The sequence below is a fragment of the Amblyomma maculatum genome, chromosome 5 (genome assembly GCF_055883805.1).
Source record: "Amblyomma maculatum isolate TAMU_Amacu chromosome 5, ASM5588380v1, whole genome shotgun sequence".
Taxonomy (NCBI): Eukaryota; Metazoa; Arthropoda; class Arachnida; order Ixodida; family Ixodidae; genus Amblyomma; species Amblyomma maculatum.
This window is the reverse complement of record NC_139348.1, coordinates 1,938,207-1,999,154: the sequence shown is the minus strand read 5'-3', so window position 1 is coordinate 1,999,154 and position 60,948 is coordinate 1,938,207. Positions and strand designations below refer to the sequence as shown.

The following is a 60,948-nucleotide window of genomic DNA, read 5'->3' as shown; positions in this document are numbered from 1 at the left end:
CCATCCAACAAACCACTTCTTTACCGCCACCCGCAACCTGCCCCGGTGCACTTCGTCAACGGGATCCTGCCCTTTTCATTGGCACAGACGACCACGATGCGGAGGATGGCTCCTGGAACTATGCAGTCGTACCCTTAGTACCATGATGCCATCTGACGCCACCCAACAAAACATTTCTTTACCACCACCCGCCCCGGTGCACTTCGTCAATGGGATCCTGCCCTTTTCAGTGACACAGACGACCACGATGTGGAGGATGGCTCCTGGAACTATGCAGACGTACCCTTAGTACTACAATGCCATCTGACGCCATCCAACAAAACATTTCTTTACCGCAACCCGCAACCTGCCCTGGTGCGCTTCGTCAACGGGATCCTGCCCTTTTCAGTGACGCAAACGACCGCAATGTGGAGGATGGCTCCTGGAGCTATGCAGTCGTACCCTTAGTACCACGATGCCATCTAACGCCATCCAACAAAACATTTCTTAACTGCCACCCGCAACCTGCCCCGGTGCGCTTCGTCAACAGGATCCTGCCCTTTTTAGTGACATAGACGACCACGATGTGGAGGATGGTTGTCCTCCTACAACCGAGTGGGCGCTCCCAATCGGTGGGGCGACAGCATGAAGCTGACAAATGTCGTTTTCTACTTGATGGATGTTGCGAACATTGGTTCCAAGACCACGAATCGCCATCCGGTCTGCTTTCAAGACCGCCTTTATTGACATCTTCAACTGTCCGGCCATGCGCAAACTTCGAGCTGAGCAGCATTTTCGCTCTCGTTCCCAGCAGGCTGGTGAAAGCTTCACCAGCTACAACGAAGACATCCTCGATCGATGCAAGTGCATCAATGACAGAGACTAAGCGCATCAAGCATCTGCTTAAGGGCATTGAGGAAAATGCCTTTCACATGCTTACAGCCAAAAGCCCCACCGCTGTCAGCGAGATCATCAACCTGTGCCTGAGTTATGACGAACTGCGCCAAGGGCGTCTTCTCTCGGTTGTCCTCAACACAGGCCGTGACTCTTAACATCAACGTGACGAGAGAAGTCAACAATTCTCCCATACTTCAGACTCAGCAGTTTGTCCGTGAGGAGGTCGCTCGGCAGCTGTCGCTGCTTCCCTCTGTTCCAACCCCCCCATCAAATTTGGCATCGACACTTCAGCACATGATTCGGGAACAAGTGTCCGAGGTCATGCCGCCAGTTTTTCATCCGCCTCCCATTGCGGTGCCTCCTGTTGCAGCGCATTTTACTGGAGGGTGTGAGAGGATGGTGGCAAAACGTCTCTCAAGTCCTATGTGCGGCAAGGATGAAAGGAGGCGATTGGGCGTCGGAGCGCGGCTTTGAACTGATTGAAGGAGGGCGTCTAGCCATCGTGCGAGCAAACCACACAACAGCATGCGCGCTTTTTTTTTAAATTTTTTTTTTGTTCGTAGAAGTGCGGAAAGGATGAAAGGAGAGAGGCGGGCAGGCTAGCCAACGTAGACAGTGCGGTTTTAAACCAGTGACGGCTTGGAGCTGCCCTCGGCAAAGCACAGGCACAGTGCGCGGAACAGCATGCACGCTTGCTGGTTATCTTTTTTTTTTTTTCCTAGCAGTGATATATGGGCTGCTTTGGCCTGAGCGACAGCGGATGTAGCGTTAAAGGTCCGACTTCTGTGCTCGCGTACTTAGCTCAATCGGTCTATAGTGACGAAAAATTGACTGTCCATAAGATAAGAACATTTTGTATAATTTCACAGCTTAATTCCAAACGTCAACGTTTACGCGCCATTAGATATGCTCTCAGCCTTATTTTTTTTCAACCACTACACAACTGCATATGTGTGGGCTAGCGTGTGTGCAAATAACTCATGCGCAGGTATACGTACTCAATATATTTGCAGCCCCGCACACGGTCAGTATTCTTGCACGTTTTCATCACAATGAGGAAAGCAAACACACGTATCAAGAGATTTTAAACACACGATCCCAACAGCGCACTGCGAAGACTCACGACTCCCGAGTCCCTGCGTCGCTTCGAATACCAGCCACTCCACCAAAACACCAAAAGAAAAAGCACGAAAGCGAAGATTACGAATGCACAGAATCAAGGCTCACTCTACATTCCTCCGGGGCCCGCGTCGTGACTTTTGAGTAAAAAACGCGCCTATATTTAAAAAAAAAAAAAATACAAGATATGTTACGTGAAAATAAAAAGCGATGACGATGACGATGAAGCCGTATTAGGCCGTGTCCAGCTTTTCAATAGCGATTAATCATTGAGAGTCTGACGTAATAAAAAAAAAACCTTCAAATTAAAAAAATGAGTTTTTGAAGAAGGCGTTGTTTTCTGGTGCAGCCTTTGAGTTGTTAAACATGAAATCAATGTTGCCAAATGTTGGTGCGGCCATGCCTTGGCCGTGTCTAGTAGTATAGTGCCTAGAATATATTCTAGGCACTACACTAGTAGTTCACTATAACTAGTAGTTCATTATAGCCGTGTCGGCGAGCAAAACTCTGAGCAAAACTATCTGGGTGCTAAATGTTGCTAATTTTTTTTTCAAGCACTTTTTAATATATTTTGAGCGCAGTTATTGGCAGTTGCGTAATCTAAAAAAAAAAATTAAACGCAGCTTTCAAATTATGATTATTTGCAGGCAATTACGCAGAATCTACATGCATAGACCTTGTAGCAGCAGCAAAACCAGTTTTTTTCTGTACTGTTCCTGCTGTTCCCTCAATTCGAAACTACGGCTGAGAATAAAAGACTCTATTGTCTTTATCCGTCATTTCGACGCGATGCTTTTCGTGGTAGTTTGCCAAGGAAACCAAAACTGTTACTTAAACAAACCGTATTCGCGCGGAACACTCCCGAGCTAGCAATGATCGGACGGATATGTCAATGGAAAGTCATACTTTGTTTTTGCATCATTGTGTGCTTCGCGTCTGTTTTCCTTCGGTTTGAAAACAAGCTCGCTCTGCTCGAGTCATCCCGCTTGAAACTGAGTGAGTTTTGTACCTACCTGTTTTCTGGTTTCTTTGATCATGTCTAAAAAAGAAAAAAAGAAGAATAAGGGCGGGAAGTGTCCTGACTATCGATTGCTAGCGATTAACTGTTTCAAGGCACAGTGTTTTCGTTATTGGTGATGATGTTGTTTAATCACTGCGGTCAAGGGATCGGCATCATCCACATGCATGAGGAATGTCGTAGTAAATATAAGGTTGTTCAATAAAAATTGGTTGTGTTCTGGCGGTGCTTGGAAGTACTATGAAGTACGCGCGGAGGATGTCGGCTTGCGTTTCAGTGCGTGGGCAAACCATCGTCCCAGCGTAGCGCACGGACGATGGTTTGCCCACGTTCAATCGGGTGGTCCTGTAATTAGTGCGCTAATTGTGACATTGCGCTTAACTGCTTCGTCCGCCGTTGACCACAAAGCTTATACAAAAAGGAAAAAAAAAGTTCGAAGAAAACTTGTGGGAAATCTACGAACGTTTCACACTACAAGTGGTCACACAATCTGTGTACGTAGTGCATCTCTTGCTTTGTGGGCTAGTCCTTTTCTTTTTGCTTCTTACGAATCAAACAGAAAATTGTTATTTTCTGTTTGATGCGTAAGAAGCACTTTTCTTCCGTGAAAGTTGCAGGGACACTTTCAATTTTTTGGACACTGGACCTGTCGCTCCAGTTGCGAGTTGTACCAGTTATATTGGTCGTGGCTATCAGTAATAATTTGATTAATGGGCCTTAATTCACAGTCAAATTAGTAGCAGCAGAAAGTAATGTAAAATAGAACTTGAATGACATCCAGAGAGCGTCAAGCAGGTAGGTAGGCGCACACCTGCTGGCGGGTGTTCCGCTTAACTTAAATCGACCCCAGATAGTCGAAATTAATCCGGAGTCTCCCACTAAGCGCAGAGCGCAGCTTTGACGTGTTCAAATACAATTGATCACCCATCCTATACCAAGCCTTTTAAGGGACAGGCTTCCATGTACTACTTGGGGCATGTTTTCGACTTTTCTCTCGTTAGCTTTTTCGATTTTTGCTTATTGAGCTGCACAAATTTTATTTCACATACTACAAGAATATCTTTGTTTTTGTTCCTTGAATACTGCAGTCTAAAATCGTTTTTTTTTTCTTTTATTTCATATGAACTACATTCATTCTCTGCACATGCCTGTTCCTGGACCAATGTATTCATACATGGTCATATTAACACACATAAAATACTGGCTGTCTCTCTCATATTATTTGGAAAGTAATAGTGCCGCTTTAGTAACAAAACTCTTATTTCAAGGTAACTGAAGTTGAAATAAAAAGCAAGTGTGTTGCGAAACTAGTGCCACCAAGTCAGGGGCAACTGAGCCCAATCAGGACCATGCACACTATAATAGGTAATTATGCTCTAACTGTCAGCCCTGCCAATTCAGGGGGCAAGAGGTGCACAGGAGCACAATTACCTTTTATAGTGCGCATGATCCTTATTGGGCCAGGTTGCCCCCTACCCTTCACAGTGCTGCAAACAGCTTCTGAGATGAAGTGTACGTATCCATCATCGGACTTGGCATTGTAGTTCTCTGCTTGCTGTCTAGCTTTAACTGTGATCTTGTTGTTTCAATGTTTTCCTCTTCTTGTTCGCATTGTATATTGAGTTTGCTCCCCCCTTATGTAATGCCCTCGGGTCTTTAAGGAAAAAAATAAATGAAATGAAAAAAAAAAAAAAAAATTAAATCTGTGCTGTATGGACAGGTAAGAAAATTCAATACTGTTTGACTTCTACCATCTATGTTTCTGTCCTTTTTAAGAAATTATCTGCTGCAGCATTTGAGATATTTTGGATGTGCAATTTTTGGTATAATTTCAGCCTAGGCAACCTAGGCTCATATCCTTGTAGTTGCTGATTATTATCCAATGGAGGATAAATTTTGAGATTCTTGTAAGATGTGTGCCAAGAATCCATGGAAAAAAAATCACACCTTCTAAGATGATTAATTAGGAAATTTTCAGCTGGGCCCTCTTATATCCACATTGTGACTCATGACTGTTATCAAGGTCTCAGTTATGTTCATTTTTACTGATTTCTATTTTATGAAATCATAATTTAAACAAATCTCTAAATATTAGGCTCATTGAAGCATAAGAAAAATAAAACCGCAGCAGACACAGGACGGAGGCTGGAGACAACACAGGACTAAGTCATTGAAGCACTTGTGCTAGCAAGTCCAAAGCACACATGCTGGAGCCATTCGTATAAGAGTGTAAGAAATTATGGTGTTCATTTTGAAAAAGATTTTCTATGCTTATTTCACATGCCTGGCTTGACCTGTCTTTTCGAATCATTTTTTTTCAAGTTCCAGCTCATTATTTTGCAAACAGTTGAGGACATTGTACCTTTTATATAAGGAATACAAATGTCAATTAAGCACCTGAATGGGTATTGGTGTTCAACCTGACAGAATCTTCATAATAACTACTTGTCGGGAAGGAATGCTGCAGAGCAAATGCCAAGCATGTAGAAGCAACATCTCCTGCTTACTTTAGCTAAAAGAAGAATCTGAGATTGTTGCTAGTCCAGTTATTAAATTCATTTGGAGTTGAAGAACTTGCAACTGTGTTATGGTTACGAAATTGCACAGCAATAGGCAGTGAAGACGGCGTGTCCAAGAAGACAAAAAGGGGGCATGCTTGCTTGCTGACTTCTTTTGAAAAACATTCTTGAAGGGGTAGGAGTGGAAAATTTTTTCAGGTGTTATTTTACTTTGGAACTGTGCACTTGACATTAAACATGGATCATCACATGGAATTCTCCAGCACTCAATGAATAATTCGTTATCGAAAACTTTTTTATTATATACTTTCAGTTCCAGGTCGCCGAACAAAGGTTCTGACGTTTGAGTATGAGATCACATGATGCATGCAAAAGCTGCAATATACTTTCTACTTTCTAATTTTATTTACCAAACTGTTACGCTAAGCTGCTTCAGAAGCTGGAATGATTAAAACTGTACAAAGATTACTGTATTACGGGGTTTGTGAGCCTTGCTTGATGCTATATACTCACTTGTGATGTCTTAAACTAAGTTTGGTAACCTGAAACTGAAATCAAAACTGTGTGGCAAAAGAAATTTAGTTATAAATTATTTACTGAGTAAAAATGAATTATTTTTTTACGAATGTCCTAAGCATGATTCCAAAGTAGAAATACATAAATAAATTTCATGTCTTTACCCATTTAAGATGAATTTTATTACACAAAAGGAGGTGTGATATACTTGGATAGACTTCCAGAGCTGTAATAAGGCAGTAAATTAATTTTTTAGTTTTTCACTTACCACTGTGATGTGCTTTTTACTGCAAATTACTCTGGCTAAAAAGATTCCTCATGATCTCCAGACACCAGTGCAAAGAAAAGTATTGAAACTGAGCATGTTGACCACAATTATTACACTCCAAAAAATCAAAATAAAAAGACCAGGCAAAAAGTTTTCCACTTGTCAGTTCACACACCCAGTGTCGAGATTAGGTGCTAGCAATCAGAACCTGACTTGCACACACACACATCAAAGGCTTCCATGACAGCTGGGTTCGTATTTCAAGTTTGCGTCACTATCGAAAGTGTCGCTATCTCTCCGACTTCAAATCATATGATTGGTGGAAATGCCAGGACTAGAAGTGGCTACCACTTATCGTTCCGGTGTTTTTGCTTGTCAGTTGACTAGAGGCTAGGGATAAGGACGCAGACTCGGAATACGAACCCTGTTGCTTTGCTGGTACACCATAGCTCCACATTTTGATGCCATCGTCATTCCACATACTCCCTGCAGAGAGAACAGGGGTGAGAAACACAGCAAAAGGCACTTGCTGATGTTTCTTTGAAATCCAAGTGGCTTCGGCAGGATTGTAAAGATACCAGTAGTTCCCACCACCGCGTCAGCTTTTCTGCTTATTTCTTCGCATTTCAGGCCAGATTGTGTCTGCTGGCCTTTTTTTTCTTTTTCTCTTCCTTCTGAGTACTGGCAGTGTGAACCGCGTTGGTATCAACAGCAATGCTTGCATCTGTGGTAGCTCAGAGCAGGAGCGAATGTTTGAAATGAAGGTGTTGCCCCTAGCATTATTCTTATTAGTGTCCGTTCACCTTTATGGCTTCTGTTCAGTTTTTCCTTTTGTCGTGCGAAAAGCTCACCGGCACTCGGAGACACGTCTTCTATCTATTTTCCGGGCTAAAGGAATTCGGTTCAAACTGGGCACTGAACTGGCTGTCACCTCTACATGAAAGCTGCCACTATGTTTTGGTACCATTGGGCTGAAAGAAGACTTTTTTGGGCAGATTAAATTAATAAATATATTGATTTCGGGGATATTCGTGGACATTCAGGCATCTCAGTGTCCCCCACTATGCATATGAAGAATAGAAACCACATGGTTGATTTGCGTCACATGAGCCTCTTTAAGGGGGTATGGTAGCGTGACTGGGTCATCTCATTTTCAACTTTATACCTCCTCAACTACTGCATATTTCAGTGATCATTTTTGTTTGTTGATTATTAAAGTATGTGGCAATAATGTCAGCTATATTTTTTAGTGCAGCCTTCTTTAATGTTTCTGTAATTGAGTGTCAGTCTAGGCTGGGCTGTAAAATGAAATGTGCCTTTCATGCATACCAGTTCTACATAATAGCAGTGTGTAGCTGCACCTTCAAAAGTAGATTCCTACTTGCTTCGTGCAGAAAAAAATTATACAATTGTCATCAACCTTAGCAAAGAACTGATTAGTTTTTGTTTTGCTAATTAACGCAGTAATAGCATTAAGAATACTTAGCTGGTTGAGATTATTGCTAACACATTTAAATATAGTCTAAAAGAGAGAGAGAAATAACATTTATTTCTACCTGTCAAAAGGTTGGCGAGGATCCGAGGTGCAGCTCGGTCCCACCCGTGTCCTCCTCAGCCGTCAACCAGGATCTCCTAGATCTCAGCAGCTGCCAGGACAAGATTGATGGCTTCACATTGTCCTTTTTCATCCTGTTTGAGAAATAGTGCATCCCAAGGCTCATATGTTCTCTCAGATTCTCCAAATCTAGGACACTTCCATATCATGTGGATCATGTCCGCTATGTCCTCGCAACATTTGCACTAAGGCTGAAAATTTCCGGGTGCCACTTGCTGTAAAGCTGGGTGTTTGGGAATACTCCGGTTTGTAGTCTACGCCACATAACCTCTTCGCTTTTGGCGAATTGCCCACACTCTTTTGTAAGTACTGCTCTGCCTAATTTGTAATGATTTAGGATACCTTGGTACTTATTAAGATCATCATCAAACTGTAGGGGCTCCTCATCGTTCAGGGTGGATAGGGTTGCATATGAGAGGTCACGGAGATCCCGGAAGGTAGTTTATTCTCGGGCCAGTATGTACGTTTTCTTGTTCCCTCTCAACCCCTGGGGCACTGGTGTCTAAATGAGCGCAACCTGCTCTGCCGGCGGTAGGCTGCTAGCCAGAACTCGTTGGCTGCAACTGAAATGCAGCGCACATCAAAGTTTCTAATCACTGACTCTGACTCACTCACAATAATTTTGACCTGTTGTTGAGTTAAAGCTAAGTGCAATGGCCACCTCTGTTGTGGTCGAGTGTTGGGTGCTGCAGCATACTACCAAGTCCTCGTTTCCGTTCGTTATCACCGAAACGTGCGCCTTACCATCCGCGCATTGTACAGCATCTGTATAGACCATTTTCACGGCGAGGAGCAAAATAGCCTGGAACTCTGAGCGCGCAGTGCCACTCTTCCTCTCTGGTATGTGGGGACGCAGTGGTAGCGAGATTGTCAGGGCATACTACGCAGAAAGTGCATGCACTATGCAGTCTTTTGCACACAAAGTGTCTCGAATAGCCAGAAAGTGTCTGAGATTCTCAGCTGATAAGACATTGCAGGCGGTGGTGCGCTATCTTAATAGTTTTGTGTATTTTTGTGCAGATTTTTACATACCTACCCCCTGTCCTTTCTTCCTTTTGCCCTCTTCTTTCCTTCCGCTTTCTATCTACTCCTTGTTTGTTCCATTTCTGCCAGTTGCAGCAGATGCTAACAAGTGCTGCTTTTTTTTTACTTTATCGTTTGAATTAACAAGAGAATAACAAACGAAGGCAGATGATTAACAGAAGATAAAAAGATTAACAGCGGTGGTATGCATGTGGCTGTAAGCTGTTCCCTCTGCAACTCTTGGACGAAGACGAGTGACCTTCGAATTTCAAGCATCAATTGAAAGTGTTTTGGCTAGCGGCCTTTCCCGTGCGTTTCGAGCGCATTGTTGGTAGAAAAGGTACAGGAAATACTAAATATTCATGCATCTAGCAGCCGTTAAGCAACAAGCCACATGATTTTATATATATATATATATATATATATATATATATTTATTTATTTTCTGTGGCGTTTCTCATAGTCTGAGTCGCTTTGGGACGTTAAACCCCACAAAAAAACTATATTATTTTCGGCAAAAATTTGTGAGATGCTGTCTGGCATAGAAGAAACTATTTCGGCGCATTCATTGAAATTTATGAAGGTATGAATGAACATGCATGTCTCACTTGAAGATAGCGATGCATAATAAATTGGTTTTCAACTTATTATTTAGTGAAACAGTGCTACAATATTACTATTTTTTTTTCCCGAAACACGCGTCCTGTTAGCTTTTGTTGCCAATAGCAATGTGAATGTGGTCATGGGAACAGCAGCCAATCTTTAAAATAAGCAAGTTTTATGATAAAAAGTTGGCTATAACATAAAAGCAGCTTCGTTAAGGTCATTATGGGACATTGTTCCATAAGGTCACTAATGGATCTGAAATGGATAATGGATCCTTATTGAAGTGAACTCCACACAGTAGCCGCTGAAGCACTAAACAGAGTATATGAATGATCGGTGGACCCAACAAATCCAGTGCAATTAGCATTGCTTCTAAAATGTCATGAAATGGCTACATTTGCTTGCTTTCACTGCTTAAACTCTTACGGTAGCCCGTTTCTACAAATCATTTAAGGATAAAAAGTAGATTGAAAGCTGCCTTGCTTGCTTTACCGCCTTCGCTGTCACAGATACGCCGCCACCTTTCTGTACCACATCAGTTGTACACAAAATGTAATCAGTTTTGTAGTCCTTTGCCACCCCAATCAGGCACATAATTTCTGGTCATTTCTAACAGAATGCCTTAAAAAGCTTTTTCCTTTCAGTCAGGTACTTTCAGAAAGCAAAAATTTGAATGCAAAAGCTCTGATATTCCGATGTGTGCTACTTGTCTTTTGTTCCGCAGATGTGACCGCACATACCAGCATGGCATTGTTCTCAGCTTAGCCGCTAAATGGCGCGACTAGCATGAAATGGAAGCGCTCATGATAAAATGGTCTATATATTATGCGCGGCCTGTGGAGTTGAAATAGTGTCCACAGAACATTAGTGCTGACATGTTGGAAACTCCAGCTGGCCATTCCAGATGGAAAAGCGACAGATCAGCAGAGGGCGCTGGGATTTGCCGGGGAAGATGAACAAATAGACGAGAAACAAGTGAGTGTAACAAAGGGGCAGCTGGGAGATTGATGGAGTGGGGCAAGGGATAGGTGAAATTGCAAAATGACCGGCTAATTATCAAGAAAAGGGGAAAAGCGCCACCCGATACAAGAAGTAAGGCCAGCAGAATCCATCCATCTGTCGCCAGTTTGGTTTGGTCGAGCCATGGAGGAAGAAAAAATTAGCTTCCCTTCCTCCATGGGTTGAATGGACGCGTTGTCGGCATGGTGTCAGCTGTGCGCGCTTCCTTGATACCGGGGAAACTTCGTGAATATCTCAGTTAGAGCTACATTTCAGCCGCAGTGTTGTTTGTACGGCTCATCTTTCGCCGTGTGTAGGTCCTTTCTCCTCTTTTAATGAGCGACGGTATGCTTCCTACCACATCTTTTGCTCGCTTGAAGTTTTGTGTCAATGATGGCAGGAATCTACACAGTGTGTGGTGCGTAAAAAATGTTGAATCCAGTCTCGTTGTCATTTTAATGCACACATTTAGACACTGGTTCAGTCTTTGCACATTATCATCACTTTTTATTCTCAAGTGCACCATTAACATCCTGTAAGGTAGTGAACAGTTATTGTACGCTGCATGCACAAATGCGATGGCCGGAGCAACGTTTGTGGCCCTATATATACTTTCATATGCGGTAGCCACATGCACAGCAGTACGATGGTTCGTAAGCCCCGGGTCAGCTGCAATGCACATTGGCTTATAAGCATTACCGGCGGCGAGCTTGTTGTGTTCGTTTGCGCTGCTTAGCTTATTACTAGGGCAAGGTGGATATTATTCACAATATTATAAGCAACGTCGCAGTTTCTTTTATTCATAGTTGTGATATTGTTGCGACGCTTGCTACTACCATGAAAATCACGCTTGCAAATTAGGGTACGGCCGTCTGGGGTAAACCACGTGTGTGCAGGTGTGAAGTCCACATGGTTTGGTGGCTTCCTGCATTTAATTTGTTTGCTATTACAGTTGTATGGCCTTGTTGCATAGCAAGCCATCGCCGCATGCAGCAACTATAGTAAAATCAGGTGGCTTGAAGCATTTTCATCATGCTTTCATATTTTGAAATGCATTTCTCAAGTCTGGCACGATAAAATAACTATTTTTTGAACAAGCTTAAATTGAGTGAATAGCGATTGCAGAAACCCAGAAAAAAAAAATGAAATGCCGCACATCAGTTTCTTTGCACTGCACGCATAGCGAACTAAGCATGAATCGGAGCATGGTTAGGAATGCATCGAATAGCTCGAGACGTGACCAGTCGAGGTTTGTGGCTGGAGCTCATTGAGAGTGTGTGGGCCCGATTTGCCAGCAAATTAAGGAAAACTTATCTTTTCAGCCGGACTACAAGCTCAAGCAGCACCGGCATATGCCGGCTGAGAAAAAAAAAAAAAAAAAAAAAGAAAAAAAAAAAAAGTTTCATTGTGTCGACATCTGATCGGGCAAATATGCTCTGCCGGAGAGTTAATAAACATGCAAGTTGGCTCCTCTTTGTTTACAGGTAACCAACATAGTCAGTTTGTATTGTATTTTTAACGCGAACGGCCTGCAAAGGCTTGTGAAAAATCAGTGCAGGAAGTAAATGCATGTTTACATGTGGTAGCTTGTAGTGCATTTGGTGAACATTCGCGCTCACTGAATTAAAAAAAAAAAAAAGCAAGCAAAGTTGATATGTTTCCAGTTCCCGTATGCATAGTAACATTCTCACAGAGTGCATAGGGCAGTGCAACATTGCATCCGGACTTCATTTTTCACACGAAGTGTAGATGGACTTACCCAGCGCAGAGCAGCGATGTCATTTTGTTGACCGAGCTAACATGGCGGGTGTAGTTCTCGGAGCGCTAAAAGACGGCACTTCTCATTTCATATATCATCTTTCATAACCCCTGCAATCTAATGCTTGCCACCATTGGTATAACGCAATCCCTTCGCAGTCACACGCGCGTTTGCGAAGAGCTCATCGAAGCTGCATTGATGTTTTTGGCGAGGCGGGCTATATACATTGAGAATGAGTGGACATTTGAATTTTCTTTTTTGCAGGATTATCTCGATCAATATATGGTCTAGATTTGTTGTCCTGGTATCGTGCTGCAACACCGTTATATTCCTTTTGACAAGGGTGGCCACTGGCGGGTTGTCACCTTGTCCCATGTACAACTTGTAACTCACTAGCATGGCATGCTTATCGCACTCCTGTAATGCAATTATTTTGCGTTTGTCACTGTTCATCAGAAAAGTTTGGAGTACCGCTCGTTTGCGACCGAAGCCCCTACAGTTCCACTGCCAGATGGTATTTGTATTGCGATGCAGAGCCATTTTTAAGGTTATGAATTTCCTGATAAACCAACTGAACTCTATTGTCTCTTCTTGCCATTTTGGCATGCATTTCTGCCATAGTAGTGTTCAGGTGTTCCAAAGCGGTCGTACTTTGTTGGCAAATTTTGTCGTCCTCTTCCTTCGTAGCAAATTGCCTTTCCAATCCTTGCATGTGGTTTCTAGATCCTGCTCGGGACCTCTCTTCTTTTTTGGTGCAGGAGGATTGCCTTGCTTATCGCCCTAATCTATTCCTGCAGTGCCTTAACTTGTGCTTGTAACAATTGGTTCTGTTCTTTGAGAGCCTGAATTTCATCTGAGCCATACTCAGAAAATTTGAGCTTAATTGGATGAGTAGGTTCTAAGAAAAGGTGCATCAAAGGCTTTCATTTCAGATATGTTATTCTGAGAAAAACGCAGTTTTATTTTACCACACTTAATACTAAAATGGTTCAAAGGCACTAGAAAGATAAACACACTTTATTGCTTTCTTGGCATCCTCCCCAAAGCCTCTGCTAAGGTTTCTCTTCTTTCTGCATCATTCCTTACTTTCTGAGGAACTGCAGAACTCTGCCTGTCAGCATGTTTCATATCAAGCTGGTTGGTAGTGATTTTACTGGTTACACCTGGTGTGAGGCTGAGTATTAAAAAAAATTAAAAAAAATTCTTTGTCCTTTTTTATATTTGTGGCAAGGAACAGTGTCACAAAATGGCAGCCCAGCTATTGTTTTGGGCAGCACCACCAGACAGGGCTCGTTGGTCTCCTGCATCCTAATCATGAAGGCTGAGAAAGCTTGGAAGCAATGAAGCTTTACACACTGGCTTGAATACTTCTGTAAAAGCAGTTGGGAGGCTGTTTTTGTAAGAGTGTGACTTGTACTGAGGCTATGCCTATGCATATACTATGATGATGGTCCCATAGGACACACTACATGATTTGCTCCTCGCTCGTATTTTTTATTACGAATTGGTTAATATGAAACTCTCTCTTCTTCATCCGTTTCATGGCTGTCGTTGCCAAGATGAAGCATAGTAACATGGAGGAATCCCATTCAGAAGTGACTACATAACCGCAAAACAATCTGGAACAGAAAGCAACAACACTAGGCTTTAGTGTGCTACAAAAGCACCTCTACTAAGGAAAATTTCCATTGACTATTGGTTTGAGGCCAAAGGTCAAGACCATTGCAGCAAACCAAGGTGAAACACGATACTGTACCTACACTAGTAGAGCTTATGGTCTAAAACATGTACGCACACACACACACACACACACACACACACACACACACAAAAAAAAAAAAAAACACATGTAAACAAATGCTCATGTCTGTCGTTCTTAAGTGCCAGGAGACTCAGCTTTTGGTGCTGTGCTTAAATGGCTTGAAGCACCCCTCTGAGCTTGCCACTGCATGGTTGTAATCCTCACACTGTGTATTGCATTTTGGTAGTAAAATCAGAAAGTTAGATTATGGGTTGGTTTGCCTTACCACTTTAAAAAAAGAAGAAAAAAAAAAAAGAAAACTGGACATCAGTTTTTAGGCATCCATCTATTTTGTGGTCTAGTTTGTTTATTAATTTGAAAGCATTACTAGCCTCATTAGACGAAATTTCATTGGCGACCGTTGTAGTGATGCTGACATGGTTCCTAAAAGACCACGCATCATGCCAAGGTGCTCATGTTGCGTCAAGGCCAAGTGCGCTACAGGAGGATCAGATGGCATCGTGTCCGGTGAAAATGGCCTTTCAAGGACAAACACAGTGTGTTACGGTGATTGGGCGCCAATGACATAAGGCAGTGAGGACGTGGCTAAAGTAGGTATAGTCGTGTGTCTTTTGCCTAGATGGAAGGCAAGGTGTGCACGTCTACTTCTGCTGTATGCGGGAGTCCTCCAAGCACACAGACATACACGAAAAGTACACGTTGGGAGCCACGCAAATGAAAGAATGAAGCTCATCAAGCAAAGGGAGCTGCACTTGCAAAAAGTAATGCCTTCGCATTCCCACACGTGAACAGTCTTAAGTATGTCTCCCAACTAGCTTTTTTTGTTTTTCATGTTCGGGAGGTAAAAAAATTGGCATAGACACTTACGATTGCATATGTGTGTGAATGCAAAGGTGTTTTAGCTCTGCAGATGAAATGTTTTCCAGTGAGGTCTTCAATATGTCTTCAAATTCTTTCTGCTGGTATTGTGTTTGGTGCTTGTATTTGTGCATTCCATGGAGATTGCTATGCTTCATGTGATGCCTGGCAGCCATATTCGCAGAAACCTCGATTTGAAAGCATGCAGTTGGAGGTGTGCATATGTCATCGATTCAAATTCCTTTTGGGAGATAGTTTCCAACTTGACTAGCACATGTATACTATATACGAGAAACCTTATTTCACCACCTGGGATGCTGTGCAACAAAGGCTACTTCACAATTTCGATGCAAAAGTTGGGAAGAGTGGTACCACATGGAGGTTGGCCAGTGGCCAGTATATATATATATATATATATATATATATATATATATATATATATATATATATATATATATATATAATGTACTAACAACTTCTATAGGAATGCTTGAAGTGGTGGCCCCATGAGTTTGGATGTATCGAAGTGATGCAGCGTGGATGCTCGTGCGTCATACGGTCTCTTAATGATGTCATCCATTTTTCTTGCTTGCGCACGGACTGATGACATTTTTCTAGCCATGTTGTATGCACAATTCTGCTGGCTTTTCACGTAATGGGAGAACTAAGGCTTTTGTATTGAAAATATCTATAGTAGAAATGGAGCAAGAATTGAGGTGTACTAAGATCTTCCAATATTCACCCTTTTAACCATGGATATATACTTTGCATAATTTGCAACTTTTTTTTACGTATGTTTTGTTAGGAATCCACTCCCTCTTGAGTATTTTGGTAATTGACAGTATACATGCCAGGTGTTTCAGAGAACTCTGTTACTAAAATTTAGAATAGGCTTTTGAGATGACAGCTGCTTTCGTGGCACAATCGTACCACTGTGGGTGGACATCAGAAAGCAGTTGAATAATGCTAACTACTGAGCTAGTTAACTAATTTCTTAGGTTTAACTTTTTGACTGGTTACAGTTGGAGATTTGTAGCTGGCCATTAGTAATGATCATACCAGTTCTAGACTTTAAAAAAATATTGATTACTCTCAGCACTGCGGCTCAACAAATTTGGTCTATCTGGCATCAAATAATGCGTGCTTTTGATAGACCTGCGCTCTAAACAGTGCGCTGCTGTGCCACCACTCCTAGGCTAAGGGCCGTACCAAGTGCCATGCAAAGGCAGAACAGAGAGTTTAGTTTAGAGTGGGAAGAGTTGCTTAGAGTATTTGGTTTGGTTTGTGGGGTTTAACGTCCCAAAGTGACTCAGGCTATGAGAGACGCCGTAGTGGAGGACTCCGGAAATTTCGACCACCTGGGGTTCTTTAACGTGCACTGACATTGCACAGCACACGAACGCCACTCCGTTTCGCCTCCATCGAAACGCAGCCGCTGAGGCCGGGATTTGATCCCGCTTCCTTGGGCACAGTAGTCGAGCGCCGTAACCACTGCGCCACCCCGGCAGGATGAATTTCTCGAAAGGTTGCTTATTAATTATTGAGATGGCCAAAATTTGTTGAGCCACGGCACAGAGAGTAATCACGTTTTCAAAATTCTAGAAAACTATTGTGACCATTACTGATGTTAAAATTTTTAATGCCAACCAGACACCCAACTGTACAGTTAAAAAGTTAAATAGGAAAAATTAGTTAACCAGGTTACCATTTTACATTGTTCACTGTTTTTCCGGTGTTAGCTAACACTGGTAATATTGTGCCCCTGAAGCCGTTTTCATACCTAGAAAAGCCTACTTTAAAAAAAATTAGTGGCAGGCTTCTCTGAAACACCTGGTATAAAATAAGCGAGTGAATTAGCTTTCGGGACGGAGAGGTGTTGATAGGGAAAATAAAGATGTAACTTTCGCATTCACGGTAGACTACTGAACCACATTTGAAGGGAAGGGTTGAGAAGGTGGCATTAGCATCTGCAATAAACTCTGGGTATCTAAGCATCCCTTTATCAATGCTTCCAAGTAAAACATGCAGCAGACCAACATTGACGAGCATGTGGTAGTGTTTTGCACAATAATATCAATCAGGGATCGGTTATTTGCTGTCTGTTATGGTGGCTCTATGGTTATTGTGCTCAACTGCTGATCCTTAGGACGTTTGTCCGATCTCAGCTGTGGCAGCTGTGGTTAGATGGAGGCAAAATACAAAGCATCCATTTTACTGTGTAATATTGGTGCACATTAAAGGTGGTTGAAATTTCTGGAGCCCTCCACTATGGCATACTTTTTAGCTGATTCTTACTTTAGGCACAAACAAACATTTATCAGGCATTTACATTGTTCCAGCTCCCTCATTGCAGTTACTGTTCAAATTTGACAAGAAGCTGATTATAGCAACGAGGTCAAGGAGGCTAAAATGATTAGTTAGGAAACATTTCTAAAGTTTGTTAAGGATAGCCGGGAGTTTCAAAGGAGTGTCTATAGCATTTCATCCTGACAAACTAGGCTTGACTAAGGTGGCTTTCTGAGGAGAGATTGCTTCAGGCTCATTTGTGTGAAACTTGCTCAGGGAACAACAGTTGGGACATTTAGAAAAAAGGCTCATAGCTACACATTGTTGGTAGAAGTCTGACTATATGTATATTGCTAATAAGGGATTAATTACTCAGTAACATCCACCCAAGCGCAGCCATACGGCTACAAAGGAAAGCTGTATAGCTTTTCTTTGTAGCCGTATGGCTGCGCTTGGGTGGATGCGCTTGGGTACTGAGTAATTACTCCCTTATTAGAAATTTACTGCACCTTGGGGGATTCCCCTAAATATTTGACCAATATCTGTATTGCATTCCATTGCCAGGTTAAGTAGCTTAAATTGGGCTATATTTTAGCTGTGCATTTCAGTGTTTTATAATTTGAAAAGCTGCAAGGTGTGTGACATGCACGCATGGCAGCTGCCCACATTGTACACCCCCCCCCCCCCCCCCTCTCCTTTTGGGGTGGTAGCCCTCTCCTGTCAACACTGAGAACTTGACAAGTCCATCACAACCCAGCAGCCTATGTCATGATTTTGGGATGCACCATGAAGGGTCAGCAAATGAAGGTGAGATTGCGGATAGCCCATTGCTACTTTACTCATACTCATGCACACAGTTTTATTTGCTGACCCTTCATTGTCCATTCAATAGTTGTGATGTTCGCTGCTGAAAAAGAGGCTTGTACCTGTGCTCGTTAAGTTCTCGGTTCTGACGCCTCACCGCAGCTACCTGAAAATGACATATTGAAAAAAAAAGCTCAACCCTGTCTACAAAAGCGCCATTGCAGTCCTGTGAGTGCACCCATTGACCTCGGCTTAAGTATGAAATTTGGAACAGAGGTGACATCAGAACTTTGATATCCCTGAGTTGAATGATGGAGCATGTTGCCAGACCCTTTGCCTGCGTGAGGACACTTGCTCCCCTGGCTACTATGCCACGCTGATTGTGCAATCAAGTGAGAGGTGCTGGCATTTGGTTTCGGAAGTTCAGATGAAACGCCTTGCCACCCGCTGACCTGGTGCAAGCACAGAGTGGCGTAAGCGATGCCGACGGTCAGCAAGGTCAAGCTGACAATAAATCCGGCAGCAGCTAACAGCGAAAAGTGGAAAGGCAGTTCATTGCATCATAATTTGGCCAGCAACATTGGGACAGGAATCCCAAATGAGTCCCAGGTCTGGACCTGGAGAGGACTTTTATGGTGTGGCGATTGGCCACAGTAACATGCAGTAAGAATCAGTGGTGACAAAAAAAAGGCAGGAGAGGGGCCTAGCAGGACAACCCCGAATGTGGAGAATAGAGACCTTCTTGGCTATTTGATCGCTAGATGTAGCCAGCAGACAGTGGAGTTGCTGGAGGGAGCTGTCAGAGCCGATGTAGTTTTGTTCGGGCTGAGGTTGACCATCAATCGCTTCATGCTGAGACTCCGGCCTAGGGCATTCTTCACACCCTTGCTTGCCGAATTGATCGTGGCTTCCAGAACGGAGATGCAGCCGCCCTTCCTGTCAGCAACCTCCGTAGCGTCGAGTGCCCGAGTGACCCACTGCAGTCACAAGACACCCACCCCGAGATAGTGAGCAGACCGTCCCTTCTTCAGGCAGCCACAGCTTAAGAATACGTGCCTTAACAGCCACTTGTTGTGCTTATTCATTTGCTCCTTTTCTAGCATGAACCCGAGTTGGCAACTTTCAGTTTGGAACTTGTGTCCCCACACCAGGACTGTCACAATTGCACAAAGAAAAAAAACAAAAAAACACCTTGGTCTATTTGTTAGCAGCACACTGCCTTACACATATTTCTTTTTTGTGGACTTTTAAAAGAAAGCTGCTGAATTCTGGAGAAAAAGAAAAAAAAACATGATGTCGCAGTTGCACATCTGTACATTGCTGTCTTATACGCTTCAACAAAGCTCACTCAATGGCTTGGCGCAAGCAAGCAACAAATCGCCTCTTTTAGTGTTCACCCAGAAGTGTGCACCAGCAGTTTTGTTTCAGAGATGGAAGGCACACGTAGCAGCCTCATTTTATTTGAGCCACACATAAAATACCTTTAGGGTGACTGGAGCCACTGGGAGCTTGTAAAGGCAAGAAATGCAGTCCTTAAGGTGTGAATTTCTCACTACTGGCTTTTCCTTTTGGGCACATGGTTATAAGGAGCATGTTTATGACAGCTGTATAGTTCATGTGTACATATGCAAAGCATTGTGATGTCTTTGATAACCTACTGGCCTTCTTTCAAGCCCAGAATAAAAAAGAATCACGAAATGTAGCTTAGCTGAAAAAAAAAAAAAAGACTATTGATAGAGTGTTTCTGAATGCACTTTACAACTTGTTAGACTATTATAGTGTCCTAAACTCAATGTTCCTAGACATGCACAATTAATATTAATTAATCATTCACTGGCGCATAATATAAATCCTCCAACTTGGTAACAGGGCCTCTAACAGTACGCATTTAGTTTGCATCTGTTTGCAACATTTAACATTTTTTGAGCTTTTGGTTCAGTTTGCGTGAAAAACTCCCAATGTGTATCTGTGTGTACACATGTGCATTTATGTATATGCTGTTCTGACGTCACAGATAGTGCAAGAGGGTTTTTGGTGCAGTTGTTTCTTTCTCCGCCTTCAGCCACACACCAGTCTTAGTCTTAGAGGAGAGCTTCCACTGTTGTAGTTGAGTAAACCTTTACTGTTTGTTAGATGTTTCTTATAGTTGCTATCAATAACACAACTTTTCTTCTACACGTATCTGTCAAATTATCAGTAGCTGAATAATCCTTCTGTATGAGAGGGGTTTATTTACATCGGCTGATGATCCAAGTGCTCATTGTACTATCCAACCCAACACTCTCGGCCTTCTGCCTTTCACTAGCCGCACAAAGCTACCACTGTATCATTTTTGTCCCTACAGTCTCCCTCAAGTGAAGAGGGAGCCGTCCTTGTGACTCAATGGGAGGACAGTATGGCCGGGTCATAAAAGGGCTGCAGGTGATGAACTTGAACAGTCTCTTATCCGCAGTGGTGCAAAATTGGAAGAATAGGTATCGGGCTCAGTGATGTAGTTGACTGGTGACATCTGCTGAATAACTGGGTGCAGGCCTTGGTACTTTGCCAACAGTTTGTAGGACAAATACAAGCTTGCTGCAGGAACCCACAACCAACCAAACAAGCAAGCCGGGTTGAAAGGGGCTGACCTGGCGAAGGTGTGGGTGCGAGCTTGCTGATGAATTTGGTTCTCCATTGTGAACGATCGGGCTAGGCGGCGACAATCTTCAGCGTGTTTTGCGGCATGGGAAACTGCAGTGCATTCAGAGCTGTCAGCACGGCAGGGAAGGATTTTGCCCAACACATACGAGGGTTCTCGTTCATGGAGAAGGATGAGCGGCGAACATACTGTAGTGCTCTGCATGGTGGTATTGTAAGGGAAAGTAACGAATGGAAGGACAGCGTCCCAGATGGTGTGGTCAGATGCAATATACAGTGTAGACTGCTTTTAACGCAGGTTGTGGGGCCGTGGAAATCCGCACTATAAGCGGTACTGCACTGTAAGCAAAACATTATTTTTTCAGGTTAAAAATACACTCCAGATGGGTAGCTTTCCATTCAAAAACACCTTATTAGTCAGTGAACAAAAAGCAATTGACCTACTAAATTCGTTGTATACTTAGATTATTTTTAGCATATTGCACATAGCGCCACCACGAAAACTACTGCGCCTGCCTTTGCGGAACTGCATATGCACTTGTTATCAGTGCATGCCCAGTTTCGTGAAGGTGGTCGCACTAACCTGCACCTTGAACTAAAGCATCCTTGGCTTCTTTTGTTCCCGCAAAGAATTGAGGTGTTCTGAGGCCGTTTGGTTGGAAAACAAGCCTTGCCGTGAGGCGGTCAGAGGAACTCCCATTTAGTGTTTAGGGCACTGTTGTGGCATCTCGGTATTGAAAAGAGTAGCTATTGCACAATCTTGTGCAAGACGGGGGCAACACGTGGAGAGAGGAAACGAGCAACGCACATGCTTGTGTCGCGCCCTAAACATGTGGTGTGATTTATTGTGCCATGCAGGGAAGCTGGTGCAGCGCCGGGAAGTGCAGTTGCTGTTCCGAAATTTCTCCGAGCATATTTCAAGCACGCAATATATCTGGTATTTCACTTCGCAGGACCACTTAATAAGCGGTGTGACTTTACATTGAGTCCTATGGTAAGCAGACCGGTGGCCTGCAAAAACCACGTTATTACCAGTCCTGCACTATAAGTGGTCTCCACTGTACATAGAGACCATATCTCCAAGCGTTTGATTGAATCGCTTAGTGAGACCGTTACAGTGGGTTTTCGGTGGATAGTCATGTTGTGTGAAGAGCACTTCAACCACTTGAGACGAGAAAACTTGTCCTCTGTCGCTAAGCAGTGCATGTGGCATGCCGTAGCGTAAGATGAGCCGGTGAACAATGAAAGGCGCCACATCACCGGCCGAGGCTGCCAGCAGTGCTGCGGTTTCGGCATATCTTGTCATGTGGTCAAAAGCCACACAAAGCTACCACTGCATCATTTTCGTCACTACACCTCATTTCTTCCCTTCTATAAATAAAGTCAAGAAATTCCATGTGCGTATTGGTCTCTTACTTATGTGAAAAAGCAGACAGTCTTTGAAAGGCAAGCATAAGGAATTTTTTGGGTCTGCACACAAACACATGCATATGATGAATTTATTGGAGTGGTAAAAGAGGTTCACTTCACTATGCTCAAGATTAGTTCTGTTATGTATGTGTGCACGCCTTGAAAGTAAGTGAAGGTGTGCAGACCTAATAATAAGAATGTGCAGGGAACTTGTAGTGACCATTGTCATCGCACTTTAGCTTGTAACACTGTCATGAATGATGTGTTTCCACTTGCATTGTCTCTATGCAGCGGACACAGTTGGTAGGCTGCAGCTGTTTTACCTCAATGAACGGCTACATGACTTTCCCCCTGTGCAAGAAAGCCGTACGGATGCTCCCTTGGATGACTTCGGGCTGCCTGAGAAGACAATGGACAGCCTGGTCATTCTGTATAACCGAGTCCCCAAGACGGGCAGCACCAGCTTCATGGGTGTTGCATACGACTTGTGTGCTACCAACAAGTTTCACGTGCTCCATCTGAACACATCTAAGAACATGCACGTCATGTCGCTGCCTGATCAGGTAAAGCAGCGTCTGTCTGCCGAGCACTGCTTTAGCGATACACAGTGTGTTTGAGCATAGCAGTGCTGCAGTCATCAGTTAGAAAAACCATAGTACACTTTAAAGTAAATTTTGTGCTTGATATGTGCATTTGAATGAGCGTAGGGGTGTGCAAACGGGGCTTTTTCAGAATCAAATTGAGTACAAGCAGTGAAACTTTGTTCCCGAATCAAATACAAATAAAGTAGCTAAAAATCCAACATGAATAGATTGTTATTACGAATATAAGTACTTCTGCGAGTATTCATAAAGCTTGAATAATTGTATGACGTTGCTAAGTGCTAACGGTTGGGCTGCGATAATGGTGCTCTTTACTTGCGCAGTTGTAATTATAGCTCTCAAAAGACGCTGCAGGGACCTTAGCTAAGGGCACGCGACACAAATCGGTATATTAACCCAATGGGCCACATGGTCGCACTGAACTCTTCATTGCTTGCAATCTGATTGCGGTTGCATGCTGTGTGACATCAGGTTGGGTCTTATCTTTGAAATGGTCATAGAAGAAAAATATGACAAGCATTATTCGAACTTTGGGCCAGTTATTTAAGAACTTGAAAGCATATTGAATTTTTATGGTGAATTTAAGAAGAGGAAACTGATATTTGAAAGTTTCAAGTATATGCACACCCCTAAATCAGTGCAATGAGGCTTTTGAACTTATTGTAGTAGTAGTAGCCATGAGTAAACATGCATTGCAAGTCAGCCATAGAGGGTAGATAAGTTCACTATTGCCATGTGGCACGAGTGCAGGAGTTAAAACTATAATGTACTGTTAATTTTTTTTGTACCATCCGCTGCGTGGAGGCTTGTGCAGTCTTCCTTAATTGTTATTTTGCATACCCATATAAATAGTGCCACCTCATGCCAGTTGTTTTCTTTAATATATCAGTGTGAACTGCGGCACCAGATTCTCCATTCTGGGCCATATTAGTTTCTCATTGTCGTGCTATGGTGTAATATGTGAAACAAGACTAATGAAGGCCAATTATAGTCTCACCGTTCCTTTATTAGGACGTTTGGCTTGGCTACAACTTGGTAAGGGCCATTCATTTGTCAAATAAGCATGCCAGAATTCTTTTTCTCGTGACCTCTCGACGCTTCACATCTCTCCTCTGCCTGCTTGTACTGTACTGTGCATTTGATGCAAATGCAAATGATGCAGATGCAAATGGCACTGTGCAGGAGTGCTGCGGTGCACGTGCATGTGAAACACTGCAAGTGCATTGTCAGCCGCTTCCTGTGTAGTAGGCAAAATTTTGTGCACTCTCAAGAGGGTTCCATTTTTTGCGCAAAAAGCAATTTCTGTTCACGGTAGCTTCAGAAATAACAGATGTCTTTACACAGGGAAATGCTCCAAAATGGGGGAAAAAAATTCCAGCCGGAGGTTGTTTTCCTGCTTCATTGTTTTAAGTAACCTTGCACAGCAAAAATGCTGAAGTTATTTCCTGGAGTGTTTTTGGTGACTGGAAATCGCGAAGGGAGTTGTAGACATTCTCACATGCAGCTTTGCTTGTCTTACTTATTTTGGTGATGATGGGGCTGCTGGTGGTGCGCTGACCTCAAAATCAGGATCAGTTTATTTCCAATTGTATACGTTGCTTGCACTCACGTCAGAGTGGCTGTCTATCAGCACGCTGTTAGAATCTGCCATTCATGTCCACTTTTCTTAGAGCTGTGTACTGGGCCCATCTGTGCTTTAGTTTTTTTTTACTTTGTATTCCTTTTAAAAATGGATTTTCTAAAGGCATAACATGAAAGTAATGCTACATGCCACCAGTTGTGCTTCATACAGTGTTATCTACTCTGGAGATGGACAGTTGAAATAGTGCAAGATTTGGCAGCTGACATTCAGTTGCATAGGAGACTGTTGTCATGTCCCTTGTCAGCAAAAAAAGAAAAAAAAAAAAAAGAAGGAATGGTAGTTCATTTTTTGTTATACTGGGGATAGCTGCTGCACTGAGTTGCTTCATACTATATAATTATTACCCCCAATTTAGTTGGGATTGCATGCAACAAGAGCCATAATAGTAAAGTACCTAAGTTACATTGCTTTATCCTAAATGATCACTCTGCTGTTCGTCGAGCAACGCAGAGGTATCAGCAAACAGATCGCTTTTTGCCTTAATCTTCAGTTTGGTAGTGTAGTTAGAGATGTCGCTGGCATTAGTGTCAAGAAAATTGAGCAGGTACAAAAGAAGGCAGTGAGATTTATTTTGAACCAGTATTGCCTGGCATCTGTCGCCAGTCCAACCAGAAAGGAAGGGCTAATGCTGATAATGAAGAAAATATTTTTTTTTTATATGTTATGTTTCAGATAATTGAGAATCCTTTGAGAAGCAGTTTCTTCCGACTGTTCAGCTGGAAGCTGGAAATCTTCTGTCCTACCTTTTCATAGAAGAAATCGTGTTTTAGTTTTTTGTTTTTTTCATGTACAGTGTTTGATTGGAATAAGTTGGATGCATTGGTTGGGTAAGAAAGCATACGGCTAAATTTGCAGACCGGACCATTTTGGGCACTGTGTAGAGTAAAACCTTGTTGATATGATTAAAAAAAAAATGCAGAAAATAACATATGTGCATAGAAAACATACGATTGAAACCACCTAGTTTTGAAAAATGTTAACTGCAGAATGAGGTACACAGACATTTATTGAGCTTTTTGCATTGCCCTGTTGAAGTGGGTTGGTGGTTAGGGTGCTGGAGTGCTAAGCAAGGGGGACCTTAGTCCAATTGCGTCCGCGGCGGCCCCATTTTGATGGGTGGGAAATGCTAAGCAACCGTGTACTGTGTGATGTCAGTGCAAGCCGAAGAACTCTAGGTGATCTAAATGAATTCGGAGCCCTCCACTACAGCGTTTTTTTATAGCCTCGGTCACTTTGAGATGTTAAACCCAAAATTCAATTCAATTCAATCTGCACCTGCATTGACCTAATTTGAGGGCGACTTCGCTACACGTCTGGTCTGTCAATGGCATGGCAGCATTAGTGGTTTCTGAAGCCGCTGTGACGGTTGGCTGCCGCAGCATTTTTGCTCTATGTTCTCCAGATCCATTCTACTCTTATGTGAGCGCATCATTGTTGTTGTCAGATACTTCACTGCCTTGCCTCAAGGCATTTCAAAGAAACCGCTGCATTTCTTCTCCTCATGTAGCATCGTCGCAGGATCGACCCGCTCATATGCAAAAACATGGTTATTATTTTAATGCTTTGCACTAGCACACTGTTAACCCTTTCCCTCCCGCTGACGAGTATACTCGTCATTAGATTCTGTACCTATATACCCAATGACAACTATAGTCGTCATGCACAAAATTAGCTCACGCAGCGAACCAAGGACGACTATGCTCGTGCTATTGCATCTAGTTGCGGTTTGCGACACTAGATGGCCATACTTGTCCACGCTTTTCTATTTGTGTGTCGCCTTTCGTCATATTCTCGCCTCTAACAGCAGCGCGCGAAAAATGGCTGCCCCTGTGCCGCATGTGAGTGAAAGTTCGCCAAAAGAAAGTATTGTGACGACTCCTCATCAGATAATGGCAGTTCTGTAGAGTTGTACTCAGATACGGGAAGTGACGTGTTGTCATTTGAGGACTCTGACGATGACGATGGATGGACCTAAAAATCTCGCAGCTGCCCGTGAGTTGTTCCCCATAGATTTATCAAATCTGCCTGCTGCACCGCCGCGTTTCCCGTGCTCTCAAACGCCTGGGATAGCTGAAGTGCCACCTGACGCTAAAGATATAGTGGCGTGGTTTGAACTGTTTTTCGATGATGAAAGCTTGCTTTTTCGCTTTTTCGCAGAATACTGGTGTTTTGCAGTGAAGCCTTCTTTAAACATTTTTTTTATGGAATTTGTGCAATAAAGAATCCCTACTGCATCGAAAGAATGGTGCCGTTTTACTCAGAAAAAAAAGCTTTACGAAATTAGCCAAAAAAAAATTCCGGTATATTTGGAACAATTTTCCTCATTTTGCGCAGAAGGGAAAGGGTTAAAGAAAGCTGTCAGGGTCCATATTTCGAGTTTGCGCCATTTTCAGAAGTGTTATCTCCCTGACCTCGAGTCATCTTATTGGTGGAAACGTCGGGACCAAAAGTGGTAGTGCCTCTAAAGCATCTATTTTATTCGCTATGCTTCTAGCGTTCAACGAAATTATGCGCAGCTGACTCAGCTTTGCTTGCTAACTATCAGGCAAGATCTCAGCCTTCCTTGGTAGTGCTTGGCAAGACGTCATGTTGTTATTCCATATGTAAAATTGGTCACCAACACGAAGTCTATCATGAAGTACCGTAAAATTCTGAGAAAGTCCCCCCCCCCCCCTTCCCCCCCCCCCCTCCCTCTCACACACCGAAATTACCGGAAAATTGGAGGGGGTTGCTTTTCCAGAATGGGACCAGTTAACTGATCTGTTAACTGATCTAACAATAACTGATCTAAAACAATAATTAAGATATAGGAGAAAAAAACGAGCATGATAGCAATTGCTACCACCCCGTTTCAAAGGGGACACTCCTATATTCCATCCATCCACCGAAATGTAAAGTGACAAACTTTTGTGAAAAAAAAAAATTATTCCAGTGCACGTGGATTTAATATTTAATTTAGTTCTGACCAGGACATTTAGGCTGTGAAGTGTGCGTCGAGACGTCGGCGAGCTGCTATGCATTGTGTTATCACTATACTGTTGCCGCTGATGCAAACTGATCTGTGCCCGCCACCATCGTTTTCACTCGGCATGCTGTTCAAACACGCTAGCGATTGTCTTGTTTCATTTCGTCCTCAACTCCGGCCTAGACAGCGGCGATTTGCTCTTTGGTTGTCCGCATTTGGTATGCCTCGCTCGCAGTGGTCATCTGACGCTAGCCGTCAGCAGTGATTTCCCTACACAACCCATTGGGGAGGAAGGGGGGGCGGGAAGGTACATACCTTTTCGCTTATAATGTTTCTGAGAGTTCAAGCTGGATTGGATTCTGGGTATAGACGGGGCTGCCAGTGCTGCCTGGGTGACGTGCATGCTAAAGGTAGGGTACAGGGAATTAAGGCGCGGGAGCGAGGGGGGCGCTTTCCCATAACGGCACAGAAATGTGAAATTAGCAGTGAAGTTAAAGGGGGGGGGGGGGGGGGGTGCTTGCTCGGAATTTTATACAAAAGCACTCATATGCAATTTCTAATCAGATGTGAGGGCACGGAACAACAATTAGGTATCTATCATCACTGCGAAATGAGCAGCTATAACTGACCTATACGATGAAAACAAGTCACATAATTAGAGGGCGTTGCCTGGCCACTTCCCCGTGCCCTCTGAATAAAGTCAAGTGCGATGCTCCTTTTCTACAGCTTGTGCCTGATGATGTTACGAAGCCTTGGTTGGTCACTGGAATGGTAGTGCTCGTGAGGGGCGATAAAGTTCCCATCATGCTTGTCGATGAAGTCAGTTGCTGCCGACAAACAAGCTTTAGGTGGTGACATGCTTTTTTTTTTCTCTAAAATGTGGGTGAAAAACGTATTAGTATGTGGAAAAGTGATTGATCTAGACTGCATGATTTTGAAAAATGTAACTTGAATTAGGCATTGATTTAGGTACAAAGGCATTTATTGGCACTTTCAGTTCATAAAAATAGGTTAGCATTTTCTTGCTTAAAATATGAAGAGCCCCCGTCTGATTTCTCGCAGAATCCAGTTCAAAATTGCATTGTCCTTTGTGCAGAAAAGGTTTAGCAACACATACACTACTTTGACGACAATGGCGAGCAGAGATCACTTCTTCGTTGTCAAATGCTTCGCTCTCTTACACCAGTGCACTGCAAAGAAGCCATCGCGATGGATTATTGTCGTCGCATTTTTGCACATCACACTGCCTTCCCCAGATCTGGCCCACATAGTTGTTCCCAAATTCTTCACTTCCTTTCCCCTAAGGCAGCATGAAACTTTCACTGCGTCTCCACGTCGTGTCTCCGTGAAAACGGCCTTCGCACATGAGCTTCGTTCTCTTTCACCAGGGTGTTGCAGAGAAGCCATCATGCTCCTCCAAGAGAGCGTCGCTGCTCTCTAGCTCATGCCATGCGCCCCCAATCTTGGCCCGCTCTTATGTTGGCACGTGTGGTTGATCGCTAAACATATACGACCAAAATTTGTGGAAATTTTGAGACTAGTAGCTCGTAAATCGTGTTATCTGGGAGCGTATAAACCGGGAGGAAAACTGGGTAACTCTTTTTAAGACTTTTACTGCCTGTGATTCTGAGTGTATAAACCAGGAAATTGTATCAACTGGGAGCTTATCAGTGAGGTTATATTGCATTTAGGTGTTGACACCCACCACGGTGGACAGTGCACACGTATAGTGTTCATACTCTAGTACATGGTCCAGCCATAGCATCGCGGGGCCGGAGCACGACTCAGCAAAATGGCATGTCCAGTTACCGGTGGCATTTCAAGCTGTGTTTGTTTTATGCTGCTAGAGTGCATCTCGGTATGTAGACATTTGGCTCTCTGCTTCTGCGTTGTGTTGGCCATAGTGCTCAACACAACGTAGTGCATAGTGCATGAACTAGTTCTGCTAAATCTACGATTTTTGTATTGTTGTATTGTTGTGCAAGTTCCTAGGTTGGCACAGGCTGAGCCTGTGGGCGGTTGTCACGGCCAGTATGCCTAGTGGCTATGGATGTGTTGAGCGTCGTTGCAGTACACCTTTGAACTTCAGTTGCATCCAGGAGCCAACTAGTATGGTTTGGTACACAGGGTTTAATGTCCCAAACCAACATCGACTATGAAGGATGATGCAGTGAAGGGCCCTGGTAATTTCTACTGTGTGGGGTTCTTTAATGCTTTTTCAATGTGCACTTGCTTTGCACAGCAGACGGGCACTTTGTATGTCACCTTCATCAGCATGGCAGCTGCGGCTGGGACAGAGCCCGCACCCTCAAATTAAGCTGTAGAGTGCCCTAACCACTGAACCTGTGCAGCAAGGCCCGCAGCTGACTCGAGACAATTATAAGTAACGAGTGATTTGTACCAAATTGCAGTTAGCTACCAGACTTGCGCAGATTGAGTGCCGCTTCTTAGTGCTCCATTGGTGCATGCTCGGCTGAAAGTGTCGCTATGTAATCCCCAGAGCAGATAAAGTATTATTTCAAGTGACCGACCACGTCTATGGTGTAGTTGTGAATTTTGCAATACAATACAGTACTAAATTTGTTCGTTGCACAGAATGGCTATTCAAGCCACAGTGGGTTAATAAATGTAAATTGTGCAGTTTAATGTCCCGAAACGACATATGTGATATGACGGACGCTGTGGTAGAGAGCTCTTGAATTAATTTAGATCGCCCAGGATTCTTTAATGTGGGCTGAGATTGCGCAGCACACGGATGTCTTTTGTGTTTGGGCACCATCAAGCACTTGTCAAAGCTCTGCTGCCACTGCCATGGTTTAATCTGTGTCCTCTGGCTCAGTAACCGTCTGCCCTAACCAGAAGAGTCTCGAAATCATGAGCTTAGTGAGCAAAATAATTGCGCTCCTAATGGCATGCACCCTTCCTTGTCTATGTGAATTACTCTTCAATCTCCTAAGAACCACATTAGGTGCAGTACATGTGACATGGCACAGTAGCACAGCAAATAAAGGGCCGACCAGGGTATGTCATTTTGAACAAACAAGATATTGAAAGCAGCAAAAATACAAATCAAAGCTTTCTCATGCTCCCTTTTGGATAGCCATCCGCCTCATTCTCTATGTTCGCCAGATGCGCCATGGGGATGGCATACTACCACTGACAGCATCCATTGGTCTGTCTCTCTGACTGACGTGTGAAGGGTGGGCGTAAGCCACTAATCCTGTCAGCCGCTCGCTGCGCGCTTTTCCGTTGCACTTTTTGTTTACGCACAAGCATACAACCACACACAAAAAAAACATTTAGTTTCTTTTCCTATTCTGTCTATCGTGCTGGTCATGCATTTGCCTAACCGTGATCACATGCATACATGCACAGGCCTGCTTTTCTAAGAAATGCCGGAAAGAGCCCCTCGTGGAAGGGGAGGGGGAGCTCCCTTCGCAGCTTCAGAACAAAAGGTCACCTTAGAGTCTCCCTGTGCATTGGTGACTCAGCCTAGTGCACATGAGGTAGCAAAATAAATAAAATAAAAAATTCTCAAAAGGTGGGGCTATGATGTACACATGTGACTGTGACATACTCCACCAGACATGCCTCCCACCAAACACTGAGGAGGAGAGAAGGGAATTTGGCTTGCGGAGGCTAGACAGCCAGTTGGGAGAGTGAAAAACCTCTGAGAGGGAATGGAAGGCGGGAAACACAGTGAAATCACTTGATTGCAGTGGCTGTGACTGCACTATTAATTACTCTTTCCAAAAAATGTTTGCAGCCTTGTGTTCGGGGGGGGGGGGGGGGGGGCGACGTCAGCAGGGAAGAAAATTTTTTTATAGGGGGGGTGGTGAGTGATGCTTTAAATCCAGGCTGCAGTCTCACGGCTTCCAGCATTTGCACTCGCTGCACATTTTGGGGCCACAAAACATGGTGAAAGGGACCGAAGATACACTGATGCATTCATGACAATCTACAGCTGCCTGGTTTGCATGACTTGAATGCTCGGTCGAGCATTTTGTGACAGAATATTATTGAGGGTAACTCAGTCGCTTTAACAGGCCCACTGCAGTCCTTCTCAGCTGTTACCCACCAAGCCCAGTTTGCAGCCACATAAGTATTGTGCACAGCAATCTTTCATTGAGACCGTGAACCTCTCAGTATTGTCAATGTTGGCATGAAAGACGAGCTTGGTGAAAGGAGTGCTTGGGGCATTTCCAGAAATCATTTTTACATTGCATAGCTAAAAGTGCATTGCACTAGCTACTAAAATGCCACAAATTCACTCTTGGTTTGTGATCAGTCCCAGCACTTGCGTATAGCAGGGACGGCATTCTGCTACCCCGTGTAAGAGGGCAGGTTTGACTCTCTCCTGTAGAGGCAGTATTTTTTATTCAGACGAAATGCGGGAACGCTATTTCTGTGTGCATTTAAGAACACTGGGTGGCAGAAGTTAACCGTGTTCTTTACATGTCAGGCCTTATCTCCTCACAGCGTCAGCGCATTACACTGCTCAAGCAGTGTTTAAAAGTAGGCTTAGCTTTTTGGCCTAAAGGTGGCAGCGTGTACGTTGAGGTGGAATGTTTATATTTAAGAAGTGGTTAAGTTAACCATATCATCAGTCATATTGTAGAATGAAAGAAGCCTGCAATAAATGCAAATCGGTAATGAGCTCTGAAGGACGAGAAGGCGACGTCTTCGCTGTTGTTTTGCACATAAATGCAGTCTCATAAAGGGAAGCATAAAGTAGTCTAAGGTGACCTGATTTTGACAGCGGTTGCAAACCTCTGTCTTGCCTCACTTGAACAAGCACACCTACACACTACGGTACTGAATAGTCCCACGACACATGCAGTATAGCCACTGCATCTCCACGACTGATGGGTGTGCTTCCCATGGCGCTGTCTGTCTGGGTTCAAAGAAGTGCGAGGAAAAAGATCTGGTTACGCCATTGGCTAGAGTGTTAGTACTTCATAGTTCTTGCACCATGGGTACGACTCACCTATGCACTGTGATTCAGTTGTGTTATACTTTTGCTTCCGTGTCTTTTTGTTTTGCAGATAAGATTTGTGTACAACATTTCCCTGTGGCACTACATGAAGCCTGCTATTTACCATGGACATATTGCATTTCTCAACTTTGCAAAGTGAGTGAGAGCACTTTGGGACCAGATAGTGTATTTTTTTTATTAGAGCGTAGCTCTTAATGCTCCCATCCAAGGGTTGAGCTGCGTTGTCGTTGGCACCGTTGGTGGTGAGCTCTGTACCACTCGTTCATGGCTCTTCTTTCTCTGTTCCTGAGATATTCTCTTGGGCTTACCAGAAAAATAAAGTGCTTTGTAACTGCACATGAATGCATGCATGCATGCATGCGCGCGCGCACACACACAGACGCGCATGCACGCGCGCGCACACACACACACACACACACACGCACACGCGCACGCACGCACGCACACACACACACGCACACACCTCAAATTATTTTGCATTAGAGAGTATCATAATCGTCTTTAGCATTTTTTTCATCCCTGTGTTTCCTTTTGTGCACTGAGTGATTGGCTCCTGCTGCAGTCAGTGCAGTAAATAATGAAAAGGTATAAAATTAAAAACCTTGTTGGCCTGTGTTCTTTGCTGCTGACTGAGCTGTCTTTTCCTGCTCATTTCTGTAGCTATTTTGTTTGCCACCCTTGCTTGGTGTACTGGTGTAGTTAATTTTGTAGAATGGTGTAATATAATAATAATAATAATTGGTTCGCAGGAAGGGAAAGGTGCAGTATCTGTCACACTTGTTTCTGTGGGCACTTGAATCGCACCGTAAGGGAAGGAAGGAGGTGCAGCGGTGGCATAGCGGTAGAGCATCCGCCTCGCATGCAAGAGAACCGGGGCTCAAATCCTGGTGCCGCGGAATTCTCCACCGGATGAAAAAAAAAAGAAAAATCCGCGTGTCGATGGAATTGCATAAACAGGTTTGGGGTGCGACCTGATGCCGGTGAACACCTCCGGCTACGCACTCCCTCACCAGAACAGGAGTTGGCCACCCTGGTGCAGTAATTGGCCGCAACCTCCTATGATAAGCTCCATAAAACCCCGGCCCTCAGTCACCAGCGGCTGCGGAACAACTGGCCACGGCGGCGGTCAGACCTGCGACACAGCAGGGGGTGCTAAGAACCGGGTTAAGTGGAGAAATATGGGAGAGGCCTTCGCCCTGCAGTGGGTATAATCAGGCTGATGATGATGATGATGATGTAAGGGAAGGGAGGAAGATGGGAGTTAAAGTGGAAAGAGAGAAAGAGTAGCCGTAGTGGAAGGCTGCGGAGTAATTTCGACCACCTGGAGATCTTTAACGTGCGCTGACATCTCACAGCACATGGACGCCTCTTCGTTTTGCCTCCATCGAAACGCAGCCGCCGCGGTCGGGAGCGAGTAGAAAAGAGCACAGCAGGATTTTTCAGCATCAAACCATGATACAAAGTATTCTCCCAGTATGTATGCTTACACTTTAATAGCAACAGATGCACTAACACCTGCTCCAAATACATACTCAGTTCCTGGTGTGCAGTTGAAGTGATTGCCTCTTTATGCATCTGTCATGTAAATTTATCTTGCATTACAAGAGGAAGTGCACTGAAGTAGTGAGAATTGATGTTGACACATACATACTGCATGAAGCCACACATGTGCTACAGTGCGTTACTTTGGCAACACTGGACTTTACATACATGGTGCAATGCTTATTAGTACTGTTCATCACTGATCTGAGTAGTCATTCTGCTGTCTGGTGTCAATGGTTTTTGCAGTGGGCTTTTTCCTTAAGAACTTTAAAATGAATGCATGAGAGCAAAAGACATGCGCGCATGTGCTCATGCAATCTCTCTCTCTCTCTCTCAAAACTGTTGAATTTGTGTGAGGCTGTTCAGTCTTGCATTGATAATCTGTGGTATGGATTGGAATTTTTGGTTTTTATTTTTTGAAAATTCCACCGACCTTTTTTTGGTGCTTATTTGAGATATCAGTTTTAATTTCTTTTTCCGATGAATGCTATATCTTATGGTTGAATTACAAGTAGTTGTTGTTTTTTCAGCTACATAACATATTCATGTGCGATGAAAAGTCTTTTAAAAATTACCTTAGCTTTTTTGTCAGTTTCTTTGTTTGGTTTACCTTTAATTGATATAAAATTGGTTGCTAATTACTAGTATGGAACATATATAGCTGTATTTGCAGAGTGAAATCCTAGCCCCAATAAATAAGGAACAAAAAGTAAATGATGCATGTACTGAATGTTAATTTCTAAATGTTGGGCTGCCATGTTATCTGGGTTGTTGCACATACTCAAGCAAGAAAGCAGGTGTGACTTGGCTCAGGCATTGAAGGCAGAGATGAAACTGCTGCTTCAGTGTCACAGTAGCCAGAACACAACTGTTTTTTTTTTTTTTTTTATGACATTTATATATGGTTTTGAGTTTCCCTTGATGCAGGGGAGACACTGACCTTAGTTGGGGATGACAGTGAGCGCTAGTAAATGTGATGTGGCAGAGAGGTAGAACCTTCCAGCCAGCCTGCTGAGGCATGTAAAGGTGATGGAACAATACCTACAAATGCACCACCTCACCATGCTCCTGGTCTTCATTAATTTTATCCTTTTGGCTGTGTTTAACTTCTCAATAACCAGCTAGGTGTATTGCACTTGTAAGAAGCACTGATATTTTGCAGTCAGAATTGTTTTTTTTTTTTTTTTGTTTGTTTGTTTGATTTTCTATGAAGCTCGACATAAGAAGGTAAATTGAGGGTGATTACAATTTTTTGCAGGTACGGTGTCACCCAGAGGCCTATCTACATCAACCTTATCAGACGGCCCCTGGACCGCCTTGTCTCCTACTTTTATTTCCTCAGGCATGGAGATGACTTCAGGCCTTATCTTGTTCGGCGGAGACAGGGCAACAAAATGGTAAGTCAGGTCCAGTGATTGGCACATATTTTTGCTGATCGATAGCAAACAGAACTATTAAAAGACATTGTTTTGTTTTGTGAAGCGAATTCGTCGTGAATGTTAGTTTATAAGAAATAATTCACCATTTGCTGGTAACACAAAATGCCATTTGACTCTGCATGTGCAAAAGTGTGAGCTTAGGGTCACTGCAAAGAAACTGGTCAGTTGTAAATGCACTGACCAAAGCTTTGAGTCTGGTTTGCTAGTACTTGGGGATAGGGTGAAGAGTAATTACTGATCCCACCCGGGTGTTGCTAAAGGAGCATGTGATGCACGTGCTGCTGTATGACATTGGCTTGCATTTGTGGCTTCATGTTTTCTCCAACCGCACAGTTTGGCTAGGCATGTATGCAAGGCCGAAATGCTTTGCATTGCAGCACCAGTGAGAAATACATTTTCAAAAATGTTTTAACTGGCACAACTGTTGCTGATAGCAAGCAATAACAGTAATGCTACCATTGCACCAAGTGTTCCAAACTGCACTGAACCAGAAAAAGCTGTGTCATCCTAATAAAAACTGGGAAAATTGTGCCAAACTGTCTCAGACTCGCTGCCCTTGAATTGTGTGGTGCTGTACACCAGAAATTTGTGAAGATATCACCTTGGTTGTCGCTGCTGTTTCAAATTGTTTACACCTGTAGCAGCCCTGTTAGAATAAACACAACTGTCCCGCTGTAACGCAGACTTACACGGTGTATAGTTTCTTATGCAAGCCACCATCGGTGCAATGATGTTTCGGCACACACTCAAGACTGCCCATTTATTTCTCATTTAGAAGGTGCCCAGTAGCGCACGCATTGAGGTGGAGGCCAGTCAACGTCCTCGGGTGTGATTACGATTGGCCAGCCTGTTAGGCCTAGTGTGAGTCAACTGATTGAAGGTTGCACTTAAATATGATGCAGCGGTAATTTGACGGTGTTATTCAGATGTGCAAATACTATGCAGATTTATACCTATACAGCACATTGCTTTTATGAGGACATTGTTTTTGTATAACACCGACGAGCACAATAAAGCTTTTGGGTAGAGCCCTATACAGCACATTGCATTTATAAGGACATTGTTTTTGTATAACACCTATGAGCACAAGCTTTTGGGTAGAGCCCTATACAGCGCTTTGCATTTATGAGGACATTGTTTTTGTATAACACTGACGAGCACAAGCTTTTGGGTAGAGCCCACACCAGTGTTACGTATGGGTATGGCAGCAGCACGGGGAGAGACTTCTATGCTATACAGTTAGATGTTTGTACTGAAAAAGTGGCTCTCACCCTTTTAAAACGTGGTAGTGAACATCTTGTCTAGTGTAGCCAACAGCGAAAATGGCTGCTAGGCATGATCCGGTCATCCAAATGGGCACAACTGCGTGGCGCTACTGCATTTGCAATTTGACATTCATTGCAGTTGTACAATATGGTGACCCCCGGCACTGTGCCATTTGTTTTAAGAATCAAAAGTTGGGAATAGTTGGCGCAGGCTTTGTATGCACTGCAGGCAAAACTGCTACAGCCAGCACACAAGGGCTTGATCAACACTGCTCTGGCTCAGAAGCTTTATGGAGGAGACTAAGCGATTAATTGCTTCTGCACGGGGGAAGCCCGAGTGCCAAGTGTACATCAAATATGACAAAACTGACTGACATAGATGAAAAATTGGAGTGGTTTTAATGTGGGAGAAATGTAATGAAGCCAAAGTATTGCAAAAGAAAAGTGGAGAGTCACACATTGGTATGTTTCAGATACAGTGCTCGTGTGAGTATTATATCCAAAGTATGGGCTCTTTAGGTAAACACTGTGCGACATATTTCCTGAAAGTGTCTTCTTTTTAAATATACATTATGAAACTTGGAAGTGACATCCTGTCATGGGCAATTCGATGCGAGTAATGGCAAACTTTATAGTGTAACACTCTTTTCATCACACTCTATCCTTTCCAGCATTGTTTGATAATGTAAAAGATTGGGAAACTAAAAGCCCCATGCTCCTGAGCTTCGTTATGCTTCTAAACCAATGTTTTGTTGCTCTGAAGTGCTCCAGATTAGAAATTTAAGTGCTCCAGACTGCTTTTTGCTCTGCTGTGGTGATGCAGTGGTTAGGATGCTGAACTACTGTGCCCGAGGATGCAGGATCAAATCCCAGCCGTGGCGGCCACTTTTCGATGGAGATGAAAAGCCAGGCGCCCGTTTGCTGTGCTGTGGCAGTGCACGTTAAAGAACCCCAGGTGGTCGAAATTTTCGGAGTCCTCCACCATGGTGTCTCTCATAGCCTGAGTCGCTTTAGGACGTTAAACTCCGAAAACCAAACCAGACTGCTTTTAAATTGGTGTTCATGTGCTCAAAAATGCTCTAGGTTGAGAATTTTAGTTCTTTCAAATCACATTTCGCTAACAGCATCAGAGCATTAGAGAGAAGTTTGTTATTGGACCATAATTAACTGGCTCTCTTGTTACATGTCTGAGGTGATACTAGTGAGAATACTATCACGCAGAGAAGGTCCTGTTAAATCAGAATTCTTTTTAACTACATAATATTACAAGCAGTCTTTAGTGGAATAATATGTATAACATGCAGTAACGAGTTGATGAGTATAAGAGTTAACTACAAGAGCAGTGAACGAACAGAAATGAAAGAATTGGTTCAAATTTAAGGCATGTAATATGGAATCAGAAGGTACAGCCTCTGCAATGAACTAGGAAATTCAAGCTAAGTGTTTAGGTCATTAGGAAATTCTTTTACAGCTTGTGATGCGCAAGCATTTTAGCCACTAATGGATGAGATAATTGCGTATGAGATAATTTCATTTGGAGTACTTTAAGCACGTAATGGATCCAGCTATTGTGGATGTGTTTTATGATGTTTTGTGGTGAATGTTTGTTCATGAATTACCACTACATTCTATGACAGTGCGCTTCAGAATAGGCTACATTACAGTATTATATGATAGCCTATACTGGTGTTATACAGTGTGCCATGACCAGGAGTGAACCTTGTTCTCGTTGCTTGTGAGACCAGCTGGTTATTTATGCATCGCAAGAGGTAGCTGAACTAGTCAGCTGGCCTTGATTTCTTTGGATATAGAGCATATGCATTTCAAAGCTTACCGTTGAGCATGTTTATTCATTGTGAATGAAGGAAGAGTGCACAAAGGAACAAGGACAGCAGGAAACTGTCTGTGTCAGTCTCCTCTCGTCTGTGTTTCCTTCTATTGTTTCCTTTCGTTGTTTGTCACAAATGCATAGCGGTAGTCAAAATGCTACTAAAGGTTGTTGGTTACCGTGGGCTAAGATGCAAATTGGCTTTTTTCTTTGTGCAGACTTTTGATGAATGTGTTGCCACGAAGGGGGCTGACTGCGCTGAAGAACGGTTGTGGCTTCAAGTGCCATTCTTCTGCGGCCATGCTGCAAGATGCTGGTAAATGTTTGGCCAGTTGTTCTGATTCTTTGGGTCACCATGTTATTTGTTGTGAAAGAGGCAGGAAGTATGTTTCGGAAGTTTTATATGCGTTTTAAAAAAAGCCTTAAAAAGCAAAAGCTGTGTGCCCTCCATAATAGCTTTATAAATTGCCTCAATTGTTACGGTAGGTAAAAGAACACACCAGTCATTAAAACCAAAGAAAGTTGCGAGGAATATCACATTATCTTTTTTAGTTGTGGTGATCAGAGGGTGAAATAAATTAGTGAATCATTTTAAACAGGAGATGATGCTTTAGAAAGAGGGAAAAATGATGGCCAAGTGCCACTACTGTTATACAAACCTGCAAACTCCACATGTTGCCTGCAATGGGCTACCAACCAAGCTGTGTGGTAATGGCTGTCTCCTTCAGCTTTTGAAAGGCCTGTTGTTCTGTATGTGCCACCCAGACCATGGTCAAAGGACTGACTTAAAGCAGCAGGTGTGCAAGAATCCCAGCATGCTATCTGTGGCATTCTGTGGCAGAAACAATGAGGTAGTGGCTGTTTTTCATGTTTCCATCAATGCCTTATGTATCGTGACGTGAAGCTACCAAGAGACCGAGGCGACTACGTAGCGGCAGGAGCAAGAAGAACCAGAATGGTTTATTTGCAGGCCTTTTTATACAAGTCGTGAGCGGTGCTGCAGGCACTGTGATAGTAAGGTAGTATGTACAATGCATGCCCAGTACATCCCCTGGAGGGTAATGAAAATGAAAAAAGAGTTCAGGCTACTTGATTAAAACCAGTGTCTTAATGAAGTTGTTGCGCTGGCTTGACTGTACATGTTGATCATCTTGGGGCAGGCGTCTGCCTAGGGTCAGATGGTGGTGTATGGCCCACTGTACTTGCGGGTGCTGCGTTGCCTGCGGAAGGTTGTTGCTGGGGTGAGCAAGTAGGTCGTAGCGCAGATTGAGCAGCAGAGCTGTTTGAAGCAGACGCACTGGGGTCCACTAGCTCGCGATCGAGCGAAGCGCAGTTGTCGTCATCGTCCCTGGTGTCCGGTGCATATTCCTTGTGAGTTTGAAGAAGATGCTTTCTGTAGCGTCTAAACACCCGACGATCTTCAGTTTGTACCACGTAGGACCTAGGAGCCGCAGTGGCGATGACAGTTGCCTTGGTTCACCATGTCTTGTCCCCGAGCCTCACAACTGATCCGTTTTTCAAAGATGGTAGGGGCTTACCACTACTTTTTTGATAGTTCTTCCTTAGTTCAGTTTTCGATGCTATACCAAAATCTGGAAGGTTAGCTCTGAGACACTGGCCCTGAAGTTCTCCTGGCGATCGGCCATCCTTCAAGGGTGTACAGCGGTAGAGTCCTAGCCACAAGTCATCCCCTGCATTTCATTTTTTTTCATGACTTGCTTCACAACCTGTACACCCTTCTCTGCCAATCCATTGGATTGTGGATAATGGGGACTTGATATGACGTGAGTGAAGTCATATTTTCTGGTGAATACAGCGAACTCGTGGCTTGCAAATTGTGGCCCGTTGCTTGTGCACACCTCAAGCAGTATGCCGTACCATGTGAACATGGCGCTGAGTGCTGCAATTGCATTCCATGCTGCGGTGTCCTGAAGTTTTTATACTCCTGGGAAGTTTGAAAGTGCATTATATGCCACAATGTATGAAGTTCCACCAAAAGAAAAAATATCCACACCAACTCGATACCATGCACACTCAGGGACAGGGCACATGAGCGACAGGTCTTGTGGTTGCTTGTAAGAAAACGTTTGACAGACGGAGCAACTCTGGATGTCACTGCTCAGACCAGGCCAAAAAAACATGCGGCGTGCCCTTTCTTTGCATTTCTACAGCCCCAGATGCCCCGCATGAATTCTTGCTAGAATTTCACGGTGCGTGCTTTTTGGTATGGCCACTTTTGTACCTTTCAGCAGTACGCCATTCACCACGGAAAACTCAGATAAAAAGGGCTTTAGGGCGTCTCTCATAGCCTGAGTCGCTTTGGGATGTTAAATCCCCATAAAACAAAGGGGCTTTAGTTCCCCTTGCAGCCTCGCACCGGTTGACAACCTGTTGATGACTTCCCGGAGGTACTCGTCCCGTACAGTTTCTTCTGCCAGCTTTTGAAGTGTTGTGTCCGTGACCATGTAGCCCAAGACCGCTACTGTGTGTACCTCTATGTCATCCGGGGCACCAGAACACACCTTGCTGAAGTGGAGATGATCATGACAGCATATCTGCCAAAATGAGATGCTTGCTAGGAACATACTGCAATACGATGTCGTACTTGAGCAGTTTAAAAAAGAATCTTTGGAGTCAAGGCGTCATGTCACAAATCCCTTTTGCAGCTATGGACAGCAGAGGTTTATGATCTGTCTCGATGAAAATTTTCTGTCCATAAATGAATTGCTGAAATTTATCACAGTCAAAGGAAATGCTGAGCGCCTCCTTTCCAGTCTGCGCATACTAGTTTTCAGCTTGAGTCAGCACACGGGATGCATATGCCGCCGGTCGCCACAGGCCGTTGTGACACTGCAAAAGGGCTGCGCCCAAGCCATCTTTTGATGCATCGCAGGTTATCCTAGATTGTTTCTGGGGATCAAAAATTGCTAGAACAGGTGTCATGCATAGAATCTGTGATACACTTTTCCGCTCTTGCATGTGGTTTTCAGTCCACTCGAATTCTGAGCAAGATTTTATGAGCGCTCTCAGTGAGGCCGTTCTATCAGGCAGGCACGGCACATAGTTGCAGCACACCGACCATGCGCTGGACATCATGTTTACTTTTTGGCACAGGCATTTCAAGCATGCTTGGGACAAGGTTTAGGTTAGGTGAGATACTTTTGTTTGTAATGATGCCACCTAGGAACTGCTCTTCATTCTGCGTTGAATGCTATACCTGCTTTTTCAGCCGCTTTCATCACTGCCACTACAGTCGAACCCGGATATATCGAACCTGGATAGTTCGAATTTTGGTTATATCGAACTCACGGAATATCCCCTTAAAAATCCCATGTAAAAGTATAGGAAAGATGCGTCGTATATCGAACTCAATTTCACCTGTTTTTCGATATAGCGAACTCTGCACCACGCATTGGACGGTGTGCCTTCCCCCAAAGACGATCGCATTATCCTCAGTCGTTTGCCGCATGACGGCACGGAAGGAATGAGAGGGCACAGTTTGGCAACGGCTGGTCTAGGGCAGCGCCGCACCCTTTCCCCAAAGATGCACGCATCCGCGGTGATCGTTTGCCGCGTGCCAGCACGTGATGTTTGCAACCCATGTGCGTGAAGGAACGAGAGGGAACCAATGCAACCGTGGTGTTCTGGAGAGGGGAGAAACGCGATAGAGCAAAGCGCAAGGATGTGCCCATTCTTCTGCCAAGCTTTATCTCTCTCCTTCCTCTCTCTTTCCCGGTCTTCATTCGCAGCAGCAAGTACTACGTATGCACGGAAAGGTAGCTCGGCCCGTGGCAGACGCTTTCTCCAGTGTGTGTTGTGAACGCTTTGCGCGCGGCGGCTGGCTGACGTGAAATGCGCGTCTCGCATCATTATGCTGAACATGCGTAGCTATGGTGGCTGCGGACGCTAAGAAGCGTCAGGTTTTTCTATTTTTTTCTTGCGGGAGTCGTTCGTCCTTGCCGTCGTGCTGAACGTGCGGCATGGCGTATGCTATGGCGGCTGCGGACGTTAAGAGGCGGCAGATTTTTTTTTTTTTTTTTTGCGAGTCGTTCATTCTTGCGTCTATGAATCAACGAAAGCATGCGGTCAGCTGCGATCATGACACTGGCTTTTAGCATTGTTCCCTTCAAATGGCATTTGCAGCTATCACGCTTTTCAATGATTTTATGGCAGTGGACTACACCGCCCCAAGCGCGCCATGATAAGCCGAACCAGGCTTGTGCAATCAAGCCATCACGGGCACTGTACCAAGTTCGCTCCCCGCCACTGCGGGATCTATCAAAAGTATAGAAAAAAGATAAACATGCCGTGACGTTATCGCTGCGCAGCATCTTGGAGCGCTGCCAATAAATGAGCTGTGGATATGCGACGCCCGAAACAAGGACGCGCCACCAAACGCTTTTTTTTTTTTTTAATTCTCGGGGGGGCAAAAGTGGGGTGTGGGTTCATTATGCGAGTGGGTTGATTACGCGACAAATGCAGTATCATTTTTCACCATCGCAAGTGGCGTCTCAAGCCGATTTCTGTATATCAAGTTATCGATATATCGAACTATTTCGCGATCCCCTTTGAGTTTGATATATTCGGGTTCGACTGTAGTCTTTCATCATCTTCGTCAATCAAAATATTAATCTTTCATCAAAATATTGCCAATGTACACATGTACACTGGGAAGGTCCTCGAAGACTTCACTCATTTGCCTCTGAAAAACTTTGGGCGCTGATGAGATGCCGAATGGCACGCAGAGATAGTGGTACCTTCCGAATGGGGTAGAAAAGGTGCAAGTTTTAGATATCTTCTTGCTAGGGGTATCTGGTGAAAACCAGAATTAGCATCTAAACAGCTGAAGTAGGCAAACCCGGCCAGTTTACCTTCTGTGTCCTCGTACTTTGGGAACTGGTAATGCTGCCTTTTTATGTGCTCGTTTGTCTTCCTTGGGTCCATGCAAACCCTAAGTTTGTCATCTTTCTTCTTAATCAAAACCAAGGGGCTTGCCCAATCTGTGGGACCATCCTCCTTCACGATGATGCCCGCAGGCTCCATTCTTTGCAGCTCCTCCCGCAGAAGCTCTCGCAGGAACAGGGGCACCCGTCGTGCTGGTTGGACGACGGGCCTCGCATCTGATTGCATGACCATGCTGTAAAGTTGCCTCGGCAGCCTATCCCTGGAGGACATGCCCGAAATTCTTAATTGCCTCATACTGTGAAGAGTTTATAGTGGCCACGGTGCGCTGGAGAAGTCCCAGGGCTTCGCTTGCATCCAGTCCTACCATGGCTTGGCGGCCATTTTTTACAACAAAAAACGGGATGGTAGTAGAAGCATCATCAATAGTCACCTCTTTGTGTCATCGTTCCGAAATGGGCTATGACACCTGCGTTGTACGCTCACAGTACCGCACTAGTAGGCGTCAACTCATGTGCCTGCAGCATCTTGCGGTAAACTGAGAATGGAAGTAGGCTGGCACGAGACCCAGTGTCTGCCTTGAAGAAAATATTTTTTCGAGCAACTTTATTTAGCTCCCACTGTCCAGTCCTTGCTGCTTCCTCTTTCAGCTCCAACCTCTGGAACCTCAAAGTCATCCTCGCTCCTCTCTTTGCTGACTTGACCTACTTTAGACATTCCTGGACAGCAAATCAAAAAGTGGTGAAGTTTGCGGCATTTATTGCACTTTTTCCCATAGGCTGGACACTGCCTAGGATTGTGCCGTCGATTGCACTTCTTGCAACAGTGCTGCTTGCTGCCCTCTTTGCCACTTTTGCTTCTACCTTGAGGCCCATGCCTTGCAACAGCATTGACGCATCCGCGGTCCAGACCTCCTTGCACTGTGCTAAAGATTCTGCAACCTTGCACAACTCTTCAGCTTTCGACAATGTTAAAGATTTTTCTTGTAGAATTTTCTCGAACAGTTTTGAATCATTTGTGCCAAACATGATCCGATCTCTGATCAAGGAATCACTCTGGTCTCCGAAATTGCACTGCGTGGCGTTTCTTTAGGTCCCGAACAAACTTTTCGAACGGCTCTCCCTCTGCCTGCTTCCGCGTTCGAAACACGTAGCATTCGTGAACTTTATTGCTCACCTCGGCGCAGTAGGACTTGGACTTCCCAACCAGCGTTGCATAGTCCTCCTTGCTTTCTGCAGCCTCAAACTTGAAAGTGTTGAACATGTCTAGCGCTTCATCGCCGGCTACGCTCAGCAGGAGTGCAGCTTTTGCAGCTTCACAGTGTGGTTGTTCCTGCGTCGTCGTTGCCTGCAGGAAGCGGTCATACTTCTGCTTGAAATGCCTCCAGTTTGCCGAGATGTTTCCTGTCATTTGCAATGGTGGTGGCGCTCTCAGAAATACCATCATTGTCTCTACGTTGTTCAAACCACTTCTTCGATATGAAGTGGCCACATTTCTGACACCATGTATCGTGACGTGAAGCTACCAAGAGACCGAGGCAACTACGTGGTGACAGGAACAAGAAGAGCCAGAATGGTTTATTCGCAGCCCTTTTTATACGAACCATGGGTGACGCTGTAGGCGGCGCTGCGATAGTAAGGTAGTACAGCGCATGTCCGATACACCTTATTGCGAGCCTACCGTTTGAAGAATCAAAGCAGAACTGCTTTAAAATCTTAAGGGTATTCCGCGTCTTTGCGGTGCTATGCGATGGAGCTCCACTTGCTACTGTCACACCCGTCATAAGCAGCAACGTCACATGTGAGGGAGCTTCCGCAGCACTAACAGCGAACAGCACATGTGACAAGCGTCCAGTTTCAGTGAGCTCTAGTGACAGAACCACACAGACGGAAGCAAAGGAAACCTCTCAGCGGTGCCAAAATGGCGATAGAAAAAAGGAGGAAGGAAACACCAGTTACACACCAATCAGCATAAGAATTTGTGCTCAGCTTGATTATTTAGCCTAACTGGCTCAGGGTAGATCATCGAGTTGGCTTTACTACAGGCTGCAGCAAGCTGAGAAACCTAAAACCAAAACTGTGTGAGTTCAGACTGCCCTTGAAGACGGGGCTGCCCGTGTACCATCACACCTACTGTTGCAATGTCAGAGGAGCACAAGAGACTGTTGCATTTAGCTTGGGTTTTGAGTAACCCTGAATTCAGACGAGAAATGATAAAAATCTGCAATTTGAGCACGCGAGATGATGCACCAATGGGAAGAATTGAGCTGCTTTAATGACACCTACGAATTTCAGACATGGCCTATACCACTTTTGTGGCATTGCAGGTGGATAGAAAAAGCTTTTTTGCATTTTGTGAGTCCCTCAGTAGCTTTCAGATATTTGGAAACGGGCTTTTTCTGTCCCCAAAAGCTGCAACTCCCACTCTCAAAAATGCTGCCACCATCGGCTCAAAGCTGCTGTGCCGCGTGTTGTCGGGTTGCCATGCTGTGGCTCAATCAGGGACACACAGGCTTTAGCAGGTTTTGGAGAAGCAAGGTATCCTACCTTCTCGGTTATTGATTGTACTCAGTAATGCATGTGTGACATTCTGCGATCCTCAAGGATTTCTGCTAAAGAAATTCCTGAGCCAAAGTCCCATCGTCGCCACATGGAGAAGAAAGCTTGCACCGAGGATGCTTTTTGGAGGCAACGCAAGAGACCTACATAAGCTGCAAGAGAATTCAAATAAAATTTAGTACTTTGCAGCTTCTTAAGCTTCATTTTCCCATATTTGGTTAAAAAAAGCATCCGATTCACTCATTCACTGTTTGTTGAAATTTTAAAATTCCCTTTTCTTTATTTTCAAGCAACCCTAGTGTTTGTGCAGGACATTATTTCCTATGTCAGTGTTGTATGATTATGAAATTTTCTACGGTCATTCTTTAGTATTTGCAAAATGCTGCTGTGCTATTTTTTATTGTAATTTTTTGTGGTGAACCAGATATAAATTTTCAAAATCATTGTAGTTCCACTAATAAAAAGCAACTTAATGAGTAATATTTTTTTTTAAATGATCAAAAAATTTATAGGTCTAACACTTTATTGTCATTGTGCAGAGTGCATCACAATGAAGCAAATTATATATTGCCCATTGCTTTGTGGTAGTGATACAGAGGTCAAGTAGGTGCATAAAAACGCCCTTATATTTCAAATGCATGACTTGCAGAAATTCGACCAAACTAGATAGGCAGGAATTAACACCAGATTTGAAAGCAGCTCCTAAAAATTGACTAAATGGGAAATTTTCGGCCACCTGGCCCAAATATTTACAAAAATGTATTGTTCTGGAGCATGTCCTCAACTGGTGCTAGACCTCTAGCGTATGAATTAGTCTAGCATCTAAAGTATTCAGACTTTTCGAGCACTCACAGTGGCATCACTAAGCTGACTCATGCTGAAAATGCCATTTCCCGTGTACACGTGCATTGGAATAGAGTTTCAGTCAAGAGTGGACGTGTAAGCTGCATTTGGGGATTTGCATAGAAAATGTTTTAGTTGTGGTTAAGAGGGAAAGGTAGATGGTAAGTGCAGGTCTGCAGTTGATTTTTAAACTTTTATTGGCAGGTTTCATTTTAGCCTGGGCCATACATCCCATGTGCGTCATTGGCTACCATGGTCGTTGGTAGGGCACGAAAAAAATATATTAGCATGATAGCATTAAAGGCCCTGTTCCTCCAGAAAATTTGGCATCGGCATTGGTGTTGTGAGCAAAAAGATCACGAGTATGGCTCTGGTAGGTGGTAGCTGACATGAGCAGGCACTGACTGGTCATAGGGTTGTGCGATGGTGTGTGACCATATGACATAACTGATTTGGCAGCAGCTACCAACTCTTGTTTTTGATTTCAGAAGTGAGGGGAATGGAACCCTTCAAGGCCCATGCATTCCGAGTCAGACACGCTACCATGCAAGCACATTCGTGCAGCTCGGTTAAGCAAGGTTTATGGCATGTGGTTTTGCATGTTATGTGGTGACTTAAGACTATGCTAACGAGTATATGCGTGATAACAGAGGCATGAATTAAGGGATTAGTGATCAAGAGAGTTGGTAAAATTATATACGTTGTTGTGTAATGCAGGCAACAGTTTTGCAGTGTTTCTTGAATCTCACTCTCTGTTAGGTGTGATGTAGTTGTCAATAGTGGAGCTTGCCATTTTAACTGTTGTTCATGGCTCCCTGCAATGGAGAATATGCCATATCCTGATAAAATTGGGTGTGAGGTATAAAAAAAAGTTGCCCCCTTCGTGAAAAAATCTTACATCACTTCACCGTGGCTCCTTCATATTTCGAGATGGAACTTCTCATTCAACCTTTGTACTTGAAATTAAATATATCAAATTACATCTGGTTCTGACATCAGAAATGCATAGACAATGGCTTAGCAAGATGAGCTATGCGAACATGAGACATAATGGAGCTATGTCTTCTTCCATATAAGGGAAGGTGTTATATCCTTAGATGTTAGGTGTTATGCCAAATAAATATCCTTGACTGTTAGAGGCTTTGTTGGTTTGCTTTTGAGGTTTGGCCATTTGAGGCTTTTTGAGAGGGCGTTTTGGTAAGCTAGTTGGTGCATTATTGAGCTAAGGTTTTAGTGCAGAACGATAGCACAGAAAGGAATCCCCTCTGTCATGTCTACTTCGTTCTTTCCTGTGCTGTCTTTCTGTGCTAAAACACAAGTCTAAGCTGTTCGAGGCTCACATATATGATGGCAAGCTCAGTGGCTAGCTTTAATATTGAGGATCATGTGTTGACATGAGGCACATGACACTGTTCTTGCAAGAAACAGATGCCTGACATTGAGCAGTTACAGAGTCCAGCTTATTCTCCTCTGTGTTATCAGACTTCCATTAGCCCCGCACCATAAAAAGCCCTAAACGGGGATTTTTTTTGTGTGTGATGGTGGCTGTCGTAATTACAAGTGAGTGATGCTACAATAAGTGAATTTTCCTTGTTTTATTCTTAGTAGTGGTAAAGGTTGCACATAGGTAGAGGAAATTTGTACAAGTTATGACGAAATATAGGAAACATGACATTTCGTCTCTCAAACTGTAATCACATTGCACATGTATGCAAAATCTTTAGCCTGCCTGGCTATGCAAGAATACACCTGCCAATCCTTGCGATTTGCCTGGGAAGTCTCGAATTTTTGCTGAACTTTTTGATTGTATGGCTACTGTGCCCTACATCTTCTGATAAGTTGCATCTTCCCACAGAAGAATGGTTTTGGCTAAACCGGCGCCACGGAACCTGCAGCTGCATTGTAATCACCCACATCATTATCAACGACTGCACCAGCACCATAGGTTCTGCGGCCGATCGAAGTCAAAGTTGTTGGGGCTCGTTGCACTTTGCGTGTGTGGCTGCAGCTGCTTGTGTGTACTTTTATGGTCAGCTATGCCGCCCATGAACGGTGCATAGCGTAAAAGTTGGAATTCTCATGTGCTTGAAGCTGTGGTGCCATCAGAGCGCAAGAGATGTATTGCGAGTTTTTGTGCTCTTATACTTCTGAATTTCCATGATTCTTGACATTGAGAAAAGGCGAACATTCTGCATTTTGCGCTGCATTTGGATGAGACGTCGGTATGCCTCACTGTGACAAAGGTGATTTCAAACTGAAAGTAAAGCTAGAACTGAATTCCGCTCATTAGGGTGAAACACAGATTTCTAACATCTGCTGCTGGTGACAGGCCATCAGTCTGGACCATGTTCTGAACAAAACTTTTTGGAGCTAGACAAGTTATCTACTGCGGGATCACTGCAAAAGGGAGTACTGACTGATAGTTTGAGCAATCCTTTGTGCGTTTATGCTTAGATGTCGCATACTGCTGCCGGAAAAAAACAATAATAAAAAAAACCCCTCTTGTTGATTGTTTCAGGATTCCAGGAAATCCTTGGGCCTTAGAACAAGCAAAACACAACCTTGTGAACCATTACTTTCTTGTTGGGCTTACGGAACAACTGCAAGAATTTGTGGCCATGCTTGAGGTTTCTTTTCCTCGCATCTTTAAAGGAGCCACTGATAAATTTCTTTCAGGTAGGTGAAATTGGAGTATACTATCAGCTTGTTTAAGAAATGGAGCAGTGGATCTTAGTAGTTATAATACTGAATTAGTGATCAAAATTTTGGCTTTTAGGTGAGGTGTTTGATTTATTATTCAAACTACTCTCGCAAATAGTTTCAACACTGAAAGTGCAGATCGTGAACCTCCTAAACATTCAGAAATACTCATTTCTAGTTGATCTCAACTGGCAGTGAAACATGTCATTTCCAAGCAACTTGCCCCTTTCCCCAAAGAAACGACTGCGAGGGTACGGGAAAAGCTCGCACGGTGATGTGAATATAGCCGTTGAGAGCTGCAGCTGCGTGGATACTGCACGCGCGAACATCATGAAACAAAATACAGCACCGCGTGCTACGTCAGTGTGTTTAGCCGCAATGCAGTCTACAACTGGCTGTCTACCTGGCACTGATCATCTTGTTTTAGGTTACTGTACGCACACACACAAAAGCGACCCGGTTTGTTAGGTTTGTTAAAGGAGCGAAGTTGCAAACCACATGTGTTGCTGTGGTTGTTTTATGGCAACCGCTTATATCATTCTCAATTTTTATCAGTTTAAAAACTGCACATCTTAGGTGACAGTGATAAGAAGAAAAAAAAAATGCATGACGAAATCATCCAACTCCAAGCCAGTCCACACAACCGTGCCGCAGACAGTAAGACACTGGAGCACTGCAGTGGCGTTTTTTTTTTTATTATTTTTTTTTAACGTCTTCACAGTTTGCGGCAGCATTTGGATGGTTTACACCCATCATGGGGCATATGAGGGTGAAATGGGCTGCGTATCATTGTGGGAACTGCATTTCAGGCAGCATTCCACAACCGGCGCTTTGTCATCAAATGTTGCGAGAGAGTGTGAAAGAAATGGTTCGGCTAGAATTGCTGCTCACGTTGCTATTCTTCTTCCCATTTCACAAGTTTCCGTTTTGCCAGTGCCTTTTCTTGTTAACCGACCACTGACATCACTCCTCCAGTAAAGGGGTATCTACCTTACAATGCTTCATTACAGCTTTCATTAAACTTTCTTCTCCATGTGAGCAACAAGTCAAACTGTGATGGTAGATTTTTTTTCAGTGACAGCAAATCATTATGAAATAATTCTAAATAGGTACTACTACATGATTCCTGCTTTCTTATTTAAAGCCTGGTAGGCCTTACAGCCATGATAACTTATGCTGTTGATGGGAAAATTCGTCTTTTGCAAATTCTGTTTGTTTTCATAGTTGTGCTGTTTAGAAAAATGTCTCTTTATTTTCAACTTTGTGCTAATTATCTAAGTTATTAAAAGATATTCTATTTGCAGCTAACTTTTTACTACATTTATATTGATTTGCACCCCAGAATTAGTTATTGGCATACCTGTAATAAGTCTGCTTTTATGGCAATGGTCTGCTGAAGATTTCATCTGTAACTTTCTTTGTCAGTATTCAAAAAATATTCACTTCACACTCAGTTCTTTATACAGTGCAGTCCACTTATAACAATATTGAGAAAACCTGAAAATTAGATCGTTATAACCGCTTATTGTTATATCTGGACCGGCGAAAAAAAAAAAAGGTGAAAAGCAAGCACACCCACGTATTTTCCCATGCATGTAGGCTTGCCTACTTACTAGCGATGAGTAAATTTGGTTGAACAACGCTACTCATTGTAAAGAGCACTAAAAACTTATTAATAGCCATAAAGTAACTTGAGCATACTTAAAGAAGTCGGAAATTCGTGCTCGCTTAAGCAGCAGCTGAAGCTTGACAATCACTGTGAGCATCGCTTCCAGTAGCGTGTACTACGCTGGCGGCAGTCCATTTCGCATGCACGAAACCGATTAGCGACTGAATGAACTGAAGGACATCCTCAGCCTTGATGATCGTTAATATCGTAGACTGCGAATGTCCGTATTTTTTCACGGGGCTTCCAACCTTGAAAACCTCTCCGAAATCCCGATGAATCGAACCCGACCTCGGCGGCTGCGTTTCGATGGAGGCGAAACAAAGAGGTGTCCGTGTGCTGTGCGATGTTGGCGCACTTTAAAGATCCCCAGGTGGTCGAAATTACTCCACTATGGCTCCTCTATCTCTCTTTCCACTTTCACTCCCACCTTCCTCCCTTCCCTTATGGCACGGTTCAGGTGTCCACAGAAACAAGTGTGACAGATACTGCGCCTTTCCCTTCCTGTGAACCAACTATTTGCTTATTCTGCTGTTTCATCTCGTGAGCTATCGCGCTGTCCGTTACTGGTCGCCGCCTTTTTCCACAGACGCAGAATCGGTGATGGCGATGCCGATACAGCCGAAGCAACACCCTTTGCTTGGCTGCGATTGCGATGATGATAGTGCTCATTTTCTTCCGTTTTCACCGCATATGTCGAGTTTTCACGTCATTGTCTTCCTAATATTTTATCTTTTATAATATTCAGTCAAATTTTCGTGGTAAACACCTACCGGGCGGCGATAAAGCTATCGTTGTATCCGATGTACCTCCGATAATCGATCGTTATATCTGGTTTATTTTTACATAGGGCAATGAGAAAAATGATAAATCTCAAGAATTTGATCAATATAAGCGATATGTCGCTATATCGGGTATCATTATAATTGGACTGCACTGTATTAAATGCTTCACACGCAAAATTTTGCTGTCTGAATATCTCTAGCTGGAAGGTCTAAAAACAATGGTAATGGTTTTTTGAGAAGTTGTTCCTGGAATGTTTCATAAATGAAGTAATTCTGGGTGCTAAAACCTTCCTAGTGGCTTGTTATAAAACTACTACCACAGCTTTTTTGTTGATGGGGAATGAGAGAAAGCTCTAGACAGAGTTTAGTCACTGTTACTTGCCGTGCTATGTCCAAGTAATTTCAAATGTGTATGCCTGGCTGCTTTGAATTATACAAGAAAAGAAGTTACAAAATTAAAAGTGCGAAATTCAGTTCGTAGAGCATTGTAATGCCTGACATGTGGCTAACTGCATGAGTGCATTTGTCTACTAAAGCACATGGCATTGCTAACTTGAGAGTTGCATACATCAGCGCATGCCATTAGATCCCTCAGGAGTCACTTAGCATCTTCTCGGTTTTATGTTCCCGTTCAGGACTGGACATTTAAAGCCTCTTAAGAACTGCTGGAGAACCATTGTCATACTGTTACTTAACAGGCAGCCATCTGTGCTTCCCCAGGACATATTTCTATGCTATGAGAAATGCTATTGGAGAAGGGCATACTGGATTAGGATTCTTCAGGCTTTCAAACACATACTGCACAATAAGCATGTGCTTTTGCTTTTTCATCTCCATAGAGACATAGCCAATTTCTATCTGCAAAATCAACCACTGAACAAAAATACCATTGCTAATGCTTAGGCATTTTGGGCCGTATGAAAATGACAGTTGAAAGTCGAGCTAAGGTGCAAAGTTTATCGCGCACGTATGCAACCTTTTTCACTTGGCTCGCAGAACTTTGGAACTATTCACATACAAGGTTGCTGTTCCAAAAGTCAGTCGAGCAAACCTGATTTATTTGCATTTTTTTTTTGCTAATACCAAACCAATTTTTGCAAATGCTATTGTGATTTGTGTTCTTTTTTTATCCTTGCTACTTTGTGTGTAGCCACAGACTACTTGCGCATCTACCTTCGAAGTAGCTGAGGAAATTGACCCAGGCAATGGCCTGAACAGGGTGTCTATCAACCGGCAAAACTGGGAATTGTCAGGAAAATTTTATGCACCGGGAAAAATCAGGGAAATGTCAAGGAAACCATAAAATATTTTGCCAAGCCAGGAAAAATGGCATAATATATTCAGCAGTGCATTTTCATTTTAAGCTGGCGCACGGCAAGTATGTTATTCATGCAGATTTCTCTTTTTTTTTTTTTTTTTTTTTTTTTTGCTGTCTTGCCAGCGCATGGCTGAGCTGTCACAATAGAAGAACCAATACGCACGTGAGGTGGGTACTCAATAAAATATGCGGAAGCACTGCATGAGAGTAGACAAAAACAGGAATCAGCGCGAAAGCGATCGGTGGGCTGTGCTGCATAGTGCTGCCAAGCATGTGCTCAGCCATATCGGATTTAATTGACTCGGCTGTTTGCTGGGTGGGCGGCTCGTGTGCTCTGAGGCTGGCATTAGTGTGCTTTTAATTTTCAGTAAACTTTTGACATCCTTAAGGGCCAATAACACTAATGACAGCCTTTTTACTATTGTCAATTGCAGAATATGATTAATAAATAGCTTTTTGTTGGGAATTATTTGTCTATGCTCATTATCATCAGCAGCTATGTTTTTGAGCCTCTTCATTCTTCAGGGAGTTTGAACTGAAATGATCAGGAAAAACCTAGAAAAGTCAGGGATTTTGAAAATAATGGTTTTCTAGACACCCTGTTTAAGCCCTCGGCCTGGGCCAGGCTCGGACTTTGAGTCTCAGTATTTAGCCAAGTTCTTTCCTGAAAATGTAGCCCATGCAGTGTGCTAGTCCAGGGGTACTGAAACTGGAAAAAACTTTAAAGCCAAGAAATGCTTTGAACATTGCTTGGCTCTAAGGTCAAAGGAAACAATGAAATGGCCAGAGGTTTTGGCTGTTTATCCATGACACATTGCCCTTGTTAAGCTGCCATGCAGGGCCCCTCAGTGTGACAAGAGAGTCAAGGCACTGCCACTTTACTGGTGTTATAAGTTGGCCATTGTGTCCAATACCTCTAAATTGAAAGATTGAGGTAATGTCATTGCATGCTCTTTGTGGATTCAGTAACTTCTGTGATGTGCAAAACTCCACTTTTGCATGAAAAATGCTACATCAGCCAGACAGTCAAGGCCTTGGTCAATTTGGTTGCAGAGTAAGGAGAGCCAACTGAGCTGATAAAAGCATACTGGTGCTTCGTTGTGGTGAAGCGTCTGATAGATGGGGTTGCAACATAACCAGAGGTGACGGTAGAAAGCTTCTGTCGCCCTGGTTAGCACCACAGTATAGGCCTAGTAGTTTGAGCATCTTCCTCTTACGCGAGAAGCACCTGGGTCAATCCTCATTGCCAATGGTGATGCGGTTGGGTGCAGGATTTTTTCCTGCAGACCTGGTGCTCTACTCATCTGGGGTGCAAATCTTGGGCCCCATCTCTCGCCCATCTTTGGCCCATCTTTCGCCCTATCTTCTTGTGTAGATGATGCTGTGTGCTCAAAGCTGCCCATGCGGCATAAAATTAATCATCCACAGCTGCTGCTCAGTGCTGCATTTTGTTTCTCACAAATGTCGGCAGGTTGCGCATTGAGACCAAATTGTGTGTGTGAGGAAGGTGGAGAGGAACAGTTCTCAAAGGTGCATTGTCAGGGGAGGGGGAGCAGAAGAGGTGAACATGGTGAAACCCATTTTACTTTTTTACAATTTGGTTTTGGGTTTCCAAAGACGTAGTTGTCGTGACACTGATGTATAACCCAATCCATGTTGATGAGATGTCCAATTGCTCTCATTGTTTTAGTCCATGTCTTTCGTGCTAGTAATTGTCTAATTACCCATTAGCCCAGCATTCTACTTCAGGTGTTATTTTTGTAGTACTACATTTTATTTATTTCTGAGTTTTATTGGATTTTTTTTTCTGAAAAATTTACTTTCTGAATGCAGGGAAAAGGTCACACCTAAGAAAAACCTTCAATAAAGTGCAGCCGAGTGAAGAAACTGTGGAGCATTTCAAGCAGTCACCAATCTGGCAAATGGAAAACGAGTTCTACGAATTTGCAGCCGAGCAGTTTGAATTTGCCAAGAAGAGGACATTGGTGGCTCGAGATGGGCAGCTGACAGAACTTGGTCAACAGTTTTTTTATGAAAAGATTCGTCCAAAGTGATCACTGGCAGTGGGCTTTGCCTGAACTGGAGTCAGGACTGGGTGTGAAATTTTTATTGAGCCATATTTTACCGGGGGTGTGCAAATGCCTGATGTATTTTTTATTCAAAGGCCAATTCATACGCAGCATAGTAGGCAGATACCAAAGCTGTGACCAAACGTCCTTGGTGCTAAACATTATGAGATGCATACATTTCCACCAGTTTTTTAGAGTATGTATCTGCCTGCAGACAGTGCCAGTGCATTTGAAAAAGGAATTTGTCTTCAACACTGGCTACGTGGTTGCAGACTTTTTGTGGATTCTGCATTGATGAACAACCTTGTGACTTCGTATAATAATCTGGCAAGTCATGCTTTGACAACCAACTTTTTTGTCTTCCTGCTTGAGGTAGTCTTATCACTGTCTTGATAAAATGCATGATTATTTTTGAGGACCAATTTCGGCCGCCTGAAAAGGGCTTTGGGAAGTGAAAGCTGATCAGCTTGCGAGTGAAATATCAAGAAATGTCACTCTCTTGCCTGCCATTGCTGGCCAAAGATTCTCTTGCTCTGTGACCTGCCCTCCTATTACGTACAGTAATGTGATCCATTGTTATGAGATGAGTACAGAAGAATGTATCTTGCTGAACTGTCCTGCTGTGAAGCACTTTTCTCTACAATGTAGAGTTTCAGTCTATGCCTTTGAACTTTAAAGTCAGATCTGCATAATTGATTATTGTATCAGAATCAAGGGGCACTGTCGGAAAACCTAGGCCAGTAGTCTTCCCTTTGGTAGAGATGGTTTCAAATAGGTATATTTGATGTGCATTAAATGGGGGTCCTGTGCGTTTCTTTACAGTGGTGGTTACTGTACCACTCAGGCAAAAAGTAAGAAAATCATGGTCCTGTGACCAAAATGTGCTGGTATCCAGGGTATCAGAAATTCAGAAGTATAGGGGTCTCGCCAGCTAATATGGCTCTTAAGTGCTTACACATAGGCATGAGGCACGGTATGCCTGCTAAATGCTACACTGATATAGCAGCATGTTGATTTCACGATCATGTTTTGTTCACTTTCGGTGATGTTTGTACATTCTGTAATTCTGGCTGAAACAGTGGTGAACGTTAGTAGCTGGAGCCTTGTTGATTTTTATGGTCCTAGAAGTGCCAAGCCTTTAAAACAGCATTGTATTTTCAGCAGCAAGCATTGAAATTGAACTTTGTGGCATATCTAGGATTTCTTGAAACGTGGATTGTATGACCGCACATGTGCATTGCTTGGTTCAAGAGGATATTTATCATGTGGTACCTTGCCTGCAGATTGTATATTGGGATCCTGAGTAATGGTTTAATCCATGTTGATGCCAAGGTTTTATGGCAAATGACACTTCATCATCACATTGTTGTTTCTTTTGGATATCTTTACATTCCTGGCATTTACTACAGCATACTATTTGCCATTGTCATAAGAGATGTGTTTTTAGCTTGCAAGCTAAGCCTTTTAGTATTTGTACATAGGCTGTGCTTAATTGATTATGCAAGATGTTTTTAGTCCTGATACGCACAATTTTTTTGTTAGCTACTGAGCAGCAAGGAATGGACTTGTTTTGCATTTATGTGTGTTATATGTTGTTTGCTGCATACTACCAGAAATGTTCTGAAGTTGCAGAGATGAAAGCAATTTTTTGTTAATTTATGTAGTCAAGTTATGCTTTGCTCCTAGCTCATTTCTTTTTCAGCTTCGTTAAAGGCATCTCACATGTAAATTTGGTAGCCATGGTTATCATCACAGAAAAATGTGTTTCTTGCACTTTGTCAGCAGATTCAAATTTTACCAGAAAGGTTAAATGGCAGACTGGTTATCGAATTCCAAGAACTTTCACTTACAATTCAATGAATGAATCAGAAACAGGTTATAGCAACAGGGAGTCTGTTTCTCATGGTTACCATTTGCTCAACAAGTTGTTTTAGTTTCATGATGCATTTGGAGCACACCACCTGTTGGCTGTCAGAAAGGTAGCTTTGGCTAAGGACAAAATGCAACGAACATGCATGATTGGCTGCAACCATGGCATTTAACTTTCTCATCATCACTGAATGTGTTTCTGAATAATTTATGAACATAGAACGCATCACAGCAAACATCTGAGTGTAATCTGTCTCAAACACTATCTGTATCTCTTAGAGGAAGTTGCTGTGTACAAACTGAAAGTTATCATCTGAAAGCATGAGCTGCTTTCATCACAAGCGCACAAAAAAAACTGCTTATGGCAAAAACTGTACCAGCACGAACTCAAAGAGCCCTGGTAGCGAATGGAATTTCCTTCACGGGAACCCTTCAAGAGCAACAAAATGCACAAACATTACTGGAGTAATGACGCACAGCTTTGAAAGCAAAGCACTAGCAACAAGCAGGAAAGACCTACGAAGGCCAGCCTGCATGATGCATTTTTGCATGTGAGGCCTTGTGCATTGACACAGAAAAAATGTTACGGAAGTTGACACATTTTCCCTTCACTACCTGCTTTGACTAAGTAAAAGTCAGGAAGTCAGTCGGTGCATACTACCGTGGACACTAAAACATTTAGACCAATTAATTTAAGCCAAGCATTGTGAACTGAAGATTCATTATGCTAGTGTTAGCTTGTGGAAGTCATGCTTGTGGGGTGAATTACTGTTTGATCAAATTTTTTGTGATTTCAGGTGTACTAAAAAAAAAATCAAATCGGATAATGCATACTGTTCTTGCTCAGTTCAGATATAAAGTTGCTTATTCGCCATTAGCATTCCTTGCATGTTAATTACTGCACAGAAATCTATGTCCTATGGTCATAAGCTGCCCGCCTAGTTCTTTTTCTTTCTTTTTCTTTTAATGGCAGAGAAGTGTGAGTTCAGTACAGCTAGCGCACGACAGCACTCATGTTCAAACTGCCATTTGTGATGCTCTATGTGTTGGTTTGTTGCTTTATGCCACTGATGAGAAATGAAAAAGATGCACTGCTGGACTTCGAGTGGAAAATGAGAAATGGGACAAATGTGGTATGAGACTATGGCATGTGCTGTTGTTGTGAAACTTGGCATTGCAATGGTGTTGTTTTGCTTGCTGTAATCTTACGTTGGCTCTTTTCATTGATGATGTCACAACATGAGATGGGTGTCATCAGCTAAATCAGGAAATGTTAAGTTCATTTTGCGAGGAATGCCAGCATTTCGCTACAGTGCTGTGCTTTTGGAACAGCCACTGCAGCAGATAAAGCCGACTCTATGTCAGGGTTGGTGTTGTCTTTCACAGGAGCACATTTTGAAGGTATCGCCTTTGTCAGAGGTTTAGAGCCCAGGGGAGCTTTGGTTTTTAAGCTGTGTAATGGGGCTCCTTTAGCATTCATGAAGGCCCTACTCACTGGAGATGATAGGACCAAAAACCTTCTTCTAGAAATCTTTCAAGAAATTGGGAACACTGGGCTCTAGACGTTTGATAAAGACTGTGCATTGTGCAACTGCATGTCATTTCTCATTCTGTTCAGCGCTCTCGTGGTGCTTATGCAGACCAGTGCTTTCTCAAACTGTTCAACATGTGACTATATAGTTGAAAGTCTTGCAGCTAGGTGAGAAAACATTTTGCATGTAGGCTTCTTGAAATGCGCATAATTTAACCCTTTATCACACTGTGCACACAGTTGTCACGCACACAGAGATTACAGGATGCAGATTTGTGGAAAATAATTTCTCGTATCGCATCGCTGGTCAGTAAGTTGGTGTTTATTCCAAACTTGGAGTTTGCCTGTCCCTTCTAGATTTTGCGCTTTTTATCAAACTTCTTTGCTTGACCACAGGGAAATAAAATGTATTTTTTTTTTGTATATGTTTGCATCTCACAAACTTTCGTCCTTGAGTTTAACCTGCAACTTCTTTTGAAAGTGTGCTAGACTTAGCACTGATTTGTTTGTTTTATTAGAGTTAAGTGTCCTTTCCTCTGAAGAGCAACGGTATTAAATATTACCTTCAAGACAGTGAGCTTTGAGCAGACCCTTCATTATTTTCATGCAGATTTTGCCACTTGTAATAGCATATTTTCGTTTTCTTAATTTCTAGACTTACGTTAGCCTTCAGGACTAAGTAACTTCACTAGCCCTCGGGTGTGTACCTGACAAACTGGTATTTATATGTTTTAGTTTTCCTTTTTTTTAATTTTATGCACTTAGGCAAAAATTTAAACGTTGGTGCTTTGCCAAACTGACAAACTGGCTTTGAAGCTTTGTTATATTATTTAGATAAAAGAGTATTTGTTTTGAATCAAAGCAAGTGGTGCCCACAGGGCTAAGCCTGAGGCGGTTCACTTTTACAACCTTATGCTAGGCGGCATGTTTCCCTATTTATGCGAAATGTCCTGCCCTCAGCTATGAAATTATTACAAGAATGTGACACTAACCTGCTGTTTATTTCATAACAGAACCACCTTTGATATGTTTTCATCCTAACTGCCCTAATGCATTTTACATATGCATTTCATCCTAATCTCTTACCTCATTTATGTTTATCATAGATGTAATTAATAAAATGGGGCATTTTTTGTTATTACTGGTGACCTCATTTGAATAACTTTGCTTGTATTTTGGAGAGTTTTAGCAATGGCTGATCACTCTGAAATGCTTTTTTTTTTCTTTCCAAGAAAAAGAGAAACTGGTAAAACTGGACTGCATTCATTATTTTGGTGCATTTTTGATGCTGAATTGTGTAATAACAAGGCAGGTTTTCAAGGTCATCTCTACTAAAGTTGAATGACTCCCAAGAATATGCCTAAACCTCTTTACAGTCATTGACAGTAAAACAACTCAATGTGACATGTTTGAGTTGCTTGGAATTCAAAACTATTGTTGTACTAGGATCCATCCAGTGTAATATAGGACAGAGGGGAGGGGTTTACGGATGCAACCTAGCAATAAAAAAAACGCCGAATAAATTTCTCACAGGGAAACTAAAAGCATGAAGGTGGCTCTTGCTTCTTTTGTCTAAGCTGTGGATTAGTTCAGAAAGAAACCAACTGTAGTGTTGATTCTGTGCATTGCAGTGCAATAAAATGCTGGGCCATGCTCTGTAGTCTTCGTGAAATAACTGCGTTCTCAAATCTCGTGTTTTCGTCAACTTTCACCCAGAGATGCTGCCATGATGATGTTCCTTAGGGATATCTTTGTACACAGGTGAATATTCAGTTTCATTTCATGAGGACATAAAGGGAATTGTAGTTGTATTGCACAAAGTTCATTAATTCCTGTTATGTGTAGTCTACTCATAAAAAAGCTATCATTCATTGTGAGAAGTATAAACACAATTTTTGAAAAACTTAGAAAGTTTCTTAGGTTGTGTACTTTTCGTTTCACAATGCTTTCAGTGGCCTGTCATTGAAGTATCATTCTTCTAAAACATTCGTGTTTTGGAACATTTAAGGTCCAGTGCAATTGCTCAAACTAATGTCAGCAGTGTTGTCATGATGACCTACATGGAATGTTGTCTGGTTTCTTAGTGAATTTTAGGCATCAGATAGTCATGGTCTCCATATTGCTGAAGGCAAGTTTTTGAATTCGTTGGACTTGTTTGAGAATTGTTAGAAATTGTATGGTGTCGGACGCTAGTTGTTCTGGACATGGGCTCGTAGCTGTCAATTAAAGGAGGGCAAGCATCGAGGTACGAGCTGCACAGCCAGTGATCACCAATACAGAGCTCTCGAATCTAATTAATCGAACAGTGGTGTGCAGGCACTCTTGCATGCTGGGCCAGACGCAACGGCGATCG

General features: G+C 43.2%; 1 protein-coding gene and 1 pseudogene across 1 annotated transcript; one reads left to right on the top strand and one right to left on the bottom strand.

The window, feature by feature from the left end:
• The first annotated feature begins 2,764 nt into the window (after window positions 1–2,764).
• On the top strand, window positions 2,765–60,255 carry Hs2st (Heparan sulfate 2-O-sulfotransferase). The gene is made up of 7 exons (XM_084603458.1): window positions 2,765–2,991; window positions 22,367–22,638; window positions 32,330–32,415; window positions 35,081–35,219; window positions 38,573–38,670; window positions 49,176–49,333; window positions 54,960–60,255. Exons 1-7 carry the CDS (start codon window positions 2,868–2,870, stop codon window positions 55,178–55,180), a joined length of 1,098 nt encoding a protein of 365 aa, XP_084459584.1. The 5' UTR covers window positions 2,765–2,867; the 3' UTR covers window positions 55,181–60,255.
• On the bottom strand, window positions 43,988–44,699 carry LOC146187617 (uncharacterized; annotated as a pseudogene).
• Window positions 60,256–60,948: the final 693 nt, after the last annotated feature.

Excerpts from the sequence above, each read along its gene's own strand:
- Hs2st (XM_084603458.1), top strand. The coding sequence starts at position 2,868 with ATGATCGGACGGATATGTCAATGGAAAGTCATACTTTGTTTTTGCATC. Across the intron at positions 2,992-22,366 it reads GTCATCCCGCTTGAAACTGA|CGGACACAGTTGGTAGGCTG; the intron begins GTGAGTTTTGTA and ends GTCTCTATGCAG. Across the intron at positions 32,416-35,080 it reads GCATTTCTCAACTTTGCAAA|GTACGGTGTCACCCAGAGGC; the intron begins GTGAGTGAGAGC and ends AATTTTTTGCAG.